At 44.5% G+C, this 69,053-nt stretch overlaps 4 protein-coding genes and 1 long non-coding RNA gene across 6 annotated transcripts; 4 read left to right on the top strand and 1 right to left on the bottom strand.

Moving 5' to 3' along the window:
• The first annotated feature begins 5,662 nt into the window (after positions 1-5,662).
• Positions 5,663-10,909, top strand: MRGBP (MRG domain binding protein). Its single transcript, XM_071572643.1, has 5 exons — positions 5,663-6,049; positions 6,930-7,051; positions 7,557-7,638; positions 8,431-8,508; positions 9,549-10,909. Exons 1-5 carry the CDS (start codon positions 5,836-5,838, stop codon positions 9,737-9,739), a joined length of 687 nt encoding a protein of 228 aa, XP_071428744.1. The 5' UTR covers positions 5,663-5,835; the 3' UTR covers positions 9,740-10,909.
• A 1,240-nt stretch (positions 10,910-12,149) lies between these two features.
• On the top strand, positions 12,150-23,116 carry OGFR (opioid growth factor receptor). 2 transcript variants are annotated; one of them, XM_071572910.1, is made up of 9 exons: positions 12,150-12,465; positions 14,336-14,386; positions 16,374-16,409; positions 17,088-17,150; positions 17,454-17,538; positions 17,820-17,898; positions 18,320-18,386; positions 18,686-18,834; positions 19,638-23,116. In XM_071572910.1, exons 1-9 carry the CDS (start codon positions 12,259-12,261, stop codon positions 21,001-21,003), a joined length of 2,103 nt encoding a protein of 700 aa, XP_071429011.1. In that variant the 5' UTR covers positions 12,150-12,258; the 3' UTR covers positions 21,004-23,116. The 2 variants fall into 2 exon arrangements, with proteins under 2 accessions (XP_071429011.1, XP_071429012.1); XM_071572911.1 differs by lacking the exon at positions 14,336-14,386.
• Positions 23,117-31,574: 8,458 nt separating this feature from the next.
• Positions 31,575-37,120, top strand: LOC139680442 (uncharacterized). Its single transcript, XR_011699346.1, has 4 exons — positions 31,575-31,624; positions 31,869-31,922; positions 36,463-36,498; positions 37,102-37,120. It is a non-coding gene; the product is annotated as an uncharacterized lncRNA (long non-coding RNA).
• A 315-nt stretch (positions 37,121-37,435) lies between these two features.
• Positions 37,436-62,654, top strand: COL9A3 (collagen type IX alpha 3 chain). Its single transcript, XM_071573247.1, has 26 exons — positions 37,436-37,504; positions 37,618-37,671; positions 38,311-38,364; positions 39,079-39,120; positions 40,657-40,713; positions 42,075-42,128; positions 42,548-42,601; positions 43,104-43,157; positions 43,895-43,948; positions 44,380-44,433; positions 44,877-44,930; positions 45,228-45,281; positions 45,865-45,918; positions 46,650-46,694; positions 47,613-47,666; positions 48,066-48,119; positions 52,812-52,865; positions 53,742-53,813; positions 57,416-57,451; positions 58,786-58,830; positions 59,044-59,076; positions 59,443-59,589; positions 59,948-60,002; positions 60,694-60,876; positions 61,112-61,189; positions 61,735-62,654. The coding sequence occupies exons 1-26, from the start codon at positions 37,436-37,438 to the stop codon at positions 61,908-61,910; spliced, it is 1,740 nt and encodes a 579-aa protein (XP_071429348.1). The 3' UTR covers positions 61,911-62,654.
• A 989-nt stretch (positions 62,655-63,643) lies between these two features.
• Positions 63,644-68,716, bottom strand: TCFL5 (transcription factor like 5). Its single transcript, XM_071572997.1, has 6 exons — positions 67,986-68,716; positions 66,829-67,015; positions 66,021-66,180; positions 65,095-65,335; positions 64,525-64,666; positions 63,644-63,840 (listed from the first exon to the last, which is right to left on the bottom strand). Exons 1-6 carry the CDS (start codon positions 68,714-68,716, stop codon positions 63,727-63,729), a joined length of 1,575 nt encoding a protein of 524 aa, XP_071429098.1. The 3' UTR covers positions 63,644-63,726.
• Positions 68,717-69,053: the final 337 nt, after the last annotated feature.

The raw sequence follows: 69,053 nt of genomic DNA, 5'->3' as shown, positions 1-69,053 counted from the left end.
TGTATAGTGATGTCAGTCTTGACAGTGTTGTCTACAGCCTTTCTTCAAACCTGTTTATTTACTTGAGGGGGTTTTTCCCTCCTGAGATGCCCTAGGCATGCACATGGTGAAAACTGACATTTTGTTGGCTATGAAGATAGAAACACTTCCATGCTTCAGATCCAAACCAAATACTTTAAATTACTGTTATAGTTGTTTGGGGTTTTTTTTCCCTGCGTTGTTTTAGAAGGAATAACTGGCTTTGCAATATGTGCTGTAAATTATAGCAAAAAAAAAGTAAGTTTTAGCCTGAAATATAGTAACCAACTGTCTCTCTCCTCACACAGGTGTCTTCTATACGACCAAATAAACAGAAACAAAAATACAGCCTATATGGAATTCAACTGAGATCAGTGGAATTTTTTCTCCTTTGGTTAACACTTAGGCATAAAGTAACTTCTTTTTTCAGTCGATCTGGTTTAGTGTTATTAAAGACAGTGATGGAGTCATTGAAAATGGTGAAGGACAAAACTCAGAGACTTCAGGAAACACCAAAGTTGCTCCTGATCCAGGTCCATCTGCCAGGTTAAGGATATTTCCTTCCAGCAGAACCACTGCAAATACACCGATGATTTCTTGGAATTCAATTTCTTCTCAGTGTGATGGACAACGAGGAATTTGGTTCAACAGATAAAGTTCCATGGTCAGATAAGCTGGTTAATCAAACATTCCCTACTGTGAGTAATTATATTCTCTGCACATGAGGATAAAGACAGAATTACCCAGCTCTGAGTTGGTTCTGTAAACCAAATGGAGGCTTGAAATTCTTGAATTAAACCAGAAGCATTTGTAAAACAAAACAAGACACAGGACAAGGCTGATTTCTATGACTATTGAGGAAAAAAGGTCCTGTTTGTTGCCCTTTGTGGGCTCTTGTTTCAGAGCCAAACTGAATCTAGAGACGTATTCCTACAAACGAGACAAATTCAGGCATTCCTTGACAAGTTACTTGGCTTAGGCCTGGCTGGTGCTACTGACTTACCAACATTGCAAACCAAATTTCAAACTAGGCTGTTCTTTGCACAGCATTCAGAGCCAGTAGCACTGCTTGGCTGTGGCTGCAGTTTGTCCCTACCACATCATTTGCCCCTGCTGAGGATCCAGCCCAGAAAACAGCCTTAAACATGTTGTAGCCTAAAGGATGTTGCTGCTGCTGTTGAGGGGTACTTGTGAATACCCCTGGTAGCCAAAACTGAACTGCAGGAAAAAAAAGGATCTCCCAGACCTCTGATTTGCCTGGTTCTGTCAAGGTCTGTGTGTGTTTAAAGGAGCACATGTGCTTCATGAAAATCTGCTGCCACCCTCCGCACAGCGAACGGCTGAGGGTGAGTGTCATCTAAATGGCAGCTGGGCAGGTTTGGGGCTTCTCTGCTTTCCTTCTGAACTCCCTTTCTGTTCATGTTGGCTCTTTTTTTACCTTAAAAAGTAGTATTTTTAACTTGAAATAATTTTAAACGCCCCAGAGAAGTAAAGAATGGGCTGAACAATCCCAATTACAATGCAGAAACTGCCAAGGAAGGGAATTCCTTCTGGATTTATGCTGGGCTGGTGTGACTTTAGTTTGGCAGACACTCAGGCACTATAAATAAAAATCACCTTCAGTAAAACATGCTCTGCTCTTCTGATGTTGGCTTGGGAGAGCCAGGGATTCAGGAACTGATTCTTGTGCTCACCTTGAACTGGTTCATTCTAAACCCACTGGCTCTTTATGCTTCCCTGTAAGCCTGAAATATGATGGATTTATTAAGCTGAAAACTCAGTGAAATTGCTTTTCCTTCTCCACTCCCCACTCTGCCCTGGGATATTTTAAAGCATAACAGCAGCAGTAACAAAGCTTTGTGTGTGCTTAAAGATAATTATTTGCAGGGTTTCAATCTATTTTTCCAAGGTTTGCCATCTGATGCCCTCCTAATATGAAGCCTCTCTCCCCTGGGAGAATAAGCACAACTGATCACAAGGGAATAGTTCAGTTCAAGAACATATGTCTGAGCAAACAGGATGGCTCCCCTGTCTGACAGCTGCTGCCCTCAGCCTTCCTGCTTCACCCTCCTTTTGACTGAAATTCCATATTTTGCACCTGTAAGAAGCCATGCAAGACAGACCTTGAGAGAGGATTCTCCATTTAATGTTCTTGTTTAATATAAACATATAATATTGTTTAAATAATCATCTTTTTGCTAAGAAAAAAGGTAATTGGAGGAAAGCTGGGAAGTATCTCCTTGCCAAGCACTGGAAAAGGCAACACTGCTCTAAGGGGCTGTGTGATAAGACTAAAACCAAACAGCTCTATCCCTTTGGCTATTCCTCCTTGACAGGTTTAACGGGGAGGAAACCATCTCTATAGCAAATGATCTCCATTGATTTATTAAAAGATATGCCAAATGATCAAGCTCCAACTGTTGGACAATTCCTTGTGCAACTCTGTTAAAGCAAAACTTCCCATAGATTTCACACTGGAAAAAAGGGATTTTGAAAGTATGGCTAAAGCTCAGATCAGAACTCCTCTTTCAGGGCATCCTCATGAGTCACAAAGGATATCATGTTTGGAAATGCTGAAATATGCCAAGGCACTGAGATTATTTATTTTGTAGAAGGATTTATGGACCTGAGAGTAATTTGGTGCAGGAAGAGGTCCCAGATACTTGTTCTACACTTCTTCCCTGTGTAACAAAACCCCTGTTAAATTCTATATAAAATATCTATTAAAACCCCCAGCAAAGATTAAGTGACTGGATTTAATGCAAAAGTAACCAGAAGATACTCTCTTACAAACATTCATGAGGCATACCAAAAGTTATCCAGAATTTGGACTGAAATTACTTTGTTAAGGGCACTAGCACATGGTGTTCTAAAATAATGACAGAAATAGTTGTAGCCATATTGCTGATCCCAGAAATCCAACACTTCTAGAGAGAATGCCAAATGTTAGGAGGATTTCTCAGTTTTGCAATGTCTTATGAAATAACAGATCATTTTCTGGTGAAGGGAAAGGGCTGAGCACCCTCAGGTGATACAAAAGGCAACCAGGTTTCTAAGGCTGGAAGCAGTAAAAGAGTTGGAAGAAAAATAGAACAAAATGATGCATGTCTTAGCTGGTATCTGCTTAAACCCAAAAGTATGATTTAAACTTGAATGAGAGGAGTGTAAATTTTTCTGAATCTGAAAAGTCTGTTCAGTAAGTGAAAAAAAAAGGAAAAAAAAAGCTAAAATTTAATGAGGGAAAAATTAAACTCTGGTCCGAATCCAGGTGGAGGCTCTTTGTGGCATTATTATACACTCCCATATGTTTCTAGAAGCACAGAAAGAGGCAAGGGAATTTAGACAAATGGAAATGTAATTATTTGTGATTGAAACAAAATAGCAACCAGTTTATGCATATTCTTTTCCTGCTGAATTAACATTATTCTACTGAATTTAATTATTTTCAGGTGCTATTGTACTTCCAGAGGTAGCCATGGGGGGTTTTTCACATTTTTCACATACTATTAGTCATTAGAACTTAGTGACATAAAAATTACTATCTGAGTTGACACGGTTATTCTCTCTTGATGTCTTTAAGTAGGAGCATAATGTGACAGATGAGAGTGCTGAAGCTCAGTGTCTCACACAGCCTTAAAAAAATAATAAAATATTATTCCTCCAAAACTTTGAAAACTGTTCAACGGGGGAACAATTTTTAGTCTCTGCAATTTATTTGCTTGTCTTTCTCCCTTCATTTTTCCATGCATAGAACACGTATGAAAACAGGAATTTAGTTGTCCAGGAACTCATTTCCTCCTGCTGTGCAGCCGCCACAGGAAATCACAGCCCTTTCTCTCAGCAGCAGCTGAGGAGTAGGGAGCAGCATAAATCACATAAAGATTAACCAGGAGTGAGGTTTAGGGATGGATTGTACTTCAGCTTGGCAAACTCCTGTTGACAGGGAATTTTGGCTCAAAATGAGGAAAGCAGTGTGAAGCCTGGGCTGTGTGAAAGCAGGTTAAGCACAACCAGGACACGGGTACAGCGGTGACAGCAGGAATAAGGAGTATTTCTGGAGATTCCCGTTGTCCTGATGCAGAGAAGTCATTCCAGTAAAATATCTGTCACTCTGGAGCTCTCACAGAAGGTTATTCCTGGAAAGTTTTAACAGCATCTGAGCCAGATTGAAGTCACAGATTTCTTTCCATTCCAAGAGGACAGTCTGAACCCTGCTGGAAAGGAAGATTTGTAACCAGGCATTCATGTACAGTATTCACACGTGAGGTTTTGGGTTTAACTCTTTTCAAACGTTTATTTAATCTTGGGGTATGAGCATTGCACGAAACCCAAAACAACAACACAAGCCAAGGTAACTCTTTGGGATATTAAACGGTACACAAAGTTCAGTGCCAGAAAATTGCATCTTTCCCTTCCTGCTTTTTATTATTTGGATATTTCACATTAAAGTAATGTCTCTGCTCGTGAATGTTTGCCCCCACTGCTTTATTATTCACTTAGAACAGTTGATCTTTGCATATGATGCCACTGTTATTTGCTACTGAAATATTTTTAATGTCACAAAATGGATTTAATCTCCAAGTGAGGAGTGAGCAATTGGAAAACCTGATCACCTAAGCAACAGCAGTCCCGTTTCATGCCTGTGTGTCTAATTATAACTAACAAGGCAAAACCCTCTTATCTCCGAGGGGATGATACATGCTCGTTCTTCCCAAACAAAATTTTTTCTATGCTTTAATTGATGGGTAAAGCTGATGCGTTCTGCATTTTGTAACCAAGCCAGGCATGGCTTTTTGTTAAACATCCATACTGGGTTGATATTTCATATAAAATGATCCTGTCGTGACAAAGAGGAGCAGTCTGGGGGATTTAAAGTGCTCAGGACCTTTTCCCAGGGCAACCTTGCACTGTGGCAGCTCCTTGGGCCAGACAAGCACAGACCTGGAGGGCAAACACTGGGGTGGCCGAGGCTTCCCAGGCCAGGAGGGTGGACACTGAAGTGGCCGAGGCTTTTTGGGTATCAGGGTCGACCCTCAGCCCCACTGAGCCCCCCCAGTGCCCCCTCCAGCCCTGGGGATCCCAAAACCAGCAGAACATGTCCGTGGAGCCCACTGGGATGGTGGGATTGTGGTGCCTCCACAACTGTCCCTGGAGACTCTGAAACAGGACAACGATCCATGAGGCTCTTCCCACAGGTCCATAAGGCTGTCCCCTGAAGTTCAGAAGGAACTTCCCAGAGGTTCATAAGGCTATTCCAAGAGGACCATACAGCCCTTCCCAGAGGTCCATAAGGCCCTTCCCAGACCTTAATAAAGCCCTTCCCAGAGGTTCATAAGGCTGTTCCCAGAGATCCAAAAGGCTATTCCCACAGGTTCATAAGGCTATTCCTGGAAGTCCGTAAGACCCTTCCCAGAGGTCCATAAGGCTATTCCAAAAGGACTATAAGGCCCTTCCCAGAGGTCCGTAAGACCGTTCCCAGAGGTTCATAAGGCTATTCCAAAAGGACCATAAGGCTGTTCCCAGAGGACCATAAGGCCCTTCCCAGAGGTTCACCAGTACTTCCCAGCGGCCCCCCAGCCTTTTCCCAGGGGCCCACACGGCACTTCCCCCGCAGCCCCCGAGGCTCTGCCGGGGCAGTCGCGGCCGGGCCCGGCCCTCGGGGCCGCTCTCGGGGCTGCGCTCCGGCCTGGGCGCTGCGAGGGGCGCACCGGGACCCTCCCGCTGCCTCTCCCCGCCCCGGGCGCGGTTCCTGCCCGGCCTCTGCCCGGCTCTGTGCCCGCTCCCGGCCGGCAGGAGCCGCTGCGGGCGCGGCCGGCGATGAGCGAGGCGGAGGGCGGCTCTGCCGCCACCGCCGTGGAGAAGCCGCCGCTGCCCCCGGCCGGGCCTGGCGCCGCCTCGGCGGTCGCTGCCGCTGTCGCAGCCGCGGCAGCAGGGCCGGAGCCCGGATCGCAGGCCGAGGAGGCGGCGGTGGTGTGGAGCCCGGAGGTGGAGGTGTGTCTGTTCCACGCCATGCTGGGCCACAAGCCCGTAGGTGAGCGCGGGCCGCGGCCTCGGGGAGCGGCGGGGCCGGGGGGGCTGCGGCGGGGCCTGTGGGGAGCGAGGGAGGGAAGAACGGAGGGAAGGAGGGAGGGAAGGAAGGAGAGAAGGAGGGAGGCAGCCGGGGCCCTCCCGACCTGCTGAGCCGCCCGGCCCGGCCCCGCCGCCCCTTCACAGGCACAGGCCGTGCCGGGAGGGACACCATGACGCCCCCACGGTGGTGGGATGTCTCCGGTGAGAGACACGCTCTCCATGAGATCGGTTAAGTGCTCGCAGCAAACAAGTTCTTCTCAGATGGGCTTCCTGTGCTTCAGACTCTGCTTGGTCCTAGCAGAGCCCTGGTTGCATCTTCTTGGCGCCCCCTCTTTGTGTATTTATACCCTGATGAGGTTCCCTCTCAGCCATGAGCAGGCCCAGCTCCCTCAGCCTTTCCTCGTGAGAGAAATGCTCCAGTCCCTTCATTCCCTTCCACTGGAGCTCCGAGTCTCTCCGGTGCTGAGGAGCCCAGCACTGGACGCAGCACTAGGGATTGTTCCTCACAGCCCCTGTAAAGGGTTCAATCCCGTACGTGGGCCATTGACTTAAGAGTTGGACTCGATGATCCTTGTGGGTCCCTTCCAACTCAGAATAGTCTGGGATTCTGTGAATGACAAAAGCTCTGGCTGTGTCAGTGTCCCCCTCAGCCCCTCTGGAGCAGCACAGGGTGAAGGATCAGCCTGCCCAGATTCCACCTGTCTCTCCTATAATGTGTGGATTCCTTGGAACAACACATTTTTTTAATTGTCATAAATAAATGAATTTATGTATCTAAATAGATCGAAATGGCATAAATGAAACTGTTAGCATTTTTAATTGCACTGAGTTCTCTCCCCCAGGTGTGAATCGCCATTTCCACATGATTTGTATCCGGGATAAATTCAGCCAGAATATGGGGCGGCAGATTTCATCCAAAGTGATTTGGGACCATCTCAGCACCATGTATGATATGCAGGCTCTTGTGAGTATAAAGGGTTGATGCAACCACATGGTTATTTCTTAGAGTTCAGAAGGTGGGATGGGCCAAAATCGCTGGGCCCGTCATACCTTTCATCATACCGAGTGTTATTCTTGGGTTGTTGGGGTTTTGCCTGAATAAAAATAGATTAGATGGGAGACAATAAAACCTGCAGTGACTTGTGAGGGGTTTTTGGTTTTGTTTTGATGTCATGGTTTGATCCAGCCAAATGTTTGGGTCAAATGAAAAAGTTACAGTGTGTTTACATAAGAATTTGCCATATTTGTGTTCCAGAAATCATCTCAAATAGTCATGTTGTGATCTCTGGTATCTTGACCTTAGTAATCAGTTTGACATAAGGAACCTCCTGATTCTTTAACATCTGAACTGTCTTGTTAAGAATTATTTAACTACTAATTGAATGTAATAGACAACTTGAGATTGCATTTCTAAATTAAAATTGAAGTTGTTACCAGTTATTCACAGAGATCTTTCTTTTCTTTCTAAGCATGAATCTGAGATTCTTCCATTCCCTAATATAGAGAAGAATTTTGCTCTTCCTGATGAAATGATCCAAGAAGTGAGAGAAGGTAAGATATGACAGCAGGCTCTGCTTCTTGGTTGCTCTGATGTCACCTCAGAATGTTTAATCAAAGTGTCCAGAAAAAAGGGATGTAACATGTCAATTCCAAGGCCATTCTTTCAGACTGGTGTGTTTGGTGCAGTGGGAAAAGGGAGTGTTAAACAGATACAAGTTTATCTCATAAATTTTTAACCAACTAACTGAAAGAAGCTGCCAGGGAAAGAATCCCAGAGCTTGTGCTGTTCATGTCCTTTTTATCAGCCTTTGTGATTGACCATTGTAGGAGACAGGCTGGCAGGAAAGAGACCCCTTGGTCAGATTCTAAATAGTATTTCTCAAATTCTTAAATATAAAGTAGATGGGGTGTTAATTTAGCACAATCAGGTTCTATTTATTCTGTTTACATTCAACTTCTGCTTCACTGATACCAGTTTGAAGAGTGAAAGCAAAATGTTCCTTGAAAGGTGGTTAGTAGCTTATTGTGGGATTGTTGCACCTTGTTGAAATGGTTGTGGTATTACATCAGACCATAACCTTGGTAAAGTAGATGTGCACATCTAAAGTAGATGTTTTGCTTGTTGAGCATTTCACTTTCTTCCCATTAATAATTTCAGTGGAACTTCTTGACACGAGACATCATCTTGTTCAGTGCTTTGCATTCTGCCTGTAGGATGCCTGCACAACTTGCTGTGATTCTGTATCACAGCGTTGAGGAACTTCTCCAAATTATTACTGAATGTTGCACAGAATATGTGGTTCCTTAAAGCCATCTAACCTTTGCTAACAATCCTTTCTGTAGGAAAAGTAATGATGGAAGAAGAAGTGAAAGAGGAAATTTTAAAAGAAGAGATGGAAACGCATGCAGGTCCAGAAGAAGGTAATTTTGTAACTCTCTACTGTGTAATATGAGATTAAAAACCAACTGTAACACAGAAATTAATGTAAAAATATAAATCCCAAATACAGTGTACTTTGTGATTTGTACTCAGACTCAGCATGTGCTCATGCCAAGACTTAGAATAATTTAAGAATGCACAGAGTAAGCAGTTGCTTCTCAAAAAGATTTCTTCTTTGTTCTTAAATCATCTGTGCAGGTTGTATAGCTTTGGAGATTTTTGGGTTTAATATGTACTTGACCAACCCCTGGGGGGAGTCTGAAGGAATCTAAAGATCTCTGAAAGAAAATTGTGTCCAATTTTATTGAACCTAAATACTCTGTGTAAGGAACTTTGTAGTCATGGGGGAAATAGGGGATATAAATGAAAAGAGACTGTAAAATTGTGTGCTTAACTGGGACGGCGGACAGAGGGTTTATTTTATTTTATTATCCTGCTTCTTTTAAATAAAAGGCTTGTTTTCCTAACACTTTGCTGTAGAACAAGTCAAATGTGAACAGTAGAGATCCTGCTATTTGCATTAACAGACCAAGCCAGCTGCTAACTCTATAAGTTATCTTATTTATATCACTGAATAAGTGGTGTCTAAAGATTGTAATAAAAGATCTAAAAATGTATTTAAAAATATATTAAATCTCACATTTTGGGTGTTCAGTTTTAATATCTATCTATGATACCAAATGTAATGACCATTGCTGATTATAAATTCCATAGATTGGTCCTATGTTCTGTAAGTGTTGCTATTAAGTATTTTAATAAGAAGTGCTGTTTAATTCCACTTAATGAATTTGATTTTTAGCTTGTCGAAATACATGCCTGTCTTTAAAGCAAATAATAAAAGCAAGATGTGCCTTTCTCACAGAAGATTTTTCCTTTAGAAGTGAAGTACTTAACGTTGGATAAATATCCTGAGAGTTGATTGTTTTGAGAAGTTTTATGTAATATAAAGAAATTTGATATCACTCTTGTTTGCCTATGTGTGTGACTCTGATCTGGAATCATTACTTTGATCCTATTTCAGTTTTTGCACCCTCTGGAAGTTTAGGAAAAACCACTGAAAAGCCAAGCAGCAAAGACAAAGAGAAAACTTCATCAGATTCTGGATCCAAAGAAGGATCTGATAAGAGGAAGCGCAACAGAGTCACTGAGAAGGTGTTAAATGCAAACAGTAACCCTTCCAGTCCCAGCGCCGCCAAACGCCGCAGGACTTAGAGCTGTGAAAGAGGAGTGACAGACCGTGGGGTGGGATGGGGGGAACAGCAAAAACCAGTGGCAGGAGAGCTGCTACTCGAACTGTTTGAGGAAGGAAAAGAGTTCTGAGCCAGGTGTTTGAAGAATCCGCACATCGGCTTTAGACACGCAAGACTCGCTCCTGGTGCGATTCCCGGCTGCCTTCCCGGGGCCTGGGGAGAGAGCTGGGAGTGTGGGCAGTGGATGCACCAGTGCCAGTGGCTGCAATTCCAACCAGGAACACGCTCGGTGTCTGCACAGCTGGTGAATCGAGTGCCCAGAGGAACACGCGGCCTTGGATCACCTGAGCAAAGGAAATCCTGGAAATCTGGGATTGTTTTTCTGCCTCTGTTGCTGTCTGTGAGTATCACAGGCCATCTGTGGTTTGTTTTGACCATTTCACTTGCTGCAAGCATAGCATTTGTATCAAATGTCTCACTTTGTTGGTTCAGTAAAACTAAAATTCTTTTAAATGCAGGTAACTGCTGAATTGAAGTGTTCTGTTGCTCTGTTTGCTGGAGGAACTTCATTTCACCCTTAGAGATGTAACATTTTTCAATCTTTCCCAAGTTGATATGTAAAAATTAACAATGCCCCTAGCCAGAATAATTAACAAGTGTCCTAAATAAAATAATCTGGTGATGTCACATGGTTTTGTAAGGGATCATGAACCTTTATCCATTTGTAATACAGTAGTATAAAACAGTGGGGTTTGTACTCAATTATTTATTTTTTTAAAGCAGTTTTAGTAGATGTGAATGGAATTGGTTTTCCAAAATGTTCATTTTGTTCTACAACTGAAGAATCTTACTGACATTGTAATGCTTGTCTTTTATATGCTGGAATATTGAGATTTCAGGAAATTACTATTTTTGTGTTTGTGAGAAGATGGACCACAGTCAACAAACACCTGTTGAGTGCTGAATGCAGCAGGTTGAAATGGTACTGGGTTTGTTTCACTGTGTTAACTACCAGTTAATAAAAAGAAGAATTACTTTTTAAATTTGTCAGTATTGCCTTCAAGGTGAGGCACTAGGAGTCAACAACCAGTTCTTGTTTTTATTCTAGGTACGTAGCCAGGTTCTTGTTCACCTTTTTTTCTTCTCTTGTTTTATACCAAGAATAAATTTGACTTGTTTTTATTTTACTAAATAGTAATTGTTGTGTGACTTGATTAAAATCTGGCCCTATTTATTTTGAAAGTTATTTAGGTATCTTGTGCCTCCAAAGTGCCTACTGGGGTTTACCTCTGCCTTTTTTAACTAACTATGTCTGATGTGAACAACTACCCTGTTACTTCTATATGATATTTGATAAAAAATCCTGGTCTGCTGAACACCATAGATAGGTTGCTGGAAGCTTCCAAACTTGAGGATTTACCAGAAGGTGCAATTACCCTGAGATGAGCTCAGTTGGTTAAAACTTGGTTGTAATAATGTCAAGGTCATGGGTTCAATCCCCTGTGTGGGTCATTGACTTCACAGTTGGACTCGATGATCCTTGTGAGTCCCTTCCAGCTCAGAACAGTCTGGGATTCTGTGATTATCCTGAATTCAGTGCTTTGAGCCTTGGAGAATGTCTGCTGAGATGCCACCAACTGGAGAGCTCATGGAGCTCTGGTTTGGGGAGATGCTACAGGAGCCTCAGAGGTTTTCTGGGCAAGCACAAACCGACCTTTCATGTGAGGAAGCTCCTGGTTTTAATGTTGATATTTAGGAAAAAAACTATTTTTTTTGTATGTTCAAGTTCCTAGAGGTTGTAACCACGTCCCAGATACATCATTCCAGTGAGCACCCAAAGGTGAATGAATGCCTCTGGTGTGTTTTGCTCTTTCCTTAAGAAACTTTGTCATGATCTGTGTGGATTTGGGCCACGAAGTGCAGATTTTGTAACTCGTCTCAGGGCCTTGTGGGTAAATCCTCATCCAGGCGCTTCTATTCCAAAGTGTTGGCTGTACCAGTGGAATGTTTCCATAGCTCAGAGTAGGACTGTGTCAGCAGTACCGTGCCCTGGTTCGATCTCCCAGCTCCAACCTGAGCAGGGAATTCCACGTGGGATTTCAGGGTCAATCCGCAGCGCGGATGTTTTAGGAATTTCTGGGTTGCGAAGTTGGGTCTTGGCAAACTCCACAATGCCTTAACTGCCCCGGGCGCTGCGGCTCTTTGCCCAGCAGCCCGTTCACCGAGGGCTGGCTCCTTGGGAACGCTGTTCCTCACTCATTCCCATCGGGATGCTGTTTCCCCATCCCAGGGCCGCCGTTCTGGGAACGCTGCGGGCGGGCGCAGGGGCCGCGAGCGCGGGGCCGCGGGCGGCCAATGGGGTGCGGCGGCGCAGGAAAGGGGGCGGGGCTTTGTGCGCGCTTCCGTCCCCCGGTTGCCCCCCCACGTGGCCGGGCTTTGTGCGCGCGGGCGGGCGGGAAAGGGGCCGCCCCTTTCCCGAGCCCTTTCGCTTTCCCTTTCCCTTCTCTCTCTCCCTTCTCTTCCCCTTGCCCACCGCGCCCCATGGCGGCCTCATTCATGTTCAGAGTGGACGAGGACGAGGCGGAGGACGAGGAGTGCCTGTGGCACTACGACTCCACCTGGGAGGGGGAGGAGGAGGAGGAGGAGGATGGCGGCGGAGGCGAAGCGGAGGCGGCAGCCGGGGAGGAGCCGCAGGATGCGGGGGAGCAGCCGGGGCCGGGCAGGGCTCGGGGCTCCCGCTATGGCCAGGTGGGTGCGGAGTCCCCGGGCTGGGCTGGGCTGGGGAATCCCATTCCTGACCCTTCCAGCCGGAGCTTCCTCCCTGTGCCTTCCCCTGCCTCGCTCGGTGCCGCGGGAGTCCCGCATCCTTCGGCATTGTCCCAGGTGCGCTCACCTGTGCGAGTGATGCTGTGCCCTCCCGGGAATTCCTGCATCCCTCGGGATGGTCCCAGGTGCGCTCACCTGTGCGAGTGATGCTGTGCCCTCCCGGGAATTCCTGCATCCCTCGGGCTGGTCCCAGGTGCGCTCACCTGTGCGAGTGATGCTGTGCCCTCCCGGGAATTCCTGCATCCCTCGGGATTGTCCCAGGTGCGCTCACCCGTGCGAGTGATGCTGTGCCCGCCCAGGGCACTCTCTCTGTGCTCTCAGCGCCTTTGGGCTCCCGTGTCAGGATCCACGGAGAGGAACTGGAGAGGCTTGAAACACTTTAAAGAAGGCAAAGGGCTTTTCCCTGGGAGCGATGCACGTAATTTGTCCTCATCCTGATGAAGCAAATCCTCCGCGAGAGGGGACAGGGATGGGGAGGGCAGAGGGATCCTGTGACTTCGTGACTCCCTAAGATCCAGGTCTTAATATGTTTTCCCCCCCTGCTCCCTGTGATTTGGGTACTTTATCCCATTAATGCAGGTTCTGTTTTCTGTACATCACCTGCCTGTTCACTGCATGGCTTGGACATGGCACTGATGTTCCTGCTTTCAGGTTTTTGGTTGGTACCCTCAGCTTTGTGTGGTGGCCTTTGGCTCTTTGATGCCATTCATAAAAAGCCATCACATCATATCTGCTCAGTATTAAAAATGAGCTGTAATGTTTGATTTCTTTTAGACATGTTTTATTCTCTAAGGAACATGTTTAGAGCAACTCTGAGAACAGCACAATACACTTTTAAAAACCTAGAGGTATGTGAGTGAGCTGCTGAAAAACGTGAACACTGGTGCCTTAAATAATGTTCAGTTGTAATAAAAGTAACTTGTTAGTCTTATCTGAGGTTCCTGCCTTTAGCATCAGTGTTTTTCAATTTGACACTGAATATCAATTTTTTCTCCAGTATTCCTTTGGTAAGTGCAAAACTTCCTTTTTCAGTATTTCCTGGTCAGTCAATACAATCCTTTGACTCCTCCCCTTTCTGGGAAAAGGAAACTAACTCTTCATTTCAGTTTCATTTCAGCAACTTACCCTTTTTTTTAGACTATAAATAGGCAGATAAAGCTTTCCAATGAATACACTTTTAAAGGAGTTTAATCTTAAACTTTATTTTTTTATAAGCATTAAGATATTAAAATAACCACTTTTAAAGAAAAAAATTCTCTTTACACATAGAAAAAGAAAGATATTTTGGGTGCAGTAGTTTTCCTTTTAAATGTTTTACACCATTCGAGGGCACTTTCAACTTTCTTTTGTGCATGGCTGGAGTTCACAAGTTTTAATAACTCCCGAACCTTCAGATTATTTTTGTTTGCATGTGTTTGTTCTTCAGGTATGTTTTTCTTAGAGCAGCTCTGGATTGTGACAACTGTAAAGGCAAGGACCATTTTTTCACTCCAGTGAGTGGACTTTTCCAGCTTTGGCTTACAAAGAAGGATGTTGTTGCTGAGACTTGCGGCCCCTGGAATATCGTTCTGCATTTTTCAAGAGGAGCTCTTCCTTCAGTGATGGATGTGTAGTCACCTCTGTCTGACAGTGCCTGAAAAATTAACAGGCAATGAGAATGAATGCTTAAAGAAACAGTAAATCTTCTGCTATCCATTTATGCCTTTACAGCCTGTCAAAGGCATGAATCAGTTTCCAAAACTAGTTCCCACTTCTGCTTATTTTACACTAATTCTCATTCTTCTCCCCTCAGTCTCGATGGTATTCTCTCTGTCTGAACCTGCTGTCTTTTTTCGGTTTGGAGGTTAGAGGTTTTTATTATTATTTGCACTATGCACTTTCAAAACCAACTGAAAATTCTTCTTTTATCTTTGCATTTCACTCATCTCTGCAAGTGCTCCATGCTCATGGTCTGAGGTTCCTGCAGGTGCTTTTTTCCAACCTCTTTTGCATTGCAGTGCCTTTAACTTCTGTGAGTGAGCTTTGAAAACTTTGAGGTTTGTGTTCATTTTCAAAAGTTCTCTCTAAGGCTTCTGTAGCCCCTGGAGTTCATGTTTTAGTAACAAACCCTGTAGTTCTGCTTTCTCCTAATCTCCACCAACGAAAGGTTTCAATCCCTCTTCTGGGATTTTGTTCTCTTTCTCATTCCTGTGTCTTGCTCACAATCCATGTGTTCTTTCATCCTTTCTGGTTACAGCTGCTTTCCAGCTGTTTTCTCAGCCAAACCCTGTTTGTGTTCCCCTCTCCTGGCTGTGTTCTCTGCTTCCCTCCCTCCTTGCACAGCGATGCCTGTTCTGCCTGATGTGATCCAGGTTTAGGGGGTGAAACCCACTTAGATTTCCTGTTTAGACGTAAAGGGAATTGATTTATATGTGCAAGTTTCAGCCTTGCTGTTCAGTTTGTATAAAACTGGGTTGCAGTAATGCCAAGCTCATGGGTTCAATCCCCTGTGTGGGCCATTGACTTGAGTTGGACCCGATGATCCTTGTGGGTCCCTTTCAACTCAGAATAGTCTGTGATTCTGTTTCTAACCTGGAAAGAAAGGGAAGGTTCTGTTTCTGTGTGGCTTAAATGGAAGTTTATAGAGACCCAGAAACAAAACCTACTTGGAGGACCAAAGCTGAGTTTTGCTCTCTTTGCTTCCCCATCTTCTTCTCTTTATGTCTGGGCTCCAGGATGCATTTTCCTGGATCTGGCTTCTTTCTGGCCAAGATTTACAGCCTCTTGCACCCTGGCATTTCATCTGTCTCTGTTGCTACATGGAGTCTTCAGCAAACCAGTTACTTACCAAAGTGGGAGCCAGTCCACTCTTACCCTGTCCCACTTGACTGTGTTCAAGGATGTTATTTTAGAACCTTAAATGTCAAGGATATCAGGAAATGGATTATTTTGTGATTGGGAACATTTTAATTAATTCACTTAAGAGGGAAACTGAATGGATGATGTTATTGCAATGAGGTGTTACAGAATGTAGTCCAGTTCCAGCCTTAATAATGAATGAACCAGTGATTGGTGTTCATTGGGAAGTGGGTTTACTTTTCTCTGTACAAGTGAGGTTAAGAAATGAGGTTACAAAATAACTTTAGAGAGTTTTTGCTGCTTCTTTCTTTTAACTTCCTTACAGTGCTTATTCTGCAAGAGTTTGCACATCTTATGGCCATTTCCCAACAATCTTGTTCTTGCTGTGAGCTGACATTGGATGATGTGACTGTGCTGTGCTTTGCTTTGGGGGCCCCTTTATCCATGAGCAATCTTGTTCATCTTGGTGGCTCTAAATTGACAGAACACTGTTAAGTGCTTTCATGGTTTTCAGCACTCAGCAAGATTAAACCTGTCTGTGTTGCTTGTGAAGTGTAACAAAATCACTTATCATTGAAGTTTTCCACTGCAAAAATAGAGAAGTAAAAATCTATATGTATATAATTCGCTTAAAACACTTTTTAAACCAAGTCATTCTTGCAACTTCTATTTCCACGAATTTCAGAGGAGCAAATTGAGCTGTTCTTTTGTGATTTGGGTCTAAATGTGACACTTGAAATGAATTTAGCACATCTGTGCAATGAGGAAAACCTGGCACCTATTTATGTGGCACCACAGGTTTTTCTCTGTAGCAATTTGAATTATGAATAAAATGAAGTGAATTCAGCTGTAACTGGGTAAATCTGTCACTTGGCAACTAATAGGGATTGTGTGAATCACTGCTGTGGGTATTCTCATTTCATATCTTATTTTTTCTTTTATTAGTGAAGTTTGGTTTCAGAATGTTCCAACTAAATGCTTTTTATTTGTAGGAGCTAAGCTCATGGATGCCTTGGAGCAGCTTTCAGGTAGGTTTGACATAAAGTTTGGTTACATGAAAAAATGAGTAATAATTAAGATGATGACTGGGACAGAAGCCCAATAAAATACATCCATAATGTGGCCTTGTGGCTCTATTATTGTTTGCTGTCTAGATCAGCATGGTGCTCCATCAGCAAGGCTGATCTCAAGCATAAAGCAAAGATGAAGAAAACTTTTTATTTCAGTAATGTCTACAGGGAATGGGAATCTCGAGTTCAAGGGATATTTCTGCATCTTAAATTCTACAGTTTTAAAGTCTGGCCTCTCTCTCCATTAGGGTTTGTAGCAACTCAGAGACGTGTTGTTTTAAAACCTTTGAGTTAAGGAAAAAGAATGCCATTTTCCTGTCTTGAATTTCCATCTAGTTCTGACCATTTCTATAGGCAAACCCAAGAGATGCAAGACTTGATATACAGGATATACATAAAAATGAAAACCTTGATGGATAAGACTAGCAGGAAAAAGAAATATTTTGGTTAAAGGAGAAGGTGTGAACTTGTTCAGGAATGCAGAGCAACAACAACAACAACTGGCTGGCTTTGGAGTTACTGGGAGTGCAGAGTGCAGGGCACCTGTGTGAGAGATGCTGAATTCAGTCAGTGGGTGATTCTTTTTTTGCAGAAAATGGTTTTATTGTGAATTTCTAATGTGTCTCTTGTCTCCAGTTCAGCAGGAGGCGCAACTGGAATGCGGCCAAAGACCTGCAGAGATACAGACACCATTACCCAGTACGTGCCTGGGGGGCTGCAGCAGCTCCTCATCCCTCCTACCTTTAGCAACACTTTCTAGATTTGGGAACACCCTTTTGCCTTTACATTGACAGACTACAGAACCTTTAAAGGATTCATTTGTGAGGGGGGAGGGATAATGTGCATGTGGGTGTATCAGAAACAAGCTGTTACTTCCCAAAACAAGTCTCAGGGACTTAGGTTGAAAATGTTTGGGAAATGCAAGGGAAAGCAGAAAGTGTTGAAGTGAATATTGCCTTTTAAAAGGTTGCTGCTTGTTGATTTTTTTGTTCTCATCTCCAGGGTTTGATAGAATCATTAAATGATGTGGAAGAAGAGATGTGGAACTTAAGCTTTTATAAAAATGAGATTGCTTTTAAGCCCCATGGTGAGTACCTTGTGTGATGGTTGGTTGATGCAATTTGCTGCAGTTGCTTGAATTGGTGAAACAGCAGCTCCATCCATGTGGGACAATTAATAAAAACCAAACCAAAACCTCCAGACAAACCAAACAAAAAACCCATCAAGGATTTCCATTTTAAAATTTCCTTGTTTCTGCTGATTTTCCTAAATTTTCTCCTTAGTGGTAGAAAACTTAAGATATTTTTCTGGCTTGCAAGGTTGTCTAGTTAGAGAAGTTAATGCCTGACCTTTTCCTTTTCCTTTCAGGTTTACATATTGAAGAACTGCTTTCATGTTGGTGGGACAACTATGAAATTCTGGAAGAAAACCATTCTTACATACAATGGTAAACTGCATGGACAGAGTGCCTCTCTTGAGTTGTGCCTCTTTTGAGTGTCAGGTGTTGCTGAACACACCTTCCCAAAAGGCCCAGAATTACTCTTGAGTCAAACCTGTGTCCACTTTAGCTTTATTGAGTTGTATTCTTCTGGAAGCAATGCAGTGGAAATCCAGAAGATGTGGGTTTCCAGTGCAGATGTGGCAATAAATCTCAGTCATGCTTGGCCTTTGAGCACCTGCAGATCAAAGTCAGGGCAGGGAGAGAAATTCAAATAAGCAAAATGTGTTGTTGTTGTGGGTATAGACAATGCTTTTATGGGAGGAATTTATACTACTTCTATGTCCACAAGGGTGTGAGGTGCCAAGAGGTGCCTGTGTGGTTGGATGTCAGCTTTGCTCACTTAGGATGAACATTTCTTTCCTTTCAGGCTGTTCCCTTTACGTGAGTATGGCATGAACCGGAGTGCCAGCCCACTCACCTCCCAGGAAATCCAGGTATTGACTGAAAGCTTTTGGCTCTTTTTTTTTTTTTTTTTGGACACCTGAGGGATGTTGTGTTTTACCCTAAATGCCTTAGATTTGAAGTCTAGTAGGGTTTTTTTGCTTCCTTGGTCCCTGGTATGCACAGAGCTCACTGTGAAGCTTTTGTCTGTCTTGTGGCTGCCAGAAGCTCCACCAGCACATGAAATGCTCAGTGATACAATCAAGCCTTGTTTATAATTCAGATGCCACTTAAACTGGTGCAGGTAATTAGGGAGTTTCACATTTTACTAATTGCTCTGTCATGTTTTCAGGCCTTTAGGAGGTCCAAGAAAGTTATGGAAAGGTTTGTCCGTGCTTATGAGCTCATGCTGAGATTTTATGGAATCATTCTGGTCAACAAAAAAACTGGAGAACTTAAGAGAGCAGAGAACTGGGCTGAAAGATTTGATAACTTGAACAGGTGAGTCTAAGTTTATGCTGTCAATCATTTACTGCAGCCAGGCACTTCTCTGAGGGAAAAAAATAAGTCAAGGAAATCCTCAGCCCTTGAGGAATGGAGATTTCTATTGATAAACCTGTTATCCAGTGAAAGTATTTTTAATTTTTATTCTGTTAAGCTACAAAATAGAACTGTTTCCATATGGTTTCCTGATTGTTTACAAAGCTGCCTTAATGTCTGTAAAATACTTTGAGTCCTTCTTTGAAAAGTGCTCTACAAATTGATGGTGAAATTTTTTTATTATTGCAGGGTTTTAGGGGATAATCTGATTCTCATACCCCTGATATTAACAAGGGCTCTTAAAAGGACCGGGCATACTCAGAAAAGAAAAAAAACCTTGAAGACTGCCAAGTATTAAAATAAAAAGGACTGTGTCCTAGCTTAAGTCATGACTTTTTGGCAGCATCCCTGTGTGCCTGGAATTCTTAACACTACAGGCAGGGGCAGGGACAGCATGTGCTGCATGGACTTGAGTGCCTGACCCACAAGGTTATCTACTGGTGGGTGATTCAGAAAGGCAAAACCTTTCCAAGCAGTGAGATGATGAATTTTAGGAGCCCAAGAGAGGCTGGGAAGATGCTGCTGAAGGAGGCAGCAGCTGTAGCTACTTTAAAATCAAGCCCACCTGTACTCCCCTTTGCATTGTCAAATAGTCTTTAATAGGTGACAGTCAATAAATGACAAAACCCTTTGCAGATGCCCCAGAGGTTCACAGTGGCTGGTAAGAGTTGCCCTTCACAGCTTTGCTTCTCTGTTCTGTTCAGGTTCAGCCACAACAACCTGCGGATCACTCGCATCCTCAAGTGCCTGGGAGAGATGGGATATGAAGACTATCAAGTGCACTTGGTAAAGTTTTTCCTAACAGAAACTCTTGTTGAGGAGACACTACCAAATGTCAAGAGAAGTGCCTTGGATTATTTCCTATTCACCATCAGAAGCAAAGGGAAGAGGAGGGAACTGGTGTACTATGCCTGGCAGCACTTTAAACCTCGGGACAGCTTCGTGTGGGGGCCACGTGATAAACTCCTGAAGTACAAACCCCGCTCTGCCAAACCACAGCTGCACCAAAAGGCTGAAGACAGCCAGGAAACTCCTGGTAAAAAATGTGGTGATCCTGTGGAAAAGGATCAGCACCAGACTCCAGAGGTGAAACAGGAAGCTGGAGATGCTGCCAACTTGCAGCCTGAAGTGAGTGATGAAGGTGTAAAAGAGAAGACAAGCAAATGTGTTTTAAAGGGAGGAGATGAGGAGGAGGAGAAAGAAGCTTCATTTTCCCAGCCAGAGGAGAAGGATTTAAACAGCAAGCCTGAAGAAGAAGTGCAGGGTACAGCAGAGAATGACTGCACAAAGGAGAGCAAGAAGAGGAAACTGGAGGCTCAAAAGGTTGGACCATTGAAAAGCCCTACTGATATTGAAAACATTTCCCATAATCTGGGAGAATGTGCTATTGATGCAGAAATTCACTCCTCAGGTCCACTCTCACAAGCAGAAGAGGACCAGGAGGCACTGAAAGAAAATGATGGAAGCAGCAAAGAGACAGCAGTGTCAGAGGCCACTGATGCAGCTGTGAAACGGAGGAAAGTTGATAAAAAAACATCGAAAAACAGACAAGTCAGCTTGGCCATAAACCTGAACATGAAGCCCTCAGCCTGTAGTGCCAAGGTAAATCCATCTGCTGCAAACTCCGAGGATGAAAAGGAAAATGGCAGTGAGAAAAATGCAGCTGTGGAAGTGCCAAGTGAGAAGGGGGGGGGTGGTGATGCAGATGGGGAGGCTGTGAGACCCTCAGCTGGTTCCAGGCTCCCCAGGACTGGCTCTGCTTCTCCAGTAAGTGATGGCTGTGAGTTAAGTGGAGATCAAGGCTCACCAAGGAGTGATCAGCACCACTGCAACAGCACCCTCCTGGGAGGTGAAAGTGAGGCAGATGGGGTAGAACAGCAGAAAAAGGCAGAAAATGCAGGCGAAAAAGAGCAAAGAGAACTCACAGACAAAAAACAAGCTCCAGAGAGTCTTGAGCAGAGCATGACACCCACCTGCCCTGAAGAAGAAGGTGCTGAGGTTGCAACACAAACAGCTGAAAGCTCTGAGCATGCAGCAGAGCCTGGTGCAGAGCAGGGAGCAGCAAAGTGAGAGCAGCACAGCCAGTCCTCAAGCAAGCAGAGATGACACTGCCCCAACTGCTGGGAGCCAGCTTGAATAACAGCATGTGGCAAAATAAACTTCCTTTGGGATGATTCAAGCTGGCCCCTGTCTCACTTTCACTCTTTCATACTTTTTTAACCATCTGTAGTAATGTCACAGATCCAGCTCTTGGTTATCCTAAAGAGGAAAACTTTAATTTAGTCATGTTCATGGAACAGGCCTTGTCCTGTTCCTGGTTTTTATGTGATGTTCAGGGCTATCTTGGAGCAACGGGGATTTTTGCACTTGGCTTTGATTCTGGTATACCCCTTCTGAAAGAGAATAGGAAAAATTACCTCTTTCCTTTTTTGAAGTAGTTAATTATTTATTAAATACATGATATTATTAATGTAAGACAGCATGACTTAGTTTACTGGGCCTTTCTATTACTGTGTAACTTCTGTTTGTTATGTTGAAAGGCTGTACCTTCCCAGGAGTTTTTTCCTGGCAAAAGTGCTGTTTCCCTAAAAGAGATGAGTATGTGGATTTCACATGATGTCAGAGTGTAGTTGCCTCTCCTCCTATAAAGAAAGTAAGTGTGACTTTAGACTGGGATAAAATGCACAGCCAAACATCTCTGACCAGGATGAACCTCAGTGCAGATACTCTTCTGAGGTGGAAAGTGCTGAGTAATTTGTTCTCTTCATCCCCATAGAGTTCCTGTTAGAATTAAGAAGATGACTTGTCTACTGGTTTCTAAGAGAAAAACCTTCAGATTTTGCATAAAACTGTCTAGAGCTGGTTTTCCCCAGGTTTTCCTGTCACTTTTAGACCCTTTATTGTCTTCCACAGATACTCATGTCCATGACTGGTTCGAAGGCCTTCCTTTCTCAGTTGCCAAAATAGCACAAATATTTCTCACTGTATTTCTTCAGCCTTTGCAAGTAATTTGCAGTGGCCCTTGGGGCTCTTTTCTGCAGGGCCATTGCATGAGGTTGGATGTGTCAGATCCAACCCATTCCTAGCTGGGGCAGGATTGCTTTGCCATTAGTGGTCAGCATGTCAGACAGGGCATGTTTGAGTGCAGCATCCCTGGAAACCACTGGGCTTGTGAGGCAGTTAATTGAAACTTTAATTGGAGGGGCTATGCTTGTCTGGTTCATTTATTTACAGCCCTCAAGAATTCACTTTCGGACCTTGCCAGCTCTTTGCCTGCATTAGTGTTCCTGACCCCCCTGTCAGCTGCTCTGACTCCCACAATATTCCACCGAGTCTGAGAGAGAATTAAACCATTTAGCACCTTCACTCCTAAAAGTTGAAAACAGTGACCTGTTTCATGAAGCAGAGGAATGTCTCATGTTTCAGAGGAATCAGTTCCCAACAGCCAGAATGTCCTGACTTGCTGTTGGCTCGGATTGTTTGGTTTGGTTTTGGGGTTCTTTGGTGCTGTTTGGTTTGTGTAGGAGATGGCCTGCCTTGCCAGAGAGCAGATGCAGCAGCCTGTGCATCTGTTAAATGTTTTTCCTCTCCCTGCTGCAGTTCTTAAGAAGCTTCATCTTTCAAGGGATTGGATGGGTGACTTGCCTTCCCAGAGTGTAGGTCCTGATCCAGCATGCCACATACATGTGTGTGGGAATAAAACTCTGCAAGCTTAACATCTGATGTTCATGGTCACACGTGTGCTGAAAAAGGCTTTAATGTTTGAAAATTACCTTTTTTTCTTCTTATGAACAAGTGGAGTTAAATAGACAATAAGACTTAACAAATATACAAATACTTGAAAATGTTGAGTGAAAATTCTTTCCTAAGAGGTTCCTAAGAATTGTTAATTGTGGCTTTTGTACAGATTTATAGCAATTTTCTTATTTAATGATGTTTTCATTGTGAATATGTACTCAGTTGGGGCATTGATCATATATACTGTTATGGTGAGGTTTGGTTTTGTGTTTAATGGGATTTCACTGTGAGCCCCAGCCTGGAGTGTGTGCTCAAACCAAACCCTGCCCTGTGATACCAGGTTTAGTTTTGGCTCAGGTGTGTGTGGTGAGTTCACAAGGTGTTTCCCAGCACTGAGCTGTATCACAGAGTGTTATGTTCATTTCCCCTATTAAAGCATGACTTTAATGCATACCTGTTTCCACTTACATTTTTTCTCCTCTTTGAGTGTAGGATGTGACCATGTATGTAAACCCCCTCCACCCATTGCTCCTGTAGCCATTGGCTGTTCCTTGGTCCCCTCCACTAAGTGGGTGCAGGGAACTGCCCAGCATTCCCAAGCAGAGCTCTGCTGGGCTCACCATGAGACACTCGTGCTGCTTGTGCCATGTGGAGATGATGCCCAGTCTCCCTCCACCTCCAGAACATGCCCAGTGACTGTTTGTGGGATAAACATCCCCCCCTCCAATACTTCTTGTTTAATGATGTACTTAGAAATCACAGAATCATAGCGTGGTTTGGGTTGGAAGAGACCTTAAAGCTTATCCTGGTCCAACCCCTGTGCCATGGACAGAGACATCTTCCACTGAACCAGGCTGCTCAGAGCCCCACCAGCCTGGCCTTGGACACTTCCAGGGATGGGGTATTCCCATGTTTCAGTATGTTTTGGATGTCCTGACTTTGCCTTTGTGCTGCCATCCACCCATGGGGGTTGTGGTGCTCTGCAGAGCAAACAAGGCCTTCAGTTCAGTCATCCCCTGGGGCTCCAGGCAGGAGGGCACCTGCCAAGCCTGGCCATGGGGGCTTCAGTTCAGTGAGTCTTTTCAGAACCCAAGTACAGGGGTGTCTGTGGTAATGGTTTCTCTAAGTTGCTGTGTCCCTTCAGCTGTGGTGCCTCTGCCTGGGGACGTGGAATGAGAGGATAACTGGGTGTCTGTCCCATGGGATGGGCTTGAAGGTAAGTACTCCCAGAATTCTTCCCATGCTGGTCAGCAGACTCCATGTGCAGCAGTCCCCCAAGCCCAGGCTTGCTCCAAGCAAGGTGTGGCCAAGGAATTTGGATCTCCTTTGCCTTCTCTCCTACCATCAGTTGGCCTCGGTGTTAAGGAGCAGGGACTGCACTGCTCTCCCTCTTTGGGGTTTGTGGTGTTTAATAAAGCGTTCCAGTTACTTTGAAGCCATCAGAAGACATCCAGACACACAGTCCCTTTCTGTTCCCAGCTGCCTGTTCCACAAAACCTCGTAGGAACTTTGTCCTTCATCCCCCCATCAAGGTTCATGGAAGATTGACTGCTGGGGAGCTGGACAGACACACACTGTGTGCTCATACAAGCCCCCTGGCAAGGGATGCCAAACTGAAACCTGGTATATCTTAAGCTTTGCTTTTCTATTCTGCTCTTGTTTTCCTAACCAGCTGAGCTGTGTCATTTCAATCCTGATGAATCTTGCCACTGTTCCTCTCCACTTCCAAGCCCTACTTTGGATTAAATTGTCTTTAATCAGTAAAGGGAAGCATGGAGCTATTTACAGAAGATGCATCATTGTGGATAAATTGGCATTTGGCATCACCTGTCTGGGAGCTGTCCTGTTCCTTCCTTGCAATATTCCAAATACTTCTTGTGGCTTTGAGAATGTTCTTTTTCTTTGTTCCTTGTGTCTGTGATCACCTGTTTTCTGATCAGGATTTATCACTTTGCCAAGAAATCATTTGTTGTTCTTCAGATCACCTTAAAAAAACCAAACCAGATGTGAATAATCTCCAGAGCCAGCAAAGCCTCTTGCAAAGCAGTAAGTGCTTTCTCTGTGGTGATCTTGCACTTGTTACCGGTATATTAATGCCTCAGGCACTAAATAACTCACTCTGTGTTGCTTTTTTCCTGTTCAGCACAGAAGTGATGATGGGTTTTGAGAAATGCCCTGGGTGAGTCCTAAGGAACACCTTTTACCTTCAGCTGGAGCAGCCCAATTTTGCTCCTGTGTCTTCCAATCCAGCCCTTCCATGGGCTCCTCTCGGTTTGCTGGAGGCTGGGGCTGCCCAGCAGGGCACAAATGAGAGCTGCTCTGCCTGCCTGCTGCTCCCCCTCCTTCTCCCACCTCCTCTGAAACCTCCTCTCCTCCAAGCTCAGCCCCTCTTGCCTTCCTGCGAGCTCTGCTCCTCCAGCTGGAGCCACAGGTTTATCTGGAGGCGAGGAGTCTGCTCTGTAAGCTGAGACCTGGGAGGAGGAGGGATCTGCTGGACCCTGGAGCAGAAAGGGTTTAGCTGCCCAGGAGGAAGGAGAGAGGCAGAGCCTGGTCACCATGGCTGGATTCTCCATTCTTGGGCTCCTCTCCCTGTGTCAGTTTTTAGCCACAGCATCAGCTCAGGTGAGAAACCTCCTTTGTGTCTTATGCTTGAGAAAAAACCTGTAAGGGTAAAAGAGAGTGATGTGCATACATTGTTACCTGTGGGATGAAATGTGGCATTTGGCAGGTTATTAGTCTAAAGTTTATTAGAAATGTTCATCTGGGTTTATAACTGTGTGGGTTGGTGTAAAAACTCCTGGTTTGTATTTCCATAAAAGTTTTGTCTTCCCACTGAGGGCTAGTTATGAGAGATAAAGCCTTGGGAGAGGGGAGACCTGTGGCTGGAAGAGAAACAGTTTTATTTTACACTGAAGTAACAGGTTGACAGTGAGAGTGATCTGATCTGGGTCCTTATTTGAATCAGAATTTCTTATTCATTCCTTCAATCAATTTTTAAATTTTACACTTATAAAATAGCAATTTAACTGTTCACTTCAGATGTGAAATTGTATTAAACTTCCCTATCTGGCATTAATAATATTGTCTTGGGAAGTGACTCCTCAGTGAGGTTTTTCATTGTTAGTGAGGAATTTTTGCAGCCTGGCTTGGGCATTCAGAGTTGCCCTCATCTGCTGCGAGCAGTGCTGCTTCTACAATGAAACCTTTGTTCCCTGAAGCTACAGCAAGTTGCTCTCTGGAGCCCTCTCCATACAGAAGTCACTTATTGGACCTTTTTTCTTTTTCCCCCACCTCAGACCTTTCCAAAATCCCAGATTTTCAAATGGCATCCTGCTCAGAGAGGAGACTTTCCCTTTCTCCTCCTGTCATCATTGGTGTCTGCCTGGCTTTTCCATCACCCCATCAGACTGGAACTATAAATTGATTATTGCTTGACAAGCACTTGCCCTCTGTTTTCTGTGGGCTCTGCATTTCCTCCTCTGCCCAAAACAAAACTGCCTGTAGGCAGTGAGAACCCTTTCCTATACAACAAACCCATTTGCTGCCCAGTGACCAGTTTTGATTCCCAGTATAAGCCACCAGTTAAACAACTGGGGAGCCCTGAGGATGTGCCGAGTCAAAAGGGTTTTCCAAAGAGCCTTGTACTGCTCTGGAGCAACTCTGAGCCCACCCAGGCTGGCAGGGGGGCCCTGAGGGAGGGAGGGTCAGTGCAGATATAGAGCTAAGCTGCAGGACTTGGCCATTGCTTTCTGATGTAGCCTATGGGTTTCTTCTGATGCAAAAATAAACCCTTGTCTCTCACTTTCCTCCAGTCCATCCAGAGAATAGGACCACAAGGGCCTCCTGGACCACGAGGACCCCCTGGACCATCTGGCAAGGACGGCATTGATGTGAGTGACGCACGGCAGGGGCAGGCTCGGGGCGAGGGGTGGAGCAGAGGCAGAGCCAAGGGAGCAGAGAAGCTGCTCTTGTTCTTCTCTGTCCGTCCTTCGGGGATGGACAGAGCTGGAGAACCAGCCTCCCCTCAAGAGACCGTGTTCTGCAAGAGCCAGAACAGGGAGCAGAGGTGTCGAGTGGCCTCAGGATCCTTCTGTCTCAAGGGAGAGCTCATGGGTTTGTGACCCTGCTTGCAAAGTAGAATATTTCCCTTTAAGGGTCTGGGGTCTGTGTAAGGTTGAGTGCAGGGGTACAGTGTGTGCCAGGGTCATTGCACATTAGCTAGTTCAGAGAGAGGTTTATGTGATGCTTCAGAGCATCCACATTTCTGGAGAGGCTACAAGAAACTCAAATATGCTCTTAACACTGCTCTTACTTTTATTAGTTTTATTTCAATATTTTATTTCAATATTTTTTGCCTAGTTATGCCCAACTTTGGCATATGAGATGTTAGGATCTGGTTCATATCTTGCCAGACGTAAGTTTGTACTGGCCAAAAAGGCAAATGAGCAACCTTTGTTTCATCAGGCAGCTCCTTACACATACAGCTCCTGCAGGGGTAGAAGACCACATACCCCAGGACTTAACAGAGAAGCAAATCTTATTCTGTTACTTTTATTTGAGGTTTCCCTAAAAATTAAAAATATTGCTTCTATACATCTGTTGGATAAGGACTGAATTGTGTGCTGTAGTTGGCAGTGGTTAAAATGAGCATTAGATGGACCTTCAACAAGATGACATCAAATGCAAAAGTCTAGGTTACTCCTTTGATTTCCAGTTTGAGTAGTGCTTGTCTCTCTGAGCTGCTTATGGATTAGTTCAGGGGGTTTTAAAGCTGGTCTGAAGTACATGTATTGAGATTGGGCCTTTAAGCAACCTTGAAAAAATCTATTCATTGCATGCAGGTCATGTTCTTTTGGATGAGGTCAAAAAAGAGGTGTATGAGTTCCCTGGTGCACAGGGAACAAGGAGTGTTTGTGTCTGCAGTGCTGAGCTTTCCCAGCAGCTCCCTGAGCCACTCTGGTCTGAAGAGAGAACCTCATTGATATCCAGCTGGTTCCTCCAATGTCCTTTTGGCTCACAGAGGGTGTTTTACTGGGAATCTCGCTCTGATTTGTGGTGTGAGAAGTTCAGAGCTGGTACCTTGACAGCTTCCACTGTTTTTCTTGATGTGACAAAAGGCTTAAGGGGACACCCTGGAAGAGGAAAAAGGACACACATTCCTGTTCACAGCAGAGAGTCCGTGGAGTCCCTGCTGCAGGACACCCATGTGGGCTTTGGGAAAGGCTGGCTGTGATTCTGTACCGAGGTTAAAACAAGAGTCTGGGGAGGATAGAGCCCTTCAGACTACAAGGTTCAAGTTTTGCAGAGAGGCAGTTGGAAGGAGACCTCTAGTCATTCAGTTCCTGCTTTCTACAGGATATTTTGCACTTCAGCTCTGGAATGGCACCAGCATCACTTCAGATGGCTCTTGGAAACAGGAGCCCTGGGAAATGACCATCATATGAACCTACACCCTTTTATCCACAGCTAAAAGCTTTGGAAGGCTCCCTGTGGGACAGAACCACATAATATCTAATTAATATGAAGAACTTAGTGCTAATAAATCAAACAGCTGAGTAAAGTATTTAAGGTGCAAAGCTTCAGTCTGGAGTTTTGGCTATGGAGGAATAGTTTCTCATTTGTACAGACTTGAACTCCATCCCTCCTCTCATGGGTATAGGATGCCACAGGCCCTGTGCATGTGAGATGGTCTGACTGTCCAGGGACAGACTCCAGGATGGTTCCTGTTACTCAACAGGATATTGAGTCCTTTCAGGAGTTGCATAGGAGAAATACAGGGCTGTGGATGATGCTGAGCACAGTCTTCCCATTTAAGGGTTGCCCTTTATTTTTGCCAGTACCATCCAAAAAATTATGGGATATAAAATCCAGTATTTCTCTGTATTTTCCTGGTGGATAGGATCATATAGATCCTGAGTGGAAGTGTCAAATCTGCCACTGCAGAGTGAAACCATTATTTTATTTCTTTTCTTTTGCTGATAAGACTTTTTAAAAATTGCAATCAGAAATTTTCTGGACTGTATCTGTGCAAGTTTCCTGAACTCTGTAAGCCACTCCAGCCAGGCCATCCTCACAGAAGGCTTTGGATGAAAGCAGTGTGGGGAGTGTTGCTGGATGTCTCTGAGCTGGATGAGTGCTGCTGAGGTGTTCAGCCATCCCTTACCATCAGCTGTGAGCAGAGACAGATGCAGAACATGCAGCTGAATTATTCAGGATATTTCCCTGGATGAACCCCATCAGCACAATTTCTCCAAGGTGCTGCTTTCATTCCTGCCTTTCAGAGGGAGCTGCAACATTAAGTCCTTCTGAAGTATTTCATAATTGAAGCCTTTAACATGCTGCACATTTCAGACTCAGTAACAAGCAAAATCTCTCTCCCAAGACTGGAACCAGCATGTTATGATGGAAAGAATTAGTGACAAGTTCCTGTGAATTATTTCTGGGGATGTAATTCCCCAAATTGCTAATAAGCAATTGTCACTTTTCAAAAATCAAGCAAATCAATTTTTTTCCCCCCAGCTTTCTTTCTCCTGGCTAGACTTGCTGAGAAACAGTGAACTTCCTTCTCTCTCACGTAGCACCAGGAGAGCATTTCCTTTTTCTGACAGCCCTTGCCTCTAATTCCCAGTGATCTGGCATTAGGGGTATAAACACTGATTAGGCTTTTGATTCAGCTCTCTGAAGTTCTAGAGCTCCTGCAGAGTCCCTGCAGGGGCCCACGATGGCAGGATCAAGGTTTAAGATGGTCCCCAACAGCCTCTGCTGATGCTGTGACCTTGCTGTGCAAATTGCAAGGACCTGGCAACCTCAGGTGGTGGAGAAGGGAGTAAAACCACCTCTACTGCCATTTCCAGATGCCTTTTCATTTCCAAAGAAGTTCTCCTTTCATTTCCTTGGCAAGGGAACTTCCCCACCTATGATATTGATAACTATTTATGGAAAAGCTGTGGGCAAAGGAGAGTGAAGGGGTTGCTTCAGCAGGACAGAGCATAAAGATCCCTCTGTTCAGAGACCCTCTGGTCAGTCCCCCTCTGCAGGACATAAATCCTCATCTGAGCCACTCAAGGCAGCCAGTCTGGAGAGATCTGCCCACAGACTTCACAGTAAATATAGAAACATGCTAGAAATTCCACAACTTTGCATCCTGGCTCCTAATTCCCAGCTCACAGTAGGATGGTGTTATTTCCAGCCTTGCTCTGTTAATAACCACTTGTTTTCCATACAGATTTTCTTCTTCCAGGGTATCACCATGTCCCTTCCCCTCTGCTCACCCACAGTACCTGAGCCTCTCACAGCACTCAGTGCACTCATCCTGAAGCCAGGAGGGCAGGGTACCATGTGGCCTGGGGCACAAAGGGATTTTCTGTGGGATGACTTGGGAAACCACTCTGTAGTGGATCTCCTGCTGTTCACAAATCTTTGTTTCATCATGGGGCTAACAATTAAATCAGATATCTTGTTATTTGGGGTCCACATGTGCCCATGAATGATGTTACAGCTGGCTGAGCTGGAAGTGATTAAAGACTTTGAAAATATCATCTCCCAAAACACTTGCAATGTTGTACTTTAAAGTAGCTTTCCATTATAATAGGAAAAAAAATGAGTGGTTTTGAAATATTTTATGAAAATTATATTTAATCAAGACTGTGCAATTGGATTAGGTGGAAATCAGTTGGGGGCTTTGTTCCTTTGCTTTTCCTGTCCAAGTTTAGTCATATGAGGAAAATCATTGTAGACAGTTAGTTCATTCTTCACTTTCTGGTAGTCCCCAGCTCCTGGCAGTGCCACGGTTTCATACTGTGCCTGGGATACCTGGAGCTTATCCCTGTATCCCTCTGTTTCATCAGGGAGGTGTTTGGATGTCTTGCTACCTTCCAGCTTCCCCTCTGCCCTGCTTGCAGACAGCCCCAAGAGCAAATAATTTCTGACTGTATCTGGAAAAAGTTGCAGGTGCTGGGACTGTTCTGGAGTGCTGGTGCTCTCTGGAAGGCTGAGGATGCAGCTTTCACTAAATCTGCTGTTGTGGGTGTGGAAAAGGATATTCAGGCTCATCCTGCCTAGGGGGAGGAGGATTTAAAGCATCAGCTCCATGAGACTGAGTGTAATAAATCTTGGAGTGGGTGTGAAAGGAGATGTGAGTGCTGTGACAATTGGGAGGAATGCTGTTGGAAAAAAGCAACTGAGGCTCAGCACTAACACTGACATCTTCTTCTTTTAGGGAGAGCCAGGCCCTCCTGGTTTGCCAGGCCCACCAGTAAGTATTTTCTGGTTGATATGGACTTGTTCATCCTTTTGAGAGGGACACAGGGCACGAGCTGACACTTCTGCCTCACTTTCCTCTTCATCTGCTGCAGAACTACCAGAGGGAATACTCAGGAGTGGGATGCTCAGCACTGGTCCAGGGGTCTAACACATTCTTCTGTTCATTACTGGCTGAGGATATCAATGAAATAAAATGAAAATTAAATAAATTAATGAAATAAAGCTTGTGCAGCACCGGTATAATGAAAATGGCACCAAGCCAGGTGTACATAGTTAAATTTGGCATTGGTCTGACCCTGCTTTGGCCCCTCAGTCTGGCAAGGGATGCTCAAGATTGTACCTGGTGACACAGCTCTTTGCTGTGGCCTCTTAATACATCCCTTTCTACCCTCTACTAAGAACAGCTTATGAGTATGTGGAACTGAGCCAAAGCACAAAGAATTTATGATTTGGATATGGATTCATAGCAAGATTCATCTCTCTTTATGGAATTCTTCCATGTTGCACAGTGTAAGATGAACATATCAAGAAATGAGCCTCCCTCTTGCAGCCTGTATCAATACATGCCACGTTGCTCTTGTTATTGTGTGGAAAACAATTGCCTGTTTATCTGATGCAGGGCCCAAAAGGTGCACCAGGGAAGCCTGGAGCAGCTGGTGAAGCTGGATTGCCTGGACTTCCTGGAGTGGATGTGAGTATTTTGGCATCTTCTCTTGGGTTCTATAAGTATTTCACATGGGCACAAGTGCTTTCCTGAAGTGTGTCATCAACTCTTCTGTTCTGCTGGAGAAGTAAATTGATTCTGGATCTACATGTAGGTGTTGCATATCAGGAGAAACGTTAAGAGTTGAAAGCATCTCTTGATTGAATTGAGAAATGTGAGAACAATTTTGAGCCAGGTACCTGACCATGCTTTGATCTTTTTTATTTTACAGGGTTTAACAGGAACTGATGGCCCACCTGGCCTGAATGGGCCTCCAGGAGACCGTGTGAGTACCACATCACATCCTGAGCCCCTTTAAATGAACATTCTCCCTGATTGTATGGATGATTTTCTCATTCCTGGGGCATTCAAGTGTAGATTCTGATGTAAACCCTTGCAGTATACCCTGAACTGAAATCCCAGGTGGCTTCTCTTTAGGCAGGGCATGAAATCCATCTTTCTTTCACGTGGCCTTGAACAGACTTGGGTCACCTCAGTGGTGGCAGTACCAGTGCAGAACAATTTCCAGTATCCAGAAAGTTTCTTGAAGCAATCAACAGATTTAATTATGAAGTTTATCAAAGTGAAGCTATTCTGGCCTTTAATTGGAGTCTGAGTAGGCAGCTCTGTTATGTTTATAATTACTGTGTATTAATTATTTAAACTTTTGCCTTTTATTACTTCAGGAGCTGTCCATATGGTTGCATTATTAGTTGCTTTGTCATAATGTTCCCCAGCCAGCCTAGCAAGAAATAAGAGTTCTTTCTGCTTCTTGCACATTACAGCTCTGCTCAGGGCCACCACAGGGACAGAGAAATCACTGCCAGAGATGGTACAGATGTCCTTCAGATCATCTACAGGAAGGCCAGAAAGGCATTTAGGCCTTCTTGTGACTTAAGGGACTAAGCATTAATGAGCCACTCAGCACAGATTGTGATCCAGCATGGCTATTCTCCTGTCCCAGCTGGGAAGATAAGGCTCATTCACAGCTGGCTCACTGGCCTCTGGAACTCAGGGCTGCAGTGAAGGGCTGGACACAGCACACAGAGGTTAAAAATGTGCATTTTTTTAACATGTATATCTCAATATCTGTTTGTTGCCTCAAGGAGTTACTCAAGGCTCAAAAATCTGTGGGTTGTATCATTTAGTTAAAGGGATGAGTGATATAACCATATGTGTCTGATGTGTTCTTCCTTTTCTACGTGAAGGCAACATTTGTGTGGCCACTGGGAAAGTTGAGTGGCAGGACCCAAACATCTTGGTCACAGTTCTAAATATTTTGGTCTCAGCTCCCAGTGTCCTGGTCTCAGCTCCCAGTGTCCTGGTCTCAGCTCCCAGTGTCCTGGTCTCAGCTCCCAGTGTCCTGGTCACAGCTCCCAGTGTCCTGGTCACAGCTCCCAGTGTCCTGGTCACAGCTCCCAGTGTCCTGGTCACAGCTCCCAGTGTCCTGGTCACAGCTCCCAGTGTCCTGGTCACAGCTCCCAGTGTCCTGGTCACAGCTCCCAGTGTCCTGGTCACAGCTCCCAGTGTCTTGGTCACAGCTCTCAGTGTCCTGGTCACAGCTCCAAGCCTCTGTCCATCACCACTGTACTAAATCCCACTCCTTTGCTGTCCCTTGTGTCCACCTTCCTCCCCAGAGATCCAGAGCTGCAAAATCCTGGCCACTCTCAGGGAGCCTTTGTCAGTCCAGCCCCTTTGGGGAACCAATCCCTGATTTCTAAAATAGAGAATCATAGAATCGATTGGGTTGGAAAAGACCTCTGAGATCATCAAGTCCAACCCTTGGTCCAGCTCCAGTCTGTTTACCAGATCATGGCACTCAGGGCCACACACGGTGGGCAGTCCTGTGCCCCTGTTCATGCTGGGTGGCAGTGTTTGCCCATGCCCATGCCAGCACACAGCTCCTGGCCTGCAGGGTAATGGAACAGATAATTCCTGGGCAGCAGAACTTCCTCTTCAGCTGTTTGATGGGAGCACCCAGACAGAGCTGCCCTCCCTCCATGCTCTGGTTTGATGTGTTTCCCATGTCTCATAACTCCATCTGTCACCATGGGGCAAACCTGGGACCTGCCATCATTCATGGGAGCTTTTCAATGTCAGTGGTCCATCTGGAAAATTGCTTTAATTGGTTCAATAAAAACCTAGATAAAAGAAGAACCTCTAAAAGCTTTAGCAATCTAAATGGACAGCATTGTTACCCCAACTTTCTTTTTTCTCCCTGTCTTTTAGAACATATTTCAGTCTTGCAGGACTCACTGAAATAAGGTGTCTACTTACTGTTGTGGGTTTGAATTCATGCCTAACACTGTGTTTTTTCCTAAATAAGCTTATTTTTCTGGACTGGCATGTCTGAGAGTGAAGCTGTTTAGGGAAGGGGCTCATGGCAACCAGTTTTCAGTAATACTTTATTGCCAAACCTTTCTTTTCCTTTGTATGTCACGTGCCATCAGTCCACCAGTGATTCACATCAGAACAGGGACACAGAGCAGTACAGGCAGCACACCAAAAGGCTTTTGTCTTAAATACCTCCTGTTTTTCTCAGCATCCATTAGCTTTTCTTGTGGTTCTGCTTACAGACTGATTAGATTTCAAAATTTCAATTTCAAAAATCCTGGTTTTTCAGCTAGGAATGAGTTGGGTTCTGACCTCCATGCCAGATACTGGTGTTCGTCACTGAAAACTTTTCAAAGATCACTTTGAAGTTTGTTGATTTTTTGCACAGTAAGCAATAAGGAAAACATTAATTTTTAATTTTTATTTATGAATGTCATAATAATCAAGTATTTTCTATGCTCCTTAGTTGTATACTCACAAAAGATATTATTATAAGGTGAAAAATTATGATGTTGTTTTCTAATCAAAAGAGAAAGAACATTGTTACCAGGAGAGTGAGTTGAGTCAGACAATGTTATTAAAATTGAGATGTAAATTACAGTATCTCCTTTGAACTTGATGCAGTTGCATGAGCTCACTCAGGGACTTGATGATCTCTTATTGTACCAGGAATGTTCACTGCTGGATGCTGCACTGTCCACCCTCCAAAATATCAAAATTAGGGAGTGTAAAGTGCCAAGGTTTGGCATTTTGGGTGCTCTGCCAACCTTTTGGCACACTGGCCAAAGCAGAAAGGGGTGATGCAGTTGCATTCAGAATTAGGGTGTAAGGCAGGAGGCCCCAGGAACTGAGTGTTTCCTTTGCAGGAGGAGGTCACAGCTTGTCCCTGACAACCATCACTGGTTGCAAGGACTTTCCACCTAAAGATAAAAGTGACTTGAGGAAAAGCAAAGTAACCTGCAGCAGGAGCAGGGAATGAGCTGACATTCCCAGCCAGGTTGATTTTTATTGGATTACAGTCCTCTGCTCGCAAGACCACTCCTAATGAGGCCTTGGGTCCTCTTTCTCCTTAAGCTTAACAAGGGAAAGTATTTCTAATCTCCTTTGGTACGCAGAGCATTAGGAGAGGGCAGATGTCACTCCTGGGATCACAGGCAGCAGTGTGTGTTGGGATATTTGAGTTGGGATATTTTCCTGGTCTGCCCATCCACCTTGTTTTCCTGGTCCTAGGGATAGACACCATTTAATTCTGGCTCAGGACATCATTCTTAAGATGCTTTTGTGCAGCATTTTGAGGATGTTTGGAAAACACCTGTGGGCTGGTGAGAGGCCATGGCAGCCTCATGCCCTGTCCCTGGACAAGGAGAGGTCCCTGCTTTGTCCCTCCACCCCGCTATCACTTCTTTCAGCATCAGTCAGCAACACACACACAGGATCTCTTGGCCAGGCCAACCCACCACACTGTGATTTTAGTTTTGGTTTGGTTGTGGGGTTTTTTTTGGTTTTTTTTTGGTTAATTTTGTTCATTTTATATTTCCATCTCCTGGGGATGGATGAGGAGCTGACTGAGAGTTTGTAGGTCAGGATTAAAAGAAGGGACAGGAGCTCTGAGCAACCTGGTCTCATGGAAGGTGTCCCTGCCCATGACAAGGGGTTGGATCAAGATGATCTTTAAGGTTCCTTCCAACTCAAACCATTCTGGGATTCTGTTTCAGAATTACTACCTATAATTAATTTTACATCCTGTCAGCAAGTTGGCAACTTTGCAGTGCAAGAAAGGGGCTAAGGAGGTCTCTGTCTTCTTGTCTTTAGTCAAACGGGAACTTAACAACTTTGAGTGACTTAGTTCTAAGGTCGCCGAGCTCTGGTCAGGCCTAAGAGTGGGAATGCAAATTGGGAAAAGGAGATTGGGGATTTGCCAAGGAAGCTCATGAAGAAGCAGAAGCTGCCAAATCTTTGCCTTTGCTTCAAGGGAAAATGTATGAATTAATAAAATTCACTAGAATGAGTCCAATTTTTGTTAATAGTTTCAGATAATTTAATCATTGGATCAACAATATAAATGTATTATGAATAAGAATATTTCAAATAGATACAATTCAATTTATGAATGTTTAGATGTTCATGGAGAGTAATCTGAGGCCAGCTGGGGAGTGTCCGTTTAGTCTTTTAGGAGCAGCTCATGTTTTAGTCTCTACTCTGTCTTGACCAGCAAGTGGTGAAGAAAGTTGCTGGGTCCAGTTCTAAACATCCATCCCCACTGTCTTAAAATGTTCTTTGATCAAACAATTAATCAGGAATGGCAGAGTCATTATCCACAAATTTCTGTCCTTATATTTGTGAATTCAGCAGAGCATCTCCAGTTACATCTGCAAGACACTGCTGGAGTTTCCAATAAAAAACTGGTGTCAAGGAGAGCAGGCATTGGTGACTCCCCACGTGGAGCTTTCTCTTTTATCCCTGCTAATTTGTATCCTGGTTTATTCCCACAGGGTGCATTAGGACCTGCTGGGCCACCTGGACCAGCTGTGAGTACCTCCAGAACAGCACCTGAAATGAAAGTGTGTAATATTATGTCAAAACCATCACCAAGAGAAGATGGGAAGCTTTGTATCCCAAACTAAGGGATCAAAGCCTGAATGAGTGACTATGTTATTTCAAGTGTTTAAATATGTATATATGACCTGTCGTTCTGGTAACACAGGACATGTTTTTTGTCTCTGAGATGCTACAAAGCAAACCAGCTTGGGATGCAGGCTAACTTATAAAATTCTATCACAATTACTAGACACTGCCTAATGTCTAGTTAAAATTAGGAAGTAAAAAAAGTAGATAAACTAGAATGTCTTCCTAACTCTCTGTGTCCCACTATCATGTCACTGTGCGTTGCTTTTTTCAGAGATGTCTCATAGGTAACAGCAAAGTAAAGGGAATACAAATTATTAGAGGCAACAAAAGGATTCATCAAGACATGAGCTGTGCTCTGATTGCAATTTAAAAGAATTAGGGACAGGGGAGTGCTAAGAAAACTTTAAATGAAAAAAAAATAAGCAGCATTTTTTGAGATTTTCTTTTCTTCCTGTATATTCAGCTTCTGAGTGTTCTTTTACTGTTTTAAATGTTGTTTCCAGGGCAAAGGACTCCCAGGACCTCCAGTAAGTAATAGAAATATTTTTTTCAAAAATGAGTTTTAAATTATTATTCTTGCTTTATTGGATATCCTGAGTGTTACCAACCCACCTCCAGGCCTTGGGTCCCTCTCCTGTGCCAGGCTGAGGGATGTGGAGTCCTGCAGGTCATCAGCCTTGTGGGCTTTTATCCTTGCCCTTACCCAGGGAAAGCTGGTCAATTCACGGCACAGCAGCCTTGTGACCACTGGAAGTGGCCAGTTCTGGGGCAGCTTTTCTCTGGTGGGTTCCTGGGGCATCCCAGAGCTGCCCTGTGTCTGAGAGATGCAGGGTGGCAATGCACAATGATGCCAGGAGTGTGTTCTGGGGGGAGGAGGAGCAAAAAAGCCAGATGTGCATTGGTAGAGTATGGGGTTCCTTCTGGAGTCTGGAAAATGGGAACAGCCAGACTGTTTGCTTGCTGGGATTTGGGGTGTCAAGGTCACTGTGGGTGTAAAAGCTCTTCTCTCTGTTCCACAGGGGCCTCCAGGACCCAGTGGGCTCCCAGGTGGAAGTGGATTTCGGGGTCCTTCTGTGAGTTTCTCCTACCACTTAACCCTCATTTACTGAATGTACCACAACCAGAGAAGAGTGAGGTTCACTTCTGGGCTCCTCCTGCACTCCAGTGTGTGATGCACAAGACACTGAGCCCCACAAACACCCACGAGCTGCTGTTCTTGAATCAGCTTGTGCAGGGCCACCCCTGCCAGCCAGGGCAGTGCCAGGGATGTTCAGCCATGTCTTCCTTCCCCAGCTGTGAGCAAGGACAGAAGGGCAGCCAGTGGCACCAGAACAGGGAGTGCTTGCCAGCTGGTGTGTACTTTCAGCATCCTCAAGAAAGCCACTGCCTAGAACAGGGCTGGTCTGGGGGACTCCATTCTGCAGAAGTGCAGCATCATTTTTGGGTGCCCACAACTCCACTGGAGAGGTGCAGAGCCAGTGGGAGCAGGGATGCAGGAGCAGGGATATGCTCTTCTGTCCTAATCCCTGTTCTAGATACATCTGTTGCTCTCTCTGCAGCCACAGAAGTCTCTGCAGAAGGAATAATGCAGTTTAGCACTTGAGATATCTTGCCCCACTTCCAAAAATATGCACTGGTATTTGGTAGTGACCATTCACAACCCTTTGCATTTCCATTAAAGGGGAATTCTTATTATTCTTCTCTCTTTTTAGGGACCTTTTGGTCTGCCAGGATTCCCAGGGCCTCCTGGACCACCTGGACCTCCAGTAAGTTAAGACTTGCAAAGAAATGTAAGAAAATTCCCGGGGGGGAGTCTAGAATTTTCTCCTTGCTGCCAGAACATCTACTTTTTATTTGCTGCCATTGCCATGAGCATTCAGCAAGCCATAAACACTATGCCCCAAAGAGAGCAGTGACTTTTCCCTGGCTGCACTGGAATGTGTTGATGATCTCCTGTTTATTATTTGTGCTCTGTGAGTGGAGGAACCCAATGACAGCCTGGCTTTATCACACACAAAGCACAGGGTGGGCTTGCTGTTCTCTCAAGGAAAGTTTTTGTGGTTGCTTGGATCATGATCTATGCTTGTAAGCCACAAGTGGGGCTTGCAATGAGCAAGTCTCTGTTTTGGCTTTGCTGTGGCCTCTCAAGGATGTTGAATAGTGGGATTAGAAGGTCTTTCCCAAGGAGCTTTCCCCAGGCCAGGAGGAAGCCAAGTGCTGCTCTTTAATTGCTGCCTTCATCACCTAAGGCTCAAGGCTCTTCCCAAGCCCTACTGTGCATCTCCAGAGGATGGTTACACCCCTGATGTGCCTGGTTTTGAGCTCCTAATGCTCCAGGTTCAGGATTTGCATTTTAGGCTGTGTGGCTGGGTATGTGTCTTGTGCTGACCCAGCTGAGCTGGATCTGTAAAGTGCATTTCCTAAAATTTATCTTTCCTCCTGTTATTAGTCTTGTATTGAAAACATTTCCTGAATTGCAGGGTCTTCCAGGAACCCTTCCTGATGGTGGTGGGGACCTTCAGGTATGTTTTTATTTATGGAGTATGAAAATATGTTTTGGGTTAATCCCTCATGTGACTTCTGGTTGTCATACCTGGATGAGTGTCAGACCATTTCACATGCACCAGTTAGACCTGCAGGTGTGGGTCTAAACTACCTCAGCACAGAAGACACAAGAGTGGTGTGTGTGTTTCCAATATTTAAATGTTTTTTTTCAAGGAGGTAGATGTGCACTGGAATAGGTTTCCCAAAGAAACTCTGGCTGACCCATCCCTGGAAGTGTCCAAGGCCAGGATGAACAGGGCTTGGAACAACCTGGGCTGGTGGAAGGTGTCCCTGTCCATGGGAATTGGAACACACTGAGCTTTAAGGTCCCTTCCAACTCAAACCATTCCATGATTCTACTGCTGATTTTTTTTCCTTGATTTTTGCCTTCCAAAATGCACATTTTGCATACATCCTTCATTTACAGAACAACTTAAGCACTTGGTAAATGACAACAGCTTTTCCTGCATGTTTCCAATGCTGCTTTGCAGCAGAGAAGGTTGTGTGTGCAGCACTGTTTATCTCCATGGATGGTGGCACTGGGTTCCTATGGGCATATGTTTTGTTTAGGCTTCCTTCCTCAGGAGAAAGTCTCCATTCTTTCCTTTCAGGGGAATGAAAGGAGTGTTAAGTCCATGAGCAATGGTAGTGACATTTTCAGATTTCACAGCTGTTGTTGTGACAACTTCTTTGGTTTTCTAATTGATGTGCCCCAAAAAGCTCAGAGTCAGCTCAGATTGCCTTATGGCACATCACATGGAAGTTAATAGAAAATGGTGCTATTTCTGCAAGTTTAATTTAAGTTACTCTGTAGAATATACTAGAAAATTAAATTTCTGCTACAGAGGTGTTGCCTGAGGTTTTATTAAAAGAAAAAACAAAACCCAAAACCAACAAACAAGTGAAGGAAAAGCTGCAGAAGAAAATCACATTCTCTATGAAGTTTTTAAAATATGGCCTTTTTTCCATTAAATTGCTGTGTATGTTCTGATTTTTACCCAGTCAAAGCAGAGTTTCCACCAGAGACTCACCCACTCCTAGATATCTGCAGATACCATCTTATAGGTATTAACATTTGTTTGGGGTTTTTTGGTCCCCTTCCAATAATCTCTAATGTTTCTCCTTGTTTCACTTAGGGAGTTGCCTGAAGGAAATCAATAAGGGTCAATAAATGCAGAGGATTAAATATGTTCCTAATGATTTATAAGATACCAATCCAGACTCACTGGGGAACTCAGATTCTTCAGCACTTTGGACCTTCAGAATTTCTTACAGTTCATGCTCAGAGTGGATCAGTCCACTCATAATTGGTTTTTTGTGGGTTATTTGAGGCCTGAGGATCTCTAGGATCCCTTTCCACTGGGAAATGCTGGTCAATACATGATGCTCTGATTCCATTTGATTTAGTGGATTTAGAGCCAAAACCCACATGACCTTTGAAGCAATGGATGAAACCAACCTCCCTGAATATGCTGTGTGTGTTTGCCAAACCAAAGTGTTTCTGCTCCTTGCAGTGCCCAGCTCTGTGCCCACCAGGTCCCCCAGGTCCCCCAGGAATGCCAGGCTTCAAGGTAAGCAAATACCACCTGCACAAGGATCTGTCTCCTAAAATAAAACCCCTATGGGCTCCTGGGATTAAACTGTTGTATCTACAGTTCATGTCTCCACACTTCCCAAACCAGCCATGCATTTGCCTGGTTTATTCCTACAAATGAAATTTAACCCTTGGCATGGGCTGGGCACAGGTTAAAACACCCTCCAAGGTTTGTGGAGCGCAGCTGATGGACAGGATCAAGCAGAGGCAGCATCAGGGCTGCCTCAAGAACCACATGTTGCCTTTCCAGACCCTGTAAAAATCTCACCAGTTCTTAAATTGTGCTCACAGAGGAACAAATTTTACTGAAGCAAAACATAGCTTATAGAATTAAACACATTTTAATTGTTTTTATGGCCAGGGCAGCACCAGGCTGCTTTCTGTTTATGTTGTTGAGTTCTGGTACATAAATTCAAGGTTTCAAACCTCAGGAAATCTCCCTCAGCAGTTAAACATCTCCTCTGTCCCCTCTTCACATGAAGTGTGTGCAGGGGGTTACACTCCAGCAGTGAGACAAAGTAACAAGTGACTCTAATTCTTTTAGAAGGATTCAGAAGTTGGCAAGGAATGGGACAACTCCTGGGAAATGCTCCCCATTCCTCTGGAATTGACCTTTCTTGGGTCTGTTTGGGCTCTGCACCGAGTCACAAACATCATTACACAGACACATGTTTAGGGCATAACTACTCACCATTCATGGCTCATGGAATGGAAAAGCCTGAGAAGCTCTCCAGTGATGATGCAAATGATGCACAGGACCTTTTTTGTGATAAGGAATAACATCTCCCATGGCTGAAATTAGTCTGGGTCTCTCCCACAATGATAGGAAGGGAGCCAAGAAACAAACTGAATCTGAGTTTATATAAAAGATTTCAGTGAGACTTGCATTTCTTTGCAAGCCTGATGATGCAGATATAAAAGATGACTTAAAAGAGGAGGTTAAAGATGCAGAATGGGCTTTTCAGAAGCAACTCAGCTCCATTTTCAGAGGTGATGGGAGCTGAGTTCTGGTCCCTGATCTGTATTTGGGAATTACATCTGGATACCTATAGCCAAGTTCACTGCAAGCTATTCTGGAAAACCAAATCTGGGCATTTCCTGGAAGTACATCAATTCTGACCCTGGTATCCAACACAGCAGGGGGCCAGGGATAACCACCCCCAGAAATGAGCTCCATTCACACAATTACAGCACACCTATAGATTATTGACCCTGTAAGTCATTTGGGATGTGTGGGTTTAGATTAGGATTGCCTCCCAAAACAGAGCAGTCTCCCAAAATTTAAATCTCAAAGCAAGAGTGTACTGAAATGGGAATAATTTTGATTTTCATTTCTAGGGGCACACTGGCCACAAAGGGGAACCTGGTGAAATAGGAAAACAAGGAGAGAAGGTAAACTTCAATTTAAAGGTGGGGGGAGGATTTTTTTTCAAAGGAATATAAGTAATTTCTTCTAGAAGGCAGAGAGAAATGAGGCAATTGGCTGAACAAGAAGTTATTGTGGCTGAAGTGCATTGACTGCCATTGCTCTGCCACAGGACCATGTGCTATCATGATGTTAAGAGCAGTTTGAGTTAATTCCTATTGTTTCCATGCAGGGATGTCAGCTCAGGGAAAGCCCTACATTAATCACTTGAATAAATTCCTGACTTATTCAAATGTTCTCCACATAGAAGAAATTGCCTATAACATCAAAGGAAATTCTAAAGAGAAATCTGAGAGGGAGGAGCTCAAAGAGAATAAATTGGAGAGGTCCCTGGCTGTGTGTTGAGCCTCTCTCACCCTTTGTCTAATTGATTTTTCTCTCCCAGGGTAATCCTGGCCCTCCTGGTCCTCCAGGCATCCCTGGCAGTGTTGGCCTGCAGGTAACACCTCCTCTTTGACCAGTTCCCTTGTCCTTTCCTCTGTGGAGCTCAGTGGAGCCATCAATCACCTTGGTTGCACCAACAGCTCTTGCCTCTGCAGAATTACTGGTGTGAAAACTGTTGCTGGTGGAAAACCAAATTGTTCTGCTTTCCCTGAGGTTTAGTTTAGGTCCTGCTTTTGGTACCTCACATTGGAGGACACCTGAGTTGCCAGTAGAGTCCTGGGCACCCTTTGGGTGGCCCTGAGCTCTGGGCTGGCTGGGGGTGGGCTGGAGAGCACAGGGGGGGTGCTGGATGTCCTGGGTGGGCTGTCATCACTGGGTCACTGCTCAGGGGACATCACCAAGAGAGAAAATGTCCTCTTTGTGCATCAGAAAGTTGAGCTTTCTGCTGCTCCTCACTATTTCTGAATGTTTTCTGTGTTGACAAGCTTACCTCATGCTGTTCTGCTGGTTTGTGTTGCACAGTGGCTGAGTTTTAACTGATTTGTGTTCTTAATTAGGGCCCAAGGGGACTAAGAGGCCTCCCTGGTCCAGTAGGTCCAGCTGGTGACAGAGTAAGAAAAACCTGATTTTTTTTCCTTTCCACCACCAGTGTGTCTTGTGAGAGGTGCCAGTGGAACTCATTCTTACTGAATTCCACTGGGAAACTTGTACAGGTATAAAGTGTGGGCTGTGCACCCTCACATCAACATCAGAACAACCTTCCAAAGTCAGGAGAATCCACATCCCCAGGGGACTGGCAAGGTCAGGCCCAGCCAGACTGAAACATTCCAACCAGAAGGACAAAGTGCTGTCCCTGCAAGTCTGACAGTGCTAAAGAACCCTGGAGAAAAAAAAAGAGGTTTCATTTCCCTTTCTGTTCTGTCTCTTTACAACAAAAAAAAAGCAAAAACAAACTGATGGACAGAGATTTTTAGGACATGAGAAGTCTCCTCAGTGAGAACAGAGTCAATCGCCAGCTCATTGTGGCTTTGGACTCATCTCATGGTCCCTTGACCGGCAGCCCAGAAGCTGAATGGTTTTGAATTGGATGAAGTCATGCATTTATTTAGCAATAAATGTGTTATCAAGATTGAAAGTCCATGAATGATATCAGTGTATCAGAGAGATAAAGGTGGGGACATCCAGATTAAAACGTGTTGTTAGAGGGGGATCTTTTGCAAGGCTGTTCTGCAAACCAGCAAGAAATAGGGAGTGTCTTTGTGCTTTGTCAGACTGAGGTACAAGGTGGGGATACTGTTACTCCATCCTCTGCCAACCACAGTGTCACAGTGATGTCTGTTCTTTGCAGGGGGACATTGGTTTCAGAGGCCCACCTGGAATCCCAGGACCCCCAGGGAAAGCTGTATGTATCCACTTCCCAGGCTCTCTATGGCCCTGCCTTCCACCACCACAGCCTTCTTCCCCTTCCTTTAATGAAAGAATTTCTTTAAATAGAAAGAGTGGAAGAAAAAATTAAATATTTACTGTCTAGATACTGCTTGGCAAAATGAAAGTTTTGGTGAGAAAATATCTCATTTTATTTTAGTTTGGATGAATTTAATCTGTAATTACAAGGACTAGGGAGGGATTGTGGGCAAAGTCCCTGCTGTAAAAAGTGTGTCAGGAATTACAGTGTAACTGAGAAAGTACAGCTGGGCTCCTGGGGCAATGTGTGTGCTCACACCTCTGTTAACATCCACAAACAGCACAGAACCCTCCTCATCCCACCTTCAAAGCCTCAGTCCTGTCACTGTATGGTGAAGATGCTTCATGGCTTTTCTTCCTCTGCCACAGGGGGAACAAGGAAGCAAAGGACCTCAGGGATTCCGGGGGCCCAAAGGAGATACTGTAAGTGCAGTCAAACACTCGTCTGTTCCAGTCTGGGACATGACATTCCAAGGACTTTGTTCACAGGCTTATTATGGCTTGTGCCCCCTTGGTTTGCTCAAAAGGGAGGTGAAAGGGATGAAAGCATCCTCTCAAAAATGAGATGTTTAACTCTTATTAAAGATGCCTGAGTAATCAGGTGTCAAATTGCTGCCACAGCCTGGAGCACAGGGATCAGATCCTACATTCCCATCCCTTGAAATGATCCAGAATTTTCCCAAATGCTGTAGCCAACTGTGGGCCAGTTTCCTGGTGTGTCCCAAAAGAACCTCCACACCTCTGTGAACAGGAGAGGAGCCAGCCCAGACTGAATGAAATATCCCTACAGAGTCTATTATCTTTGCTGACAGATTGTTTTCAAAGGTTGTGTCTTGGCTAATGCAGAGTTTATTGTTGATTTCTAGGGTAAACCTGGACCAAAAGGAAACCCAGGAGCTCGTGGACTCATAGGAGAACCTGTAAGTCAATTAAATCGGATGCAGGTCTCACTGCTGTCTTGCTTGCAGATCAGGAAATAAAACACATTAGGAAAAAACCTGCTTCTTACCATCTTTGCTGTCAAACTTGTGCTCTGTGTCTCTGTAATCTTCAGTGCAGTCCCAAGTGGGACTGAACCCCAGTTGTGTTGCTGTTGGTGAAAAATCTCCCAGCACAGCTGGAGCTGGATCCATTGCCAAAAGGTTCTTTGTTGTGAATGTGTTTTATAAAGTACAGAATCTCCTCCTGACCTTACCATGTGCTGTGCATGGTTGCAGGGCATGCCTGGCAAGGATGGGCGGGATGGAGCTCCTGGACTCGATGGTGAGAAGGTTTGTAAAGTCCTACTTAAACACTGCAGGAAACATTCCTGTGATTGTCCCACAAGTGCTGCAAAGCTACTGATCAAGAAGAGCATGGCTGGAAAGCTTTTGCTTCTAAAAGGTTTTCTAATAATGTTAATAGTGAAGGAGAGTGAAGTTACTTCTGTTAATTGATCCCAAGGAAATTCCCTAAGCAAGGAAGACACATCTGATGTGAGCTCAGCTGTGTCCCTGTGCTTAGTTGTTCCTGCTGGCCGACTCGAGGCCTTCAGAGATGCCTTTCCAGAGCTGCTGACAGTCAGCTGTTTATTTGAATTGTCTGTCAGGTACTGGTTGCCTATTTTTTGAGCAGTGATCCCTCAGGGCCATGGAGCATGTGCTGCCAGGGAAGGCTGGGAGTTGCAGGGGAGTAGGGAAGTGCCTGGGAGCAAATGTCCTGTGGGTGCTCACCTTCTATGAGCACTGCAGCTCTTGGTCCTGCCCATATGGGGAGGGAGAAGAGCACCAATGGCTGTTTGGGAATGTGTCCCCTGCCTGTATCAGACCATTTCCCAGTGCTGGAGGATCCCTCCTAACCTCTCACTATCCACAGGGTGACGCAGCTCCTATGGGTGCTCCTGGAGAGAAGGGGCCAAACGGACTTCCTGTGAGTATGGAGCAGGAGCTGCTGCCTTTGGGGGCTACAGCAGCTCAGTCTGCCTGCAGAGCTCCCTCCTGGGGCCAGGGAGGGTCATTCAGTGCGTTGTTTCACAAGAGGCCCCTGTTAAGCCAAGGGGAAATGCTCATTTCCCACCATACAAACAGGGAAGCAGCATACAGGACATAAAGGAGAAGACCTGGAGTAGCACCATATACTAACACAGTAATTCCATGGCCTCTCTAACTCAGTTTAAAATCTAAATTTGAGACAGATTATCTCTTTCTCATCCCAGTGATGTGCATCTCTTATGTAGGGAGGTAAAATCTGGGATATAATATCCTGAGCCCTGTCCTTGGCTTACTGCTGTTTATGGACAAAATATTTCATTTCTCCAGTCATCAACTATTTAAAAGAGTTGAAGTATTCCTTTCTTCCTGTATTACATAATATTTTGAACAACCCTGGAGAGGGGTTTCTGCTGTGCAAAATGTTGCTGCTGTTGTTCTATTTGTATATCCTTCCTCTTTGCTCTAATGCCAAGGATTAGAGTTTGTAGAGCTGCAAGGGCAGTGAGCAGGAGAGAAACTGAAGTTGTAATTTTCACAGTGAAAGCTGCAGAAATCTAAATCCTCCATTGCTTCAAGCAAAGGTTGCTCCTTCTGTGTCAAACCAGACCAGAATAATAAATTCAATAACTTCACTTCTTCTGATGTTCCTTTAATGTAATTTTTTTTCAGGGATTGCCTGGAAGAGCAGGTATTAAAGGCTCAAAGGGTGAACCAGTAAGTGGCTCTCTCTAATGATGGGCTCTGGTGGGGAAGCTGGTCACAGCAGGGCTGTTTGTCTTTGGGGGGTGGGAAGGACTTACATCAAAGTGACAGTGTCAGCATTTCTGCTGGGCCTGAGCTCCCCTCACAGTGAGGAGCAGGGATTAGGTACAAGTCAGCTGGTCTTGCTCTTGCTCCTCATTCAGTGAGAAGGTCTCATAGCAGGTGCACAGGAGAGTCATCAGTGGCACAGTAAACCTCATTCTTTTGTCAAAGTCCCAGGAGGAGGCTTCATTTTGGGAATCAAAAGCCTGAGCACTGCAGGCAGGAACAGGATTATCTCATTTTGCCTTCTGGAGACTTTCCCCCAACCTCAGAAGAAAAGCTTCTGTGGAGCTTTAGATTGGCACCTACCTGTGAGATAAAAGAAACCCTCAGACAGACCAAAGCAGTCCAGGACAAAGCTGTTCTGAATAGCGTCTTTTTTTTTTCCTGTGCCTCCTCTTCTTTCTGAATTTTCCCCTCTGCACCTGCATCATTATTCCTGCTAAACCTCATGCAGAAGGACATACTACAGAAAAGCATTTGTCCTGATAGGAAGTTAATGAAGGAGTGAATGTGATGGGGTGTCCTGAGCACATCTCCAAAAGAGCATCCCTGTCCCACTGGTCCCCTTCAGTCCCATGTGGGAGTTGTGATGCTGCCCTGGGGCTGGCAGCCCTTCCTGGTCACTGGTGTCAGAACAGGATGTGCAGCTCAGCTGTTCTTCACTTGTCTGATGTTGAGAATTTTGTCTTGAAACTGTGAAAGTTAAAAGCTGTGTTTACTTGCTGATTCAGATTTTAACTCCCTCCTCCTTTTGTTGCTTCAGATAAGATAGAAATGACCCTCTGAAGTGATGCCCTAACTGAGTGTTTGCTTTCTCCTCTGCAGGGCAGTCCTGGAGAAATGGGAGAGGCAGGTCCCTCAGGAGAGCCAGGCATTCCTGTGAGTATTCCACCATTCCCACTTAACCTGAGCTCTGCTGAGGGAGTTCTAAACCAAACTGTGAAGCCAGAGCTCACATGCTGCTTCCCTGCACAAACAAAGCTCTCAGTGATGCCAGAGCTGCTGTGCTGCCTGCAAGATGTGCCATCCCATGGCACTGAGCACCCCACACTGGTGTGGAACTCCCCAGGGAGCACAACGTGAGCTGGACAGGCAGAAGCCTCCATGCACAGCAGAGGTCAAAACCTACCAGGTGTGGGTTAGTAAATGGGCCAACGGGGCAAGGAGTTTGGGACTGAAGCAGCCTGGGATCCAGGAATGCCTTTGGCTCTGCAGTGGGGAGGAAAGGGTGGATTTGTGGCTCCCAAACATCACAGCTGACTTTGGTGTTCTTGCCAGGGCGATGTTGGTGTTCCTGGTGAGAGAGGCCTGCCAGGACCCCGAGGAGCAACTGTAAGTACAGCACTGCCTGAGTTAGACAGACACCAAAACAGAGTTTGTGTCTGGGGTTCCTCTCTGGCTGCAGGAAAAGGCCATGCTCTCTCCAGGGAGTTTTGGCAGCAGAGGAATTTGTCCCCTGTGAGTGAGTCAGATCCTGTTCTCACTGACAGCTCCGTGCAATGCCAAGTGATCCCTCCCATTTCACGTGGCAAAGCAAGCTGCAGTAGTCCAAGAGTTTGGGGAGCTGCTACAGCCTGACAGGAGAGACTGGGCAGTCAGCAAGCTGCTCATTAAACAGCAATAATGAGGTTCTGCTTGTGCTGAAGTGAGTCATTCATGAAACAAAGCTGTGGACGTGCACACTGAAACCCAGCGGTGCCTCCAATTGTCTGTCCTGGGTTGAGCTGGCAAAATGCCAACTGTCCAGGACAGAGTGAAAAGGGTTCCTCCTCCCCCCAACCAGCTAAGGGGAAAAGGAGAGGGAGAGAGGAAAAAAAAACTTCCAAAGTCAGGTCTATGCTGAAACTAACTACATGTATTTATACAGAAAAGAGAAAATTAAGAGGAAACTACAATATAACACACACTTACACAAGTCATGTATAACAAGAAATAACTTCCCACTTCCCAGTAAACACAAATTCTACCATTTTAACTACAAATCATTCTAGAGAAGTTGATACTTCAGAGACAGACTTAAGCAGAGAGAAAAGCTAGGAACAAATATTTTACTTCCCTCAGATAACATGATGTTAAGCCGGTGCTCTGGGCTTGGGCCTCCCCATCCCTCCTGGGACAGCAGAGTGTCTTGCTGGCACCACAGCTGTGAAGCAACTGAACAAGCCACACCCACACACCAGCTCTTACCCCTTTTGAGATGATGCAATATGGTATGGAATACAATATTATTGGCTAGAAGAAGTCAGCTGTTAGCTAGCTCAGCCCAGCTCAAGTCAGCTGACAATTCCCAGGCCTAGCTGAACTTTAAAACCTAAATTTAGGCCCACCTGGCTAAACCCATAACATATTCCACCCCTTATTCCATACCATATTACATCACTCATATCTTCAATTTATCTATTCCCACGCTTAAACAGTCTTTGTTCTTTCCAGGGCTGTCTTCCACCCCTCCATATTGTAGGCAATAGTCCATTAGGATGGGGTAGGTACTTAAGGCAGGAAAAAACAGTTCATCATTGGACACCAACACCAGTTCAGCTCGGGTCTTCTTCATCTCATGGTTCATGTCCTACAACACAAAACTCAAAATCCAAGTTACCTTTTTCCTCAAGGTTAAATGTCCTTGAGGCACACATTGGGATCACCCCATCCCCTTCTCAGGGGTCACTATGCCCTCATTAGGGTCACTATCCCCACACTGGGGTCTCCATCCCCTTCTCAGGGGTCTCTATCCCCACACTGGGGTCACTATCCCCTTCTCAGGGGTTTCACAATAGCGGATAACCTGGGAAATAATGTCCACGGTTAAATCCACCCCTCGGCCTTGTCCACCTGCAGGTGGCCTGAGGCATCCTGGGCCCATCGAGCCAGGAACAACTCTTCCTTATGCCAGTCCAGGTGTGCTGTTCCTTATTAGTTCAGCCTTTGGGCACATGAGCATCCACATGATGAATCTCTATAGATTCTACTCAAGCAGCAGTGTCCTGCCACACACCAATAGCCCACATGGGCCTCTTTGTGATTCAATTAATCTTCTTTTATCGGTCCAGCCACCCTCAGAGGGGCACTGGCTGTCATCTACAAGTCAGTGTAGAGGTACAGTCTTGGTTAGTTTTCTGGTTCAGCAATGTCCAGTAGACTTGGTCGTTCTCCTCCTCCTCTCGGCTGGTGGCAGGGAGGCTTAATTGCGGTTCTTGGCTCTGTTCTGGGATCTTTGTTTCAACATGTAGACAGTTTTATACCGGCTTTCTTACGTTTTGATTTCCATACCTGGACTTCAAGCACAGAAGTAGATGCACTGTCCCACCTCCTCATGTCTTTCCCCTGGTCACACAGGAAGGACGACAGTTCACCATGTGACTCATGCTTGGGGTTTGCTCTCTGTTGAGGTGAGGCAGGAGAGAAAGACAGCTTGCTGTGGCTGTAAGGCTTCTCCTTGCAGTGGCTGCATTCAAAGCAGGTACGAGTTGAGCTGTCTGAACTCACAGAAACAGTCAGTACAAGGAATAAAACGAGTATCCAGTAGCAAGAGAACATTGTTTATATTAGATGTACCCAAGCAATGCAGATATCAAGGACTGTTTCTATAACAATGCTCCCGGGAACCCTGCCAACCTTCTGGGACACTTGCTAGTGTCCTTCGTTTCCCGGCCAATGCACCAATTATCTGTCCTGGGTTGAGCTGGCAAAATGCCAACTGTCCAGGACAGAGTGAAAAGGGTTCCTCCTCCCCCCAACCAGCTAAGGGGAAAAGGAGAGGGAGAGAGGAAAAAAAAAAACTTCCAAAGTCAGGTCTATGCTGAAACTAACTACATGTATTTATACAGAAAAGAGAAAATTAAGAGGAAACTACAATATAACACACACTTACACAAGTCATGTATAACAAGAAATAACTTCCCACTTCCCAGTAAACACAAATTCTACCATTTTAACTACAAATCATTCTAGAGAAGTTGATACTTCAGAGACAGACTTAAGCAGAGAGAAAAGCTAGGAACAAATATTTTACTTCCCTCAGATAACATGATGTTAAGCCGGTGCTCTGGGCTTGGGCCTCCCCATCCCTCCTGGGACAGCAGAGTGTCTTGCTGGCACCACAGCTGTGAAGCAACTGAACAAGCCACACCCACACACCAGCTCTTACCCCTTTTGAGATGATGCAATATGGTATGGAATACAATATTATTGGCTAGAAGAAGTCAGCTGTTAGCTAGCTCAGCCCAGCTCAAGTCAGCTGACAATTCCCAGGCCTAGCTGAACTTTAAAACCTAAATTTAGGCCCACCTGGCTAAACCCATAACACTCCCCATCCTGTATTGCTGTCCTTGGGGCAGTGGGAGGGATTCACTGCAAAACCTGAAGCCACACACACAACAAAACTGAAAATAACTGCATGTCACCCTGCCATGTCCCTGCTCAAGAGCAGAGATGATAATTGGTAATATCAGGATGACAAAACCCTGATTTTGATCACACAAATAAAACACTTGGGTACCTTCTTATCTTCTCCTCCCCAGCTAGTGCTGCCATTGGGATTGCACCTGACATTCCAGTGGTTCTGCTGGGCTTTTATTCATTTCTTTTTTTTCTCATCTTAATCTCATTTTTAAAACCAGAAGCCTACAGCAAGTCTAATAAGATTTCTGGTATGTGCCACTTGGAAGAAATTGAACTATATGATTTATTGTTTGTGAGCAGCTGCTCCTGTAACTTCCAAGGGGAGGGAAATCAACCTTAGAAATAAACTATATTAATAATGTTTGTTTTTATGCCTGCAATTCTTCATCAAAATAGCTGGCCCCACAAAAGGTATCACATTATTATAGCCAAAAAGCAAAAGTAGTTGAGCTAATTGTGTTGGTGCAGAGTTCTGGCAGGGGTGCAATAACAGCTGACCCCATGGTTATGTGTAACCTGAGCTCCTAATTTCTGATTTGTGTTATTGGAATAATAATTTAGTGAAGACTGGGCTATTCTAGGAGAGTTGCAAGATTTTTCTTGTTTTAAGGCTGTTTGGCTCAAAACAATTTGGGTTTATTTAGCTCAGTGTACCAAGGGTTTCTCCCCATTCAAAGCCTTTCAGGTCCCACCACATTTAAAGGTACCAGCACAGCAGAGTCGTTTTTGTTGCAGTTTGACTTTAATTTCTTAGAGCTCTGTATTTATAATAAACTTCCTTAACTGAAATTAAAGTTCCTTACTAAATTACAAGCAGAAAACAGAAGTGAAAACAGTAACCACAAAAGTACCTGAGCAGTTCTTTATCCTTTTGAGGACAGAGCTGCTTTATTTCAGTGGCCAGTTTGAAGCTCCTTTGTGTCCCTGAACACTTCACCCATTAGAGATGGCTGTGAAAGGAGGCAAAGCTGCAGTCCCACCTCGTGACAGAAGGTGCTGAAGGCATCTATTTCAAGAAGACAGTTTACAGAATGGGATTTAGATGCTGAAATTGCTTAAGGCTTTTTTTTCATCCCAGATCTTTATTGGATATGTGATTTTTCTCAGAAGAAAGCAATAGAGACTCCTAATGGTAACACTCATGTTCTGCCTGGTGAGCTCCTAAAAGCCTCTGCACTAACAGCATTAGCTGCTGCCTCTTTTTATTTTGCAGGTACCAAGTGTCCAAGCAAATGGATGCAATTGCCATTTTTCTTTTCCAGCACATGTTTTGAAGTAGTTTCTTACAATCAATTAAGAGCATAGTATTAAGATAGCAGATCCCCTTTAATGGGTATTGTCTCTACTCTGCCATGCTGGCACTTTTTGCTGTCATTGATCTTTCCTACTCATGAATGTGGTATATTATGAAGCATTAATTATACAAATAAGGATTTCTTTTAATAATTATAAAAATAATATTAAGAAAGCTCAGTAGACACCAAACTCCACGTTCATCAGCAACACCACAGGGCAAAGTGCTGCAGCACAGAGCAGCACCCTCTCTCTCTGGCAATGTAATTACACAAGTGCCTTCCCTGCCCTGAATTTGCTCCTCACCAAAGCTGCTCCTTCTTTCCTCAGGGTCCACTGGGTCTCCAAGGCCCCCCAGGAGCCCGAGGTGTCCGAGGTTTCCAGGTCAGTGTGCTCACAGGGGAATGTAATGGGCATCATGGTTTGGCAGGGCACTGCTTTCTGCAAACCTCTGGCCAGACAATTGTGTGATGGCAAATGAGGGATAGGGAGAAACGTCTTTCCATTTCCTGGAACCAGTCTGACACCTTTAGAAAGAACACAAGGTCAGATAAGCTGCCTGCCAAAACAATTTATGGTTAGTATTTGTTTGCAAAGGAATGGTTGGAGTTTTGAGCCTGTTCACTGGCACAGGTTGCCCAGAGAAGCTGTGGCTGCCCCATCCCTGGAAGTGTTCAAGGCCAGGTTGGACAGGGCTGGAGTAGCCTGGGATAGTGGAAGGTGTCCCTGCCCATGGCAAGGGGTGGAACAAGCTGAGCTTTAAGGTCCCTTCCAATGCAATTTTTTTCAGTTTGACCTAAATAAAGACTCCTCAATTTCCCCTTGATCTGGACCACTCTCAGCCTGTATTTCTTCAGTGAACTGCTCCTCCTGTCTGCTGCTCTGAGGACTCCCATATTTCTCTGTCCTCTGTCCAAGGGAGTGGGACCTCCACTCTCCATTCCCCACTGACACTGGCAGACAAGCAGTCTGTGGTGCTGCCCTCAGGGAGCATCACTTGGTGGGATCACAGGTGGGATTTAGCAGTGAAAAACCCAGGCCAAAGCCTGGAGCACCTTGGCAGGTGGATGGCTGTGGGTTGGGACAGAAGCTGGAGTGGACAACACCAACCAACACAGTGGTCCCTGTGGGAAAGGGAGAGAGAACACCCAAGACCTTTTTGCACATGTTATGGATAATGGTGAACTTCTGGGGTGTTGAAGCACACGGGGTTTCCTGGCACTGTAAGCTGTAGCTTGGTTTTTGTTGTTTTCCTAACAGGGTCCCAAAGGTGCCAGTGGTGAGCCTGGTCTTCCTGGTCCGACTGGGATCCGTGGAGAGACAGGGGACAGGGTAAGAAGGAGATATCTGTAACTAATTCCTGTTTGGGATATGAAATCAGAGCATAACAGGGGCCCAAACTTGGTGTAGCTGATGTCAGCCCAGCAGACACAACCAGGTTTGTGCATTTGGTGTCCCAGTCCCTTCTCTGAGGCTGCTGTGTGCCCCATGGCAGGTAGCAGGATTCGTGCATCCTGGCTCTTCCCCTCCTCTCCTTGTTTCTGTTTCCCTTCAGAAGGTCCCACTATTTTTAGACAGGACTTTCAGGTCCCATCCTAGCCAGAAAGGGTTTGTTTGGGATTTTTCCCTGCTCTGTATGCTCATTCCACCAAAGCCTCACTCCCCATGAGAACAGGAGAGCTGATTTGTGCATTTTTGTCACTCAGATGCTTGATTAGACTTTCTGGTGTTTTGGGTTTTTTGTTTTTTTTTAATTACAGTTTGCTGAATGACTTTCCTTTCTGATCAGCAACACACCTGGCCATCCCACCTCTGAATAAATGAGACTTTATTTAAATGAATTCATTCTCATTTCAAAGCAGCCAGCAGGGCAAAGTGAACAGCATTTGCTGGGGACTTGCAGGAGAACAGTAGCTGTGTGTTCATCAGCTCCCTCCTCTCCAGCCTTAAGGTGAAGTTTCTGGGTAAGCAATCACAGCAGGACCATGGGGGCTCCACAATGGCCCTTCTGTGCTGGCTCCAGGCAGGTTTAAAAAAGCCTCTTGGACTGACTGGGAGCTGGAAGTGTGAAACAGGAGGCTTATTGTGGAGCTGTGGGGCTCTGACTGCACTCAGGACTTCTCTGTGGTGCAAAATGTATGTTCAGAGGGGAAGAGGCCCCTGCACGGAGCACCCAGGGAGCTGGTCTGAGCAGAGGGAGGGGAAATGTTGTGCTTAAAGCAATAAAAAATGATCTAGTTTTTATTTCTGGCTCTAAAGTTAAGTGTAGTTACTCTAAGATGTAATTGTTGATTGTTCAAAATGAGAGGAAATGGCCTCAAGTTGCACCATGGGAGGTTTAGATTAGATATCAGGAAAATTTCTTCACAGAAAGGGTTGCAAAGCATTGGAACTGACTGTCCAGGGAAGTGGTGGAATCACCATCCCTGGAAATGTTCAAACAACGTGTGGATGTGGCACCTGAGGGCATGATTTAGTGGTGAACATGGTGGTGGTGCTGGGCTGATCCTTGAATGTGATGATCTCCAAGATCTTTTCCAACCTTGATGATTCTGTGATTGTCTCTTGTGACTTCAGCTCTTCAGGAGATTTCAGGAAAGTGGGTGTAGCAGGTTTGGATAACACTGGAGACTTCCCACCTCCATGTGTGTGATGGTGCTCAGAGTAACTTCCATCTGCCCCCCAGTCCCACTGGTGTCGGTGACAGCAGCGAGGGCTGTGCCAGCAATCACCACAACAAGGCTGTGGAGATCCCAAAATCTCAGCATGTGTTTTTATAGCCTAAAAAATTGGCCTTGGCTGCTGGGATTGATGGCACTGCTGGGGACACACACCAAGAGCCCAGCAGATCTGCCCTGGGTTTGTCTTATTGCTAGTTCTGACGTGTATAAAGAGGAGAACTGCAAACACAGAATCAATACAATTGCACCACCCCTCTCTCCTGAAATCAGTTGGGGCTTTTCTGTGAAAATTTCCCGTCAAGCCTAAGCTAACAGGTACTGACAGGCTTTTCCACAGTCCTTGGGCTGACTGTGGCCAGGGATATAAAGCTGCATTTCAGTAAGTGTGTTTGCTGGCACGAGAAATACAAGCCATTCAGTGCATTCAACTGGGAGACATAAAATAGCATTGAGATTAAATATATAAACCATCTTCTTGGAGTGGGATGTGGGGAGCAGAAGGATTTGACTGTTGCTGCTGACTGAGGTAGCAATAGACAAATATTTTTTATAAGGATTTTTATTATCCATTTCCTGAGGATCCTGGATGCCAGCAGGCACCTGGGGCAGTGCCTCTCACAGCTCTGCACTGGCATCACTGGGTAATGATAGAGAAAATTCAGTGATACTTGGCCAAAAAACATTGGTTATGTTTAACTGATCCAGTGACACACACATGAGGGTGTGGAGCTGGCAGTCCTAAACTCCTGCCACTCCTTCCAGCTTCTAGCAATTACTGCTGCAGAAAATTACAGTTGTGAATGAAAATCCTTTGGGAGTGTTCCTGGCAGTCTTTTGTGACTGTGTTTTATTCCCATAAGCTTTCATGGAGCCTTGGGACTCTGTATATATCTATATAAGAGATAAATCTAGATGATACCATTCAGAAAAGAATATATTGCCTTTGCCATCAGCAAATATAAAATGGGAGTTATAAATAGCTGCAGCCACTCCTGCATTTCTACATTCCTTTGTCTGTTTTGCTGAGAGTTGTTTTTCTTTAATAGAAATCCCCCCCTTTTATAACTTAGTGCTTGGCTTGAGCAAAATGACATGCCCTTGTTCTATGTCTTTGTCCTCCCTGAAGATTTTATTCTGCTGAGCCATCTCCAGATTTAGTTAATAAAAAGAGATCAGTTTTCAGATGCCAAATTGATGAATGTGCTGTAGGGGATCCTGTTTGAAGGACAAAATGGTTGAATTTCCTATGTAAATTTTGCAGGAGAGAAAAAATGTGGGGTTCTCCTGAACTCCTTCTGGCTCTGCTCTGTGGAGTAGAATAGTCACAGATAGGGCTGAAAATGTCTCATGTCCTCTCTGTGAATGCCAGGTAGACAACATGGGATTTTTCAAGTTGCTTGAATTATTCCTGGAGTGATAATCAGTTCATCATCTAAATGCATTTTATTCCTATGGCCGTGTTGTTTGGTGAATCTCAAAGTCAGGAGCACCTAATTCTGAGTCCCAGGAAAACTGAAGTCTAATAGAGCCTTGAAAAACCATCCTGACTTTTTGCCCTTGTGGTACAAAACCAGTCTTATCTAGTTTATACCATCAGTAAATCCAACCTCCTTCTCAAACCTTCAGGTGGAAAGGCAGAGATCAGTCACCCACCAGTGTCATCCTTTCATTTGTGAATTTGTAAAATTGATATCTTGATCATGAGATGACAATAATGGAAAACAGAGGGTATGAGGAGTTCTCCTCTGGAATGAATGTGGAATTTGGCTCTTGGGAAACAGGTTTTAAAGACTAGAATTAAAAAAGCAAAGAATTTGTTTAATTCAGGAAATGGAGGAGGGTGTTATGAAAAGGCCAGTGTGGCTGCTGTGCCAGGCAGGTGGGGAGCAGAGCATCACTGAGCCATGGCAGAAAGTCTGGTGTGGCTGGATGAGAACTTGGTGGGCAGAGGACCAGGAGGCCCAAGCTGGGGGTTCCTGCCTGGCCTGGCAGCTGCTCTGTGCTGTCACTGGGAGGGGCAAGAGCCTGAGAAACCATCCTAAGCACAAACCAGGGACTGTAGAGTATGTTAAAAGCAGGAATGCTTAAATGCCTTCTTATTTCTGAGAAATGTGAATGACATTTGTACCTTCTTACTGGCAGCTGGGGGACTAATTCCCACCCCCTTGCTGAGTGAGTGTCTGCCCACACCAGGAATTCACAGGACAGTAACAGTTTGAGCTCATTTGCCTCCTTGCTCTTACTTTTTTTCAGGGTCCCACTGGTGTTCCTGGTCCCAAAGGTAACCAGGTAAGTGATAACTTTTGGGCTGTTGTCAGGAGAGGCATTTCAACCAAACGTGAGGCACAACCTTTGACAGTACAAGCAGCTTTTTCTTCTTAAATGAAAATACTCTGCAGAAGGCACCACCAAACCCCTCCTTGGTCCCACTTTTCCTGTTGGCACAGATGTAGGCTCTTCTAATGCAGACTCATGAAAATGCTGTGATAAAAGCCCTAGACCCTTGCTGTGTGTTTTGTAGCCATAAGGCATCTGTGTAGGAGCTCCTCACATCACATTTCTCTCAAGTTAAGTTTAGAAGTTCAGCTTTTCCTTAAACTTCATGTACCTGATGAAGATTTTGTCCTAACCTCAAAGCTTGGCACACTAATGGGCTGATTTAATCTTTTACATTTTCCTGCTCAACCTCCATAGTCAGTTTAATCTCAGCAATGAGCTTTGGAGCCAGTTTTCATCAAATCTATGGCTTTCATTAATGCCTGACTGTGCTCTTGAAGAAAACAAGGCTTTTCAAACAAGCCTTGCTGGTTTTGTTTACCAGTGTCAGTGTCTGTGTGGCCTCTCTTTTGTTGCTAAGGGAAAGACCAACCTGATCTCTGTTTGTCTTGGGAGAACTTCCTCTGGAAAACCATCGAGTCACCATAACCATGTTCATTGTCTTCTCTAAGAAGCCAGCTCAGTGCTGCCCATGGCAGCAGATTTGCAGTGATTTGTGTCACCCCCAGTGATGTTCAAATTGCACACACTGCTGCTGCTGAATTGAGGTGATCAGCAAAGTGATGCTCCTTGTCCTGGCCAGTGAAAGGGATGTCACCAGAGCTTTAGCCACTCTTACCTTACAGTCCCCAGACAGAGTGGAGAGGGGTGACCCTCACCAAGTGATGATCTCTGCAGTTTAAAGATGGGATGAAGATGTTCTGCAGGTGCCTCTGCTCAGGAAGCTTAGAGAACATGGACTCTGAACATTTGGCTGAGCCTGCAAATCCATGTTTTCTGTGAGACCCAGAGCTGGGGAAACTGGAATTTAGATTTCCTGTTCAAGGAATACCAGTGCCAGCCTGTGGTTGTCTTTCATGGCCACTCCACAGGGCTCTCATCTGTGTGACTTCAGCCTTTCAGCCAAGTCCCAGCTTGTCACAAAGGACACCCAGTCCTTGTCCCAGCTGCTGTGGAGTTCAGCCTTGGGAAGAGAGAACTTCCTCTTGCTGGAGCAGCTGTATCAGCTGCTAAGAGCCCCCATCTCCCTTAGGCTCTGAGGTTATCCAGGACTCAGGATGAGCCTCATTGTCAGCAGTCTTTGTGCACCAGCAGGTGCAGTGCTAACTCTGGATTCTCACTTTCAGGGCATTGCTGGAGCAGATGGCCTCCCAGGTGACAAAGGAGAGCTGGTAGGTAACCTCAAATTCAGTAGAATTGACTCCTCAAATAACAGATGGGTCTAGAAAACCATGGATCATTATATGGTCAGTCAGAATTAATCATCCAAGATCTCCAATCCTGCTGTGAAAAGAAGGCAAGCTCAGCCTTGTACAGCTCCCTGCAGATTGGGAGATGGGGCTTCAGATGTGCCATTTTTCTTATTTCCTCTTTCTTTCTAACAGGGTCCCTTCGGTCCCCCTGGCCAGAAAGGAGAGGTATGTGTCAGACATTGTGGGCTCATGGCCCAGAAGGTTTGGGAGTAAACACAACTATTGCATCTTTCAATGATATTTGTCAATAAACCATATTCTGGCATCATTCCCAAGAAACGTGTTTTCCTCACAGTCATGCTATGAATGACAGGGGTTTGTGGCATTCAAGATATTGAAATGTTTGATAATTTTGCTGCAGCAAAGACTCCTGTTTATATGTAAAACCACCCACAGGATGTAAGAAATGTACATATCAGCCAGATCAGTCAGGGAAACCTGAAGAAAGGTTTAAATAATGAACAGGAGAAAAACAATGGATCATGTCTTCAGTTGTCAGTGGTTTTTTTCTCTTTTTTTATCTCATTACAGCCAGGAAAAAGAGGAGAACTTGGTCCAAAAGGTGCCCAAGGACCTAATGGGACAGCTGGAGCTCCAGGGATCCCAGGACACCCAGGGCCCATGGGCCATCAGGGCGTGCAGGGTGTCCCTGGCATCACAGGAAAGCCCGGGCCCCCTGTAAGTGTCACCTGCTCTGGGGCACAGCCAGGGAGTCTGGGAAGTGAGCAAGTGGATCGTGGGGTTTGGATGCATATTCAAAAAATAAGGTCCTGCATTTCAGCAGGTAAAACTAAAGCCAAATCAGCCTCAGATTAAATACCTGGCCTAACATTAAAATTAATCTCTGCCATTAGTATTGACAGAGTTCTGAACTGAAGGTGTCATTGTTTGAAGAGGGGAAGGAACCCACTTCTCTTAATGGGATCCTGTGCTTCTTCCTGAGCTGATGGAAATACATTTTGAGTCCTGAAGCTTCTGCCAGGATGGGTTTTGATAACATGATTTGGATAAGGACAAATTCTTCTGTTAATTGCAGGGCAAAGAGGCCAGTGAACAACATATCAGAGAACTCTGTGGGGAAATGATAAATGGTGAGTGTTACTGAAAGAAAGAAAACTGACTATAATTAGCATATTTAGATGAAGATGAGTAGATCCTGAACATAAGATGGCTCCTGAGATTTGTTAGTTTTCTGTCTTAATAAAAGAAATTACATTGACCTTTAATGCAAGGAAATTATTCAGGAGGTCACCTTGTTGTCTGGGATGTCTTTCTTTGTTCTAAAATTAGTATTTTTAAATGATTCATCTTGGCAACAGACAAAGTGCACTGAAAGCAGCTTTGATCAAGTATTGTTCAGTCACTGGCTGTGAGAATGTCTGCCTGCCCTCACCTGTGTCATTCTCCCCTCCTCATTGCACCCCCTCTCCTTGGAGCAGGGCCCTGTGGAATCCCAGACTATTCTGAGTTGGAAGGGACTCAAGGATCATCAAGTCCAACTCTTAAGTCAATGGCCCACACAGGGGATTGAACCCATGACCTTGGCATTATTAGAACCAAGATTTAACCAGTGTCCTTCTCTCTTCAGAGTTACTGTCCTGCATTTGGAGGTTTATTCCCCATTTGGGACGAGGTTAAACTCTGAAAGTTTGCTTCAGAAAACTTGTTTTAATTATTTAAATATTATTTGTTAGAATTTTGGTGTCATTTAAAGTGGGTTTAGAAACAGGAAATATCAATGGCTTAAATGTTGGCCATGCACTTTTTAATTGTGTTTTTCAGCCCAAATTGCACAGTTAGCTGCTAATCTGAGGAAGCCCCTCTCTCCTGGCATGACGGGTCGGCCTGGCCCAGCCGGGCCTCCTGGTCCTCCTGGAGCAATGGGAAGTGTTGGGCATCCTGGGCCTCGTGGTCCCCCTGGATACAGAGGGCCAACAGGAGAGCTTGGAGATCCTGGTCCCAGAGGTAAGTCTGGACTAAAGCAACCTTCTTCTCTTTTATGCCACTGAAACAAATTGCAACTGGGGGAGATCAAGCCTCAGTGGAGTCTAGAGGGGGTTGTGCATCCTTAGGGATGCCCTGTAAGCAAAGATCCTGGTAATATCCTGAGGATTTGTAGCTCTTTTGATCTCTCCCCTTCCTGTCTTTGGCTGCAGCTGCAGTGCACAACTCACTGCTGAAATTCTGTTTATGCTTAAAGGTGACACTGGTGAAAAGGGAGATAAAGGACCTGTTGGTCAAGGTATCGATGGGCCTGATGGTGATCAAGGACTTCAAGGTAAGGCTGTGCAAACACTTCAGTACTCCATCACTAAAGCAGAGGCTTAAGAATCACAGAATATTCTGAGTTGGAAGGGACCCACTGAGTCCACCTCTTAGGGACAGCTCTGCATATTGTAGATTATCATCAGCACTCTCCTTCTATTAGTCAGAATTTTAATTACAACTAGACTTGAGGAGGTGTGATGAATTGAAGCTGCTGAAGGCCACAGCCTCCCCCCTGAGGAACAAGCTGGTGGCCAGGAAGGAGGGACAGTTGTGACCACTGCATTTGTCACAATAAGGGAGCTGTGAGCTCCTGCAGGCAGGACATCCCTTGACCAACTTCTGCAGGGATAAAAAAATCCAGTGCAATCCAGTACTCCAGATTCAGGGTAAATTTATTGAAAACACCTTGTAGTCAACAGGCCATAACAAGTGTGATGTGCAGACACTCAAAGTATATTAAGATATCTAAAAGTAACACATATATACATACATATATTAAAAAAAAATAGAAGAGATGGAAATATTTCATGTAATCTTTCCCCTTTTCTTGCTTAGGACCACCTGGTGTGCCTGGAATTACTAAAAATGGCCGTGATGGGGCTCAGGGTGAACCTGGCCTGCCAGGGGACCCTGGGACTCCTGGGACCACTGGGGCTCAGGGAACTCCAGGAATATGTGACACGTCAGCTTGCATGGGAGCTGTTGCAGCATCAACTTCCAAAAAATCATAAACCAACAGTACAAGAAGTGAAGAAGTGACTGAATATTTAAATAAACAGTGCATTGTAAGAAAACAGAATCCTCCTAGTGCTAAATGGACAGATGCTCCTTCTATTCTATTAAGTGGAGACTTTGACACAGTTCTATGAAAAAGAAAGCATCAGATGAAAACTTTAATTAAAAGATGCTTTATGAGTATTTTTTTCTCCCCCAAATTATTTTTCGAAGTTTTTACAGCTAAACAACCTTTCCTTTCTCCCTTTGCTCAAGAGACCTGCAAGAGGAAGCATTGTTCCTTTTCACCATCACCCCCTCCCTGTACTAAAGATCACGACTTCCTGCTATGAAAGTTTGAGCCTTTCCCATTGAATCCCTTGGTGCTGCTCCCACTGACTTCAGTTCTGCAGGTCTGTGCACAAAGAAACATGTTAAGGTGCTCAGGCACCAAACTTCCTCTTCTGTCACTGGAAATCATGCATTTAAATACACTGCATTTCAGTATCCTCACCTTCTGGTCAAAGCAATGACCATCCCTTTATATGCTGTCACTTACCAATTTTCAGATTGCACCTCAAATATTTGCCAAGACTAGTAAACAGTAATCCTCTTGCAATCAAATTCTGCAAAAGGTGTAATGTACATATTTTAATTTCCAGGGAAGAATTTTTGTATATTTCCATATGATAATGAAGGAAATGAAGTAACAGCATTTTCATGACCTCTGCTTCAGCTATTTGCACAGTAATGGTGATGGAACCCCCCACGAGAAAGGTGCTCTTCTAAAGTCCAGCCAAAACCACCTGTATGAACTGTTGTAAAAATAAAAGGAGATTTTTTTTAACCTTTTCTTTGTGATGTTGTAAATGTCATTACACACATCAAATTAACTCGGCTGAATTCCATTCTCCAGAACTGGTTTTACTGGGATTGTTTGGATATAAATTGCTACAAAATTGTCCTTATCCGTGATTTAAACCACTATTAATTTTGTTAGACCTTTTCATACTTCAAAACATGCTAGCATCATCCATTTTAAAAAAATTAACAAACCCACTCTCAGCTCACACACTATTCTATTTCTGTCCTATATGCCAAGGCCTATGAACAAAGTCTCTTATTTAAATATAAAAATAGTTTGTGCATTTAAATATTTACTGTTTACAATATGTCACTCTTGGTCTAAAGTAGCAATTCAAGAACCTGTTGGACAGTTGTGTGGCAGACATTAAAAATAGTATTATATTTAAAAATGCCAACACTCTTTGGGGATGAGTATATTAAATATGTGTGCAAATGGAAAATTCATAATATGCACAGTTAAGAAACTAAGCACTTGCTCAAATAACCAGTATAACATTTACACTGTTAATAGAAAAAGGGGCTTTATAATATGGTAACTTTAGTTTCCCTTTACAGTGGAAGAGGATGTTTGCATTTAGCCATTCAAATAACAGGACAGATGGATGTTCTACAACTCTGTCTAAAATGTACTAGATCATCTTTAAAGAAAGAAAAAAGCAAAACCAAACAATTAAATAAAACCCCAGAGGAGGATGACAAACTAATTTTGTAAAAGTAAAGGGTACAAATACATGGCTACCATGACATGTATTTGTAGCTTCTGGTCCCAAGGCCCCTTGAACAGGGCACTGGTTTCCATTGCTGGTAGTTAACTTTCACTTCCATTTTCAATAAAGAATGTTTTCTTTAAAGCTCTATTTATATATATTTACAAGTTACATTCTACAATTCATATTCAGCATGTAAATGGAAAGAATAAAACACAGTTTGGACCATTGTCACACAATTCCAGGTGGTCAGGTCAGACTATTTGGTCTCCATAGCCGTGTGGTTTTCCTGGGCTGGACCCATCACACATGAGTCTGGTCTTCCTATTTTTAGTCTCCTGCCTGTTTTACCACAGAACACAGTCTCAAATTCCTAAAGAAATCAAAATACGAAACAAAAAAAACAAACCAAAACAATTACATTCAATGTAGATACTTACTTGAGATGGAGGTTTTTGTTTCTGTAGTGTCTTGGAAAAATAAAACCCTTCAATAGGAAGGGCTGAGGGGCCATATCAGGATGTAGACAAGAACATTTTTCAATAAACTCTCCATATACTTTCTTAAAATTTTGGGCAGAGCAAGAATTACTCTGGAGCTGAAGTACTGGTGTGGAGCATGGGAGCTTCTTATGGCCATGTAATCTTTTACACTCAGCCACTCAGAGTGAAGACATAGCTGTGAACCCACCTCTGAACTAACAGTTCATAAAAACTAACTAGAAGACTGTGAAAAACAGAAAAAAGAAGGAGGAGAGGAATGATTGAAGAAGACCTTAATTCCATATTGTTGTCCAAATAGGATCATGTTAAAGAATTAGGTAACAACAAAAAAAAATTAAAATCTGATTTGAAAACCTTGAGTGAGGACAGGCTGTCATTTCTCACTAGTGACCTGAACCAGCTAAAAAAATAAAAAATAAAATTTAAAGGAAGGTTCAAGGATACAGTGTGTCCTTTACAAACAGCACCAAGCAGAAGCTTTGCATATATGTTATATGCTATGCTTTAAAATGCTTCATTTGCAACAAGACCAAAAATGAAATCAGATTTCAAACCTGCTTCAGAGAGTCTCCGTGCCTTTCCTGGATGTACTTCAGGAACGCGGTTGTCCACTGCAGAGTTGTTGCCTTATCAGTGTCAATGGTGCAGAACGGAACAAGGAGGTTCAGCTCATCACAACAGACCCGGATCCTGCGCCTGCAGCAAACACTGCAGGTTACCAACCACGGGCCAGAGGGAGGGGAAATACAGAAACAAGAGGAAGGCTATTCACATGTGCTACCAGCCATGGACTTTGGGGACTTCTTTTTGTTTGCAACAAGATTTGTCTATTAGTCATGTTACACACAAATTACCTTATAGAAGGGGTGAAATGTTTTGAAGTCTCTGTTTGTTTATACAACAACAGTCTCTGTTTGTTTATAAAACAACAACAAAGTCAACTACAATGAAACATACACGTATCTTCCCGTCAGTGAACACCAAACCCTCAGCTCCTGTATCGCTTTTCTTGGAGCTGACACAGAATATGTCACGTTTACATTTACTCTGGATAATCACAGAGTATCACAGTACCAGGATTAAGCTTTCAAAGGGCTCTGCACGGCCACTGCTCCCAGAATTACCTTCTGTCCCTCTCCAGGCGGTTGTGCCGCTCCCTCCGCTGGGCACTCCCGTTCTGTGTCCCGCCGGGGCCCTGCCCGCTGGAGCCGGGCTGTGCTGCCTGCCAGGGCCCCTGGGCAGCCCCACTGCCCTGGCTGTTCTCACAGGCATTCCGGATTTCACCAAGAGGTTTGCGATCCATGCTGGGGTCCAATGGATTCATTCGGCTGCAGCTTCTGTTTATGGCTTGTTTGCACAAGGTGTCTTATTGGAAAAACAAAGAGGAAAAGAACCATCTAATTATAACCCACTCACTAATCTGAAAATAGTGAACATGGAAAGATTTTTGTCACTTTATTTATGTGGAATAATCTTTGAAGTTTTATTGCCAACCTAGATTGAGTCTCACAGCAAGGCAAGTCCTTCAGAAGCCCTAAGGCAGTGCTTGCTATTCCAAAATCCACACAGCTTCTGTTTCCTCAGAGACCCCACTGAGACCATGCCTGGCAATCCTTAAAATGTCCTTCAGTTTGGTACTGATGGATCTGCTGTATCAGCTTTGGGGTCACAGAATGTCCCCCTTTGCCATGTGGTTTGGTGGTATTTGGTCAAAGGTTGGACTCGATGATCCTGGAGGTCTTTCCCAACCTTAATGATTCTGGAGAAATCAGTTGCCTGCCCGAGGCCCAGACTTTCAAAGGTACTTTGTAACCTTGAGTTTTCTCACTTCAAGCTGCAAGTGCTGAACAATTTTGAAAGCATAGCTAAACTCATAGATGTTGAACTTTTTTTGAGAAATCTAAGTCCCATGTTGCCTACAGCAACATAACCCCCTCACCTCTTACATCCACTAAAATCATATTCACTCCAGAAAAGACACAAATTCAGGACAAAAATAAAGATTTGAAGGGCAAGAGAAAGCTAAGTGAAAAGAAGACAAATGATTTACCTCCAACTTTAATCCAAACTTCCTCAGGCAAAGCTTTATTTATAGCACCTACTGTCTGTTTTGTGGATTCAACTTCCTGATAGAGGAAAGGGAATGTCTTGGGTATCCCAAGGTCTTGATGTTTGGCAGCTTCCATAATAGTGCAAGATGTTCCACAGGTCTGTGAAAATCAAAAAGGAAATACTTAGAGGACTATATACATTAAAAAACAAACAAAACCAAAACACAAACCAAGAAACAAGACCCTATTTTGATATCTTTGTGTTAACTTTTTATGTTACTTCTTTAGCCAGAACAAATCCCAAATACTTCTACACACAACCATGGGATTTTGGCAGATTGATGAATTTTGGGGATACTTCTGACATTTCTGAGTGCCATTCTATCACTTTTGTTCAGAGGTTACTGCAAGTTGTGGAGGGAGAAAGATCTTTATCATCAAAATAAATTAGAAAGGAAGGAACCATAAAAAATGGTACTAAGTGGTTCCTTCTTGTCTTGCATTGATGAAACTGATGATAAACTGATGATAAACAGATAAACTGATGAAACAGATGAAAAATAGATAAACTCCAGAAAAAAAAGACATTTAATGGCCTACTGGTGATTACTGGTATGCAGGTAATTACAAAGATCACAAATGCCACACAACTGACTTGAGTATATTTAAAAGATTAATAAACAAATTGTGTTACAGACCCTTCTGATCACCCCTATTCAAACCTGGCCATGCTTTACCACAAACCTGCAGATTTATATCACACCTGAGAAGTATCATCAGCATTTGAACTTGGCAGGGTAGAGTTACCTGTGCTTGGGAAGGATTAGCACTTCCAGCAGCAGAACATGCATTCATGGTAAAGAATGGGTACGTGAATGGTAAAGAATGAGTGGCAGGTGCAGCCTTATTTTTCCCAAGTGCAGCACACCTGTTCCCTTGCTGGCGAAGAGGAACACCCACCACGTCTGAGGGCTGGTGAATCAATGTCACTAAACTTAAAACAAAAACAAACAAACAGAAAACATACCAGGCTGACTACTTGAAAATGAGTGTGGAAAAATGTGCAGCTACACACAGTTCTAGTAACTATCAGCAAGAAACCACTTTCATTTACTGTAAACAGAAATCACTGTTATTGCCATATTGCCCACTTCAGCAACTAAAGAAAGAAAAGAAAAATCAGCTGAGAAGATATTTTATTCTGTGCAATAACAGTTCACTTCACACCTCAATAAAACATTTTATCAGCACACTAAGAGTTACAGAGCTAGGCTATAAAACAGTATTTTTACTCAAAGTTTTCTCCATAGTCAGGCCTCCATATTGTAACACTAACCAGCTGCTCTTATGATAAAAAATCTGCTTTGCTTTTAGCAAGCCACATATTAAAACTAGGCAATGCACTCTTGCCTATATTAATAGTACAAGTTATCAAGAATAAAGCTGTAATTATTTTGGAACTACATTCTGTACAATTTATACAATACACAGAGGGGCCTAAGCTGAGCTAAGCAGAGTTGCATCCATGTTTGATGGCAGAGTTTAACAAAGCCCAACCCATCCTTCTCCTGTATTAAAAAAATAATTGTTCTTAGGTTTCACTTAGAAAATCATAGAATAATAGAATTGATTGGGTTGGAAAAGACCTCCGAGATGATCAAGTCCAACCCTTGGTCCAACTCCAGTCCCTTTACCAGATCATGGCACTCAGTGCCACGGCCAATCTGTTTAAAAACCTCCAGGGATGGGGAATCCACCCCCTCTCTGGGCAGGCCATTCCAATGCCTGAGCACTCTCTCTGCAAAGAATTTTTTTCTGATCTCCAACTTCAATTTCCCCTGGCAGAGCTTGAGCCCGTGCCCCCTTGTCCTATTGCTGAGTGCCTGGGAGAAGAGACCAACCCCCAGTTTTGAACTACATGATACATAGTTTAACAACATAAAATAAAAGTAATTGCAACACACTTGTTAAGAGTTACTCCAGATTCTTGGGGTTCTTGACTTCTGGGGTTTTCTGTCAGGCTGCTGTTGAATCTGTCTTCCAACCGAGCTCTGACTGCAGGTTTAGATCTAAGCTCTGGTGCCAGTGCCGAATTTTCAACAAATATGTTTTCCTTATTCTCCCCCAAGAAATTTTCACCCTGTTTAGCTTTTACTACACTGCATCCTGAGACTTCTACAGAGCTACTGTTGGGCGCTTTCTCTCTTTGGTTCAGAGGGAGGTTGGACTCGCTAAGCAACATCATTCTGAGCTCCTGCAACTCAGCGTAGCCCAAGTGTGGGTTAGAACTTGGCCAACAGCTGTCACAAGGTAACCCTGACTGGCAGGTAACTGGGCAGACCGACTGGTTCCCAGAGCTGCTGGATGAGCCCCCGTCCTGACTGGTGCTCGGGGAGGGCTGCTGCACTGGGGGGTCTGCAGAGGGGCCAGGCGAGGAGAAAGCGCTGAGCCTGGCTTCCACTTCACCTTCACTACTCTGAGCCTCCGTGTGCGAGCAAAGCATGTGCTGCAGCTGCGTGTACTCAATGTCCATCATCTCCACCAGGCTGGCCTCGGGGGTGGCAAAGCCAAGGTTTTGCTCACCAAAGGAACTGTCACTTGAGCCTCCAGGTCCGACAGCAGCGGGAGCGGGGTCAGGAACACTAGCTGGGCTCTGAGGAACGGTCTGGGGCTCCTCGGGGGCTGAGCCTGACATGGCTACACCCAACCTAATCGGTTACCAATGTCCCTTCCAACAAAAAGCCACAACACCTTCAAGAATTGTCAGTGCTATCCATTAAAAAAAAAAAAAAAAAAAAGCCCATCAAAACCCAAATGCAGAAAAAAAATCGCACTCAACACTGATTCGCGAGGTTAACAGGGCGGGGACCAAACTGCTGCTGCCGGCGGGGCACCTGACACCCTGACCGTGTCTCCCCGCAGAGTGACCCCTCCCTCCCCTCCAGCACAGCTGCTACAACTAAACAGCCTTCACCTGTCCCCGCCCCGAGCTCGGCGGGGGAGGCTGCGGGCACTCTGCGGCCTGGCACACC

The sequence above is a fragment of the Pithys albifrons genome, chromosome 18 (genome assembly GCF_047495875.1).
Source record: "Pithys albifrons albifrons isolate INPA30051 chromosome 18, PitAlb_v1, whole genome shotgun sequence".
Classification (NCBI taxonomy): Eukaryota; Metazoa; Chordata; class Aves; order Passeriformes; family Thamnophilidae; genus Pithys; species Pithys albifrons.
The sequence above is the reverse complement of the archived record's forward strand: the minus strand, read 5'-3'. Positions and strand labels throughout refer to the sequence as shown.

Excerpts from the sequence above, each read along its gene's own strand:
- MRGBP (XM_071572643.1), top strand. The coding sequence starts at position 5,836 with ATGAGCGAGGCGGAGGGCGGCTCTGCCGCCACCGCCGTGGAGAAGCCG. Across the intron at positions 7,052-7,556 it reads TGTATGATATGCAGGCTCTT|CATGAATCTGAGATTCTTCC; the intron begins GTGAGTATAAAG and ends TTTCTTTCTAAG. Across the intron at positions 8,509-9,548 it reads GCATGCAGGTCCAGAAGAAG|TTTTTGCACCCTCTGGAAGT; the intron begins GTAATTTTGTAA and ends ATCCTATTTCAG.
- OGFR (XM_071572910.1), top strand. The coding sequence starts at position 12,259 with ATGGCGGCCTCATTCATGTTCAGAGTGGACGAGGACGAGGCGGAGGAC. Across the intron at positions 16,410-17,087 it reads TGCCTTGGAGCAGCTTTCAG|TTCAGCAGGAGGCGCAACTG; the intron begins GTAGGTTTGACA and ends TCTTGTCTCCAG. Across the intron at positions 18,835-19,637 it reads AGATTTGATAACTTGAACAG|GTTCAGCCACAACAACCTGC; the intron begins GTGAGTCTAAGT and ends TGTTCTGTTCAG.
- COL9A3 (XM_071573247.1), top strand. The coding sequence starts at position 37,436 with ATGCACAATGATGCCAGGAGTGTGTTCTGGGGGGAGGAGGAGCAAAAA. Across the intron at positions 37,505-37,617 it reads GCCAGATGTGCATTGGTAGA|GGGCCTCCAGGACCCAGTGG; the intron begins GTATGGGGTTCC and ends TCTGTTCCACAG. Across the intron at positions 53,814-57,415 it reads GTGGAGAGACAGGGGACAGG|GGTCCCACTGGTGTTCCTGG; the intron begins GTAAGAAGGAGA and ends ACTTTTTTTCAG.
- TCFL5 (XM_071572997.1), bottom strand. The coding sequence starts at position 68,716 with ATGTCAGGCTCAGCCCCCGAGGAGCCCCAGACCGTTCCTCAGAGCCCA. Across the intron at positions 67,016-67,985 it reads TCTGGAGTAACTCTTAACAA|TTTAGTGACATTGATTCACC; the intron begins GTGTGTTGCAAT and ends TTTTGTTTTAAG. Across the intron at positions 66,181-66,828 it reads CTAATCCTTCCCAAGCACAG|ACCTGTGGAACATCTTGCAC; the intron begins GTAACTCTACCC and ends TGATTTTCACAG.